Here is a 61,908-nt window from a genome sequence, read left to right on the forward strand (position 1 = left end):
CAGTGAGTGACTATGGCCCTGGATGAAGAGTTAGCAGCAAGGGCTGTTACACTCCTAACCTTCACACTGACCACCACAGGGTCTTGGCTCCTGTTCTACCCTTTGCCTGCATTTTCACTGTCTCTTTAAAAAGGCATAATCTGGCTTCAGAACCAGAAGAAGCAGTCCTGGCACAGGGTTGGCATGGTGCTTCTGGGGGGGATCTTGTCCCAACTCGAATCAACCCAGCAAAAAAGCATATATATATTATATGTGTAAGCCACCTCACAGTGACCATGCTACCATCTCTTACCATGGTCTTACCATGCTAGAGACTGAGGGACGTGGGACAGGGACTATGTAAATATATATTTTATCTATGTACATATGTATACTATGTATAGACTGTATACAGCCCATAACATGATGAATCATTGATTTCAGAGGGTCCTTGAACCCTGTACAGCATCACTGATCCTTCAATGGCAGGGTGCACCTTGCTAATAAAATACGCCAACACAGGAGGTAAAGCAAGGACCACTAGGTCTTAAGTGCTTTGTAACACATTCACTTGGGCTCTGAATGGAGCTGGCATTGTAGTGCAAGGTCTGGGGCTGTTAGGGATGAGCAGGAGTAAAGGAAAATGTGGATCTGCTGTGAGAGGGCTGAGGAGCTCTGTTATGAATAATGGTCCCCAATTTATATTTGGCTGCTCACGAGTGGACAGTAGCGAAGAGCCAAAAGTGGCAACTGGCACAGGAGCAATTCAAGGGGGAGTCCTAAGGAAAGAACCCAGAGACACTGATGGAAATCTCTTCTAGACCAGTATGGTCCTGTAGGCTGCACCTTATCGTAATACATAAATGCTCCATATCTTCAAATTTGCTTTTCTAAGGAAAAGATGAATTATATGGGCAGTGTCTGGGGTTGGTTTTGTCATCTAGTCTCATAAGATTTGCTTTTGGGGGTCAGTTCCCTGGCTTGCACAAGCTGGTGTTATTTGGCTGTGCTGAAACTGTTCTGCCTGTGACCCATGTAACAAAAGCTGGTGGTCCAGCCCACCACTGGTCCTCTCCAGCCCTTTTGCCATCGACACTCCCACGTTGTTCTGTTCCCCTCCATGCTCATGTGTTCTTGCAGACAAGGTGGATGTCACAGGAAAGCGTGTCCTGGAAAGCTCATTGTTGAAGCTGCCTGTGCCAGATTTGTTTTGGCAAAGAAGAGAGGGGCTCTGCAAACTTTTTCACAGTCTTTGAGCAGCAAAGGGCATCTCTCCACCACATCTCCCAAGCCTGAATGTGCCTCTTCCTCTGGGTGCACAGGCAGGAAGCAGTAGTCTACAAGTAGGAGCAATTTTGGGCGAAGACTTGGCTCTCCTGCGTTGTCTGTGTGGCTGCTCTCAGCAGGACTACTTCCACTCCAAATGTGTTATTGCAGTGAATAAACGGGAGATGGGTGGGGTTGCAGGGGCTGTATGGACAATAAAAGGAAATGCCTGTGCTCTGCATATGCTCTGGAGAGGGAGGGTGTCTGTGTGTCAGGCAAGAGGAGCTGTTGTGTGAGACAGGGTATGGAGGGGAGGCGTCTGCATGAAAACCAGAGAGGAAGGTATTTGAGAGAGAGTGGGTGGGTGGTGGCAAGGGAATGGGAACAGGATGAAAGAGGCTGCGTATGGCTGTAAAGAGAGAGTCTACTTGAAAAGGACTGGGAGGCGAGGGTGTGTGTGAAAGGATTGCAAAGATGAGATGTAAGGCAGGATGTCTGTGGGTGGCACAGAGATGGATACAGCGCCTGCACCATGCTGCCAAACAGAACACTCCATCCCGAATGCTCTGACTGCCTTTTCCAGTCCATAGACTACATGGTTATTTTACCCTGTTAACACTCTATATCCAGTCTCATTTCTGAAGCAGAAAAATTGTGGTATTAAGCCTGGGGAGGGTGCCAAGGTTCAGCAAGAGCTGTCCACCCCTTCAAACAAATAAACATCACATCTTCTCAAAGCTCCCTTGAACAGAGAGACTTCAGAGTCTCTGTAGTGCTCTGATTTGATGATCATTACAGAACAAGATCCCAGAAAAGCTTTTCCTGATTTTTGAGCCAATGAGCCATCTTCTTCTTACCAAATGTATTCACATGTATCAGTGTTACAACAGGGAAATCAAAAGCTTCCTCCTTCATTGCAGTAACCTTCCAACCATGCTTTTCCATGTGACTTTCACACTTTGCAGTTCAAGGCTTTGTTTCTTCTGGTTTTCATAAAATATCCCAAACATTGACTTCGTTTGGAAACTGCCCCAGCCGACATGGCTTGGACCTGCAACACCCAGGGGTGCTAACATCTAAGATTGGACCCCTCTCTAAGCCAGGTTCCTGAACAACAGTTGGCATGTGCCAAGTAGATTGATAAATAAAATTAACTCATTTTAAGCCAAAACAGAGAATAAAAAAATCAAGCTTCTTCATCAATATTCTGCAGAGAGTGAAAACATAGAAATAGTGACCTAGTAGAAGGCTGTACTCAAAATTCCAGAGGATCATGGTAATCTGATAGTCATACTGACTTCATGAGTTTGGAGTCCTTCCGAAAAAACAGACCACGGCAACACACACTTTATTTTAGGCCCTGCATGCGATCTCCATGCCTAGCTGTTATGGCTCTGGTTTGCAAAGTGTTTCTGTTTATTCCCTTGGTGGATTGCAAATGCCCTGGATCAGCTTCAAATAGGAGGGAAAATGTTAAAAAAAACCCACAAAAGAGTCTTCAAAGGTCCTGAGCATTATGCCTACGTGGTGATCTCATGGCTGCAATGACCTCAGAGGTGTGTTTGGCTTGGTTCAAATTCACAGAACTGCTTCTTGCCAAAGATGTTTTAAGTGGGCCAAAAACATTTGTAAACACACCCATGCAGAAACACATGCTGCATACAGTTGCAAACACACATCGTGTGTCTCATGTAAACTCCCATATGCTACTCACAGAAAATATGGGGGGTGCAGTCATAGTCAACCTGTCGTTGCTATTTTATCATACAGATCCACCAACCCTCAGCTCAGATGAGAAGAATCTGATCATAGAAGCTGGAAAAGACTGGAAGGAAAAGAATGAAAATCCTCATGTTTTTGTGACCATTGTGCTCCTCACAGCCCTGACTACTTGATGGTGGTTGCTCAAAAATGCTCCTAGCAATGACTGCAACAAAAGCACAGGTTGATCCCACAGGGAACCTTCAGTGCTGCACCTGCCTGACATTCTTGGTGCTCAACACATGCGATAAATCATTTCCACAAGCTGCTGTGAATTCCTCAACACACACAAGATGCCCCGATCTCTTCTTTTCCAAAGGTTAAATCATGTACGTAGGACCAAGGCTGGAAGCTGGCAAGAACAGCCCTGTCTGCGTGGGCAGAGTGCTACCATGGTGAAAGTTCATACTCTCAAAAGCACATATTTTCCCATAAATGGCCAGTCACTAAGAACCAGTCACCATGAACTGATACAGGCACAGGGAGGAGCTCTGTTCATTAATGATGAGGGAGAAGCTCTGTGACATGTTTGGACCGCAGGATAAAATTGTAGGTGGTTTCAGCCACTGAAATGCACACAGATGGTGCTTGGGCACTGCAGCCAGTAACACAGGGCTTGAGACTTCCACCTTCCCCACGTCTCTCAAAGGACATGGAGCAACCAAATCACAGCCATCGCTGCTGGAGGTAGGTTAACCACCCCTGCCAGGGACAAGCGGCATCATGCTCATCGCAGGATGAGGACAGTTTGTGAAAGCATCAGGGAGTAATTCACCAGCAGTCAATTTAGAGACCCTTTTTAGCACATGTAGGTTTGCAGAAACTCCTCCCTGAATATCTGGACCAAGCAGTGCACACCTCTGACTCCAGCCTCTCTTGGGCACTAACAGTGTGTGATGGTTATCCCCTGAATCAAACAAGCCGCCTTTAAGTAGATAGAATGTACCAGCATACTTGCTAGCAACCACAGCACCTCCTTTCTAGACTATTTTAGAAAATGCACAGCTTTAATAACCTGTTAAAATGATTTTTCAAAAGCTCTGGTGCACAGCCTTCAAAAACATTCAGCATGATTTCTCTCAAAGTGACAAGTATTTCAGTGTGCTATTATGGCAGATATCAGCCACCACTGAGGTAAGGTTGCACAAAAACATTCACTGTCATCCTGAGTTTGCTTAGGATGCTTCCATTGAGCGTTTGACCTCACATTTCCGATGCTTAGTCTCTCTTAAGAGAGGTTGTTTTGTTTTGAAACTGGGAACAAAATCCCAGTTGGTATTTTCAAGTTCAAGGAAAGTGAAAAGAAACAAACCCGAGCCCCCAGTGTGCAGTTCTCCCCTCTGTGAAAACACTGAGGCTGCACTTTTTTCAACAGGCCTCCAGCAAGGAGAGATGAAAGGCAGTGCTCAGGACCAGGTCTGGAAACAGGACTTAATCCAAGGCCACTAAATCTCTGGCTCTGATGTGTGCTACATTGCGCTGAGACAGGAGAAGGGTGGAACCTGAAGTTAAATTATTACCAGTGCTTGAAAATTCCCCCTGAGTGTGCTTTGGGGCATCTGTTAGAGTTTTGTAATGGACCTTAACAAAGCTTACTCTGCTCCGTCTCATGGGCCAAGTCATTGCTGCTTCAGGGTTTCTGCTGGGATAGTTTGCATGAAGAAGACTTCAATGTCAGCTTCACAAAGCAGAATCCTCAGAAGACCTTTCTTTATTCAGGAATCAAAGAAAGCCACGGGTCTCTCAGCATCTAGAGAACTCCTGCGTTTCAGCTGCATTCAACAAGCAACAATGTGTGAGAAGAGAGTGCTGGAGAGATGCTCATTTCAGCTGGGAATCAAGCCCTGAGTTGTCATCTTTTATTCTACCTGAGATAAAGCAGTCCCAATGTAAATAGATAGATTCCTGCCCTTTCAAACCAGCTTTGTGCCAAGCTATTTCTAGACAGGCAATAACAAGAACAGGCATGGGATGAGAGCCTTCCTCATGCCATCACTGTTAAAGATCTAAAGGCCTGTTCTCCAGTTCTTTCCCTTTTCAGTCTCTTCTGAATCTCTGCAAAACTGTTTAGAAAATACAGCTTTTCTAATCTATGGCTCGCTCCTTTGAATCTGCAGGGATCTAAGCATGAAATAGAAGCAAGGCAAAACCTAATTAATCATGTCGCTTAAAATGATGGCCCAAATCTCACTGGGTTTTCTCATGTGATTAATGTTTCATTGAAACAGAGGAACAGGGAGTAACCAAGGAGTTAACCCACTGATTTCAGCAGGTCGTGGGTTTTTGCATGGGTATTTCCAGCTACTCTTATGGCTAAATGAAGGCCTAACCACACTGAAACTGGCTAATCTAGTGTGCATGGAAATACAAAAGATGAGATTCCAAAAGCAACAACACCTTGGCCAAATAGCACGAGAGAGGTGTTTTCTAACCCTGTTTGCTTGATTAATGTTGTGGCAAGACACACTGTGCATTTATACTGCAATCACAACTCCAAGTTAGAGGTGGTTTTCAAAGATCTGTGTATTGTCAGTTTGTGTTCATGCTAGGAAGGGTAGGGGTGGTGTACCTGTGGGAGAGCATTACATATGTTGTAAACACATTTTTGTCCCGGCCTAGCAGCAAAAACATCTGACACCCCACTCTAACGAATACCAGCCAAGCAGCAAAGGAACCTGTGTTAATTGGGAAAAAAACCTTTCACAAGTCAGCAAGTCATTCATGAGAGGTAAGGCTCATCAGGCTGAGGGTAAGAAAGAGCAATGACTGGAAACTGCATGGGAAATGCATACCTGAAGTGGTGGTTAAGAGGACTGTGGCAAGGGCTGTTATAGAACTGACTTCTTGCCCTGAGGAAGGAAAGAAAAAGGAGTATCTGCCATTGGGAAACATATTCCTTTTAGTAGCCTTCATGATCTTCAGACATGCCAAATCATTGTACAGACATCCTTATGGTATTTTCAGCTCAGAATGAAGCTACAGCAGACAAAGGAACCAGGCAAACAGGATGCCAGCAAGCCTTGCTAAAGGAAACACGATGTAAATCAGGGAGAGGAGTACACAATGCCTATAGGATGTATTCTTTCTATAGCAGGGGCCAGCTCAACCTTTGGCCTGAGAACAAGATCCAGCCTGGGCAACCATGTTAAATGACATTGTGTAGGGAGGATGTGATGAACTAGCCTTCACACATCGAAGGTTATCATCAAAATTCACGGCACAGGGATAAAGACTTTTGTACAGATCTGATCCATGCCCCAGCTAACCCAATTTCCTGCTCTCAGCACAGCCTATGACTTAATGATTGAAGGGAAGGAGGAACTTCCCAGGGTTCCAGCTCACTGGTAGTGCAGTGCTAGACATGGAAAAGTTCCTTAGCTGATCCCTACCTTTGTTCAATGCACATCTAGTTAGGACTACTGGACATCAGTGCATTACAAATGTAGGTAGCAATGTCAGCAGTGTGGCAAATAATGAGAAATGCAGCATTTCTGCAGCACTGTAGTATGGAAAGCAAACCCAGAAGCAGTGAACTTAGTTGTCGATCCTGTATATTGGCAGACTCTTTCAAATAGTTCCTCTGCATTATCAAGTAAGAATCCCCCAAAAAATTAAAACAAAGTATTCCTATCTGTGGGGAAATTAACTTCTGTTCAGCATTGGCCTGTCTCTGTTTGAGTTGCTCCCGTCAGACAGAGACCTCATCAGTGCTGCTCATGCAATAGGGTCAAGGAGATCTGACAGCAGCAGAGCAAAATTTTCAGCCATGCCCTTGAACAAGGGAAGTATTCCAAGCCCTTCCTTGCCTGCACAGGAGAATGAGGACTGGACTTCACTATGTTTTGAAACAAATCCATAACCAGCAAAGAAAACAACTGCGTTGGAGTGGAATCCCTTGGCTGAGTCTTTGTTTTCTAATGTAGACCAGCCAAAGGTGTGGAACTGAGTCCATGTGAGATGCCTCTCGTGATAATGAGTAGTTTGCATCTTTCCAGAGCACAATGATTTGGAATAACAGTTGTCAAAGAATTTATCTTTAATGCCCTTTTGAAAACAAATTCCCAACTGTTGGGGTTTTGGTTTTGGGGTGATGTTGGGTCCTTTCTTTTTTTAGGGACTCTTTAAAAACTTACTCTAAAGGCTACAGTTGGAACAAGTTGCATTTCATCTGTTTGCAAATGGGTTTCTTTGCTAGAAAAGGCTGCTTCAGTGAAGCACTGACATTCTCTGCCCCTTTGAAAGACACCAGGGACATAAAGACCGTTGATGCTGTCAGATTTCCAAGACTGAATTCCTCCCTATAATATCCAGGCTTGCAGCCAACTTGGTTGGCCTGGAGCAGTTGTATCTTTAAAAAAAAAAAAAAAAAAAGGCTTGATGTGTATTCGCATTTCAAAAAGGGAAGAATAAAAACACAGCAACACTGAGGAGTGATTCAGAAAGGCAGATGACAGAGTGGAGCAACGAAGTCACAAGCAAAGACAACCCAAGCAGAGATGACCTTCCTAAATTCCCTGTCACTAATTCTGCTCCTCAGAGAGAGTGTCTCAGCATTTGTACCCTAGCATGATACAACTATTTCCTTCCTCCATATCGGATCCTCTACATGACTGTTGTGATACGATAAACCCAACTAGTTTGAGGAAACAGCAGCCTATTTCTGAGCCTCTTTTTATGAAAATTAACTGCTCTTCAGAAAATGATCATTCATGGATGCTTCTTGGGCAGAAGGCAAAGGGGAGGGAAGAGGATCTTCTGTCTAAGGTTGCTCAAAAATTGAGGAGAAATGTTCTCGTGGTTATTGATGCACTTTGCTGATCTATAAAACACAGGTATCCTGAAACACTATGCCCATGCAATGGAGATAAAGAAACACAGCTGATAAAGAAACATCAAGCTACAAATGGGAGTGTAATAAGGTTAGAGGCTCTAAAGCATTTCTAAGTAATACAATGAGTGTTATTAACTTCAGAATTCACAGGAACTTGCAACTGCAAAGGAAACTTTTTCTGCTTACTACATTAGGATAGAGGTACTTTGGAAAGAAAAGCTCAAGAAATTTGATCTGGAGAGCTCCTTTGGAAAAGGCTGTGCTGTTGTACTTACAGTATTGCTGCTATAAAGAAGATTGTGGATCCACTTCACCAGACACAGAAAAATACGAACGAAAAGCACTCAAAGCACTAGTGTTGTTTGCAATCTGAAATTTGTCTGTCCCATTTGTACCTTTTCGCTTGCAGGAAATGCCTCCGGAGGTATTTCCCAGGAGAATGGGAGCTGATGGGGAGGGTCTGCATGGTTTGTAATGCTCCATGAATGTATGCTGGGGGGAGGCTGGCTGCTTTAATTTTGTCTTTTTAAAGACAAACCACATACACCTTTGGGGAATGAGGGGGTGGGTGAATGGCTATTATTTCCAGAAGTATCTCTTATGTGTCTTATGTTCAAAAATACTTGTAAGGGATGTTTAGAGACAGAGGAGATGTCATTACCAAAATATTGCAACTTTTCAAATCTTGTATATATACAGAAAACAAAGATCAGACCACAGTGTACCAGGTGTCAAATAAAGCATTCCTCATATTTATTTACAGTTTCAAAAAATCACTTGACTTCCCAAGACAGTCTGTGTGACTGACACATGGTGCTCTTTCGGTTTTTAAAGACTTTGTTTATTTAACGCTTTAAGTATTTGTTTGCAGGACTGAACCTAGAATGTGAAAGAGATGGAAATATCATAGCGTGGATTAGAGTGCATTCTCCCCGTGTAATGTATTCTTTTCAGCACATCTCCAGAGAGGATTTTATAGCACAGATATTTGTCAAAGTGACAGAACTGTGAAAGTATCCACCCTTGATACGTGTTTACCTTGGATAGTCTCTCAAGTGGCTTCTTTCTCAACACAAATAGACTTCCCCACAGAGACAAAATTTCCCTGCTGTGCAGATAGAAAACTTTCTAAAGGAAACTTCCTACACAACAACAACAAAAAAAAGGAGGGGGGGGAGGAGGGAATACACTTGGCCCCTATTGCTTTTCCTGTCTTCTCAGTAATAAATGGTCCCAGATACTTCAGCCTCTGAGACAGCCACCCAGGCAGATCCCACTTCAAGCAGCGCCAGTAATGGGGGACAACAAGGAGTCTGGGCTAATCTCTGGGGGAATTTACAACTCTCAACTCCGTTCACGATGCCAGAACATTCCCACGGCAGGAACATTACAAATCCTGGAGTGAGAACTTTATAGAGTGCCTACTGGCTTTAGCTGCCCACTTACTCCTAAGTTTCAGTGGGACTTAAGCCCCTACTTACGGGGCTCTTTCACAAAATTTCATTATTTCATTACTGTACATTATAGTAACACTAACAAATAACTTCAAGATAAAATCTATCAGCACAATTGCCACTAACAGGCTTCCTTGCAGAAAGATCAAGGAAAAGGTCAAACAAACACAGTAAGGATGGTAAGCAAGTCTTTCCCAAAATGAGACAGTGACTCTCCTCCTAGGGTCAAGTATTAAAAGAGGATGATACACCTATTTGACCTGCATTGTGGGTGCACTGCACGTTCCCCTTACAAAGTCATCTGTCTGCTACCTTCCATGATGCAGGAAGAGCTGCTTAAAAAACAATAAAAAAAACCAAAACAAACAAAAAAAAAGAAATTAAGGTAAAAGCTCATAGTAAATAAGTGAAATAAGTAAATAAGTAAATAAATAAATATAAGTAAATAAGTAAAATGTTCAAAGCAGATATTTAATAAGAGAAGAGGAATAGAAAGGAGAATGACACAGGCTTTGCCAGGGCAGACAAAATGACCTGAAATACCTAGCAAAACTGGTGACAAATGATGGCTTCCCACAAATATTCACCCCATACTAATTAGAAAGGAAAAGGCAATAGGCTAATCTGGAAATCTTTCCAAAACAAGAATCTGCATTACTAAATGTCTTTTCTCTTTTACTAACACTCCCGTTAAGACACACTGTGTTTCTTTTCCATCAGCTCTATCACAGCGTTGTGAACATGGCACATGCATTTTCTTCGTATAGCAGAGAAGGCAAATGGGTACCATGTTCTCTATGGAAGGCACAGAAGAGCAGAAAGTTGGGTGACTGCCACAGCAAGTTGTTTGCAGTCCCGCGAAGTGTGCTTCAATCACGGGTCTTGTCAACACAGGGGAAGTTGTTGGAATAATTTCAGAGGAATGTACCTTGCCAGTGCATGCTTTAACTACTTTCCATAGTAATTTCTGCCCAGCAATCATGGTAGAATTATGGAATTAATGTCCAGAATTTCTACCTGGCCAGAAACCCAAGGACACTGAATGGCAGCAGTGCCTGGTTAATCTGGCAGCAGTGGCTCTGGCAGTATTTATGTCCACTTCTGTAAGCCACCAAGGACTCCTTGACAGAGACAAGCCCCTCCTGGAGACATGCTTGTCACAGACCCTTAGTCTTCCAACCCAGACGCCAGACATCAAATGCCTTCCTTGCAAGTGGGAACCACACTCACAGAGCCTCCAGCATCTGACCAGCCTCCAGATCTAGCCTGTACTCATAAGCTCTCAAAAAACAAGGCCTTCATCTGAGAAGCTGAGCTGCGTTGGCAGCAAACCAGTCCATGTCAAGGCCTTCCTGCAGTGGGCTTTTTCCTGAGTTCCATCAGATTTGCCAGAAGGAACAGCTTTTCCCCAAACGTGGACTATTCAGCTCTTTCCACTGGGGAAAAAAAAAAAAAAGAAAAGAAAAAAAATCCATTGGAAAATTTCTCATAATTATTTTTGTGTTTGTACTTGCAGTAGATTGTAGACAGAATTCTGAGTAGGTTGTGGTCTCTCCCCCGACAGCTGTGGTCTAGTTGGTGAAAAGATGCAGGAAAAGGGAGAAGTTTGAAACGAAGGAAGTGAGAAAGCTGGGAGGAAGAGTGAGGATCAGGAAAAGATCACAGCATGGAGAGGAAATGGCTACTGTTTCATGGTCCAAATACTCCCATGTGTACCACTCAGTTATAACCAAAACCTTCCTCCCAAAGGAACGGGTGGAACTAAATCGAACAAGATTTTCCGTGGAAACTGGTATAAGGAATGACACAGATAGGCTTAGGCAAAGTGGGAAGGCGCTTTTAGGAGAAGTAAAACTGGGTGGGCACATACATTGTTGATAGCAGGGGCAGGAGATCTGGAGGTGCAGGTGAAGGAAGGAAGCAGTGCAGGAACTGTGTCTGACACCTTGTAATGTTACTTTCACGCCCTCTTGCTCAGGTGCCCTGACTTGCAGAAACAACTGCTTTCCAGAACAAGAGAATGACAGTCTCAGATCCCGTCAGTTCTTGGTTCTTCCACCAAACTTGTCACGAAAACCTATCTTTTAGCATCAATTTCTCGGTGACTCTTTCCCCATAATTAGTACCCGGCTCTGCCCTATGGGAATGCCCTTCATGGAAGTCATGGAAGTCTATGGAAGTTCATGGAAGCACTACCAGGAGCAGTGAATGGATCTACTGACCCCGTTCATGCCTTGTTTGCTTCGCTTTGCTTCGCAGTTCCCCAGCATGCCCCAACCCCGCACAGAAACGCTGGTTTCCAACGAGCAGTTCCTGCCCCTGCCCCAAGAAAAGCCGGGTTCCGTGTCCTTTCTGCACGACGCTTTCAGGACTGCCGGTGAGCGCGCGGAGAGGCTGGATGAGCCTGGACCGTGCCTTTGAGGAGTCTCTCGGTATGGAGCTACGGACCGGGCTGCTCCACCGGGCATCCACGCCCAAAAGGGCTGGGCGGGCACCGACGGGTCCTTCCTCCCGGTCTCCCTTCTCCTCCAGCTCCGCCCGAACGGGACGCGGCGCCCAGCGTAGCCGCCGCCGCCGCTCCGTGGCCGTGGCCACCGCCCCGCGCCGGGAGGGGGCGCCACCGCCCTACACCGCCCCGCCCTCAGCCAATGGCCGGCGGGACCGTCCCGCCCAGCCCCGCCCCTCCCTGCTCTCAGCCAATGGTCGGCGGGACCGTCCCAGTCGCTCCGCCCCTCTCCGCCCCGCCCCGCGCCACTCGCCGGCCGCCGCCGCCGCGCCGGGACCGATCGCGCAGCCCCCGCCGCCACCGCCGCCGACCATGCGCCGCGCCGCGCTTCGGCCGCGGGCATGACAAGGCGGCCGCGCCCCGAGCTGCGCCGCGGGCTCCGCGCGGAGCCAGGCAAGTAGCGCGTTGGGGCCGCTGCCGCCCTTCCTGTCGGGGGCTGCGGAGCGGGGAGGGGGTGTCTCTGGGGCTCCCGGGGGGCCGCGGTATCTGTTCGTACCCATCCCCGGAGCTGCTCGCATGTGACGGGGCTCCCGCGCACCCCCGGAGGTGTCTGGTGGGTCTGAGGAGCCGGGTCAGGGGCGCGCTGGGGAGAGACCGCCGCCAGCCCGGGAAGAGGCGAGGGGGTCCGGTTGCTCAGCCCGGCTGCAGGAGGGATGGGAGGCGGGGGACAGCGAGAGAGGAGCTGGGGTTTGGGCTTCGTCAGAAAGGGAATAACCTGGAGATCTCCGCGGCAAGGGCTTCCCACAGCTCCTTTGCTCGAGGCGTGTCCACGAAGTCGCTCTTCCAGAGCGGCAGCAGAATCGCGGCGCTTCTGCACCCTGCTGTCACTCCAGGAGACCTGTCAAGTGCGCGTTACTTGGCGTTTCTGTCAGGTCACGGTGACAGGCAAAGCTGTCCTTCTGGTACTGCGTCGTGGCACTCGGTCTAGCCGAGTAGGGAGGATGCTGCTGGGGAAGAGATGCTCAATCTGTGCTGAATGGCAGCAGCCCCTGGTGACTTTTTTAAATGCAACAGAACAAAGAATAGAATATCATATTAGCATGGGGTTGGCCTGAAATAATGGAAAATGAGAGGGAAAACTGTAAACATTATTCAAAGTGCCAGTTTGAAATTCTCAAACAAATCATCCAAAACAAACAGTAGCTGAGTGGAACTATTTTCTTTGCAGGGAGTTTCCACTGGAATAAATAGCAAGTTCTGTTAAAAAAAATAAAAAAATAAAAAAATCTGCAGCTAGTTGTTATACTCACAGTGCTTGCCAGGGGCTGGAGAGTGCCCACAGCCAGAGAGATCCTTATGGTCCAGAGCGATGTTTTATTGCAGCTTTTGCTGCCAGTGCTGCAGGGACGCTTGCAGTTTTTACCTATGGGCCCTACCTATGACAGAAGTGTCTGTTTTTCCCTTTAACTTATTATCGAATTATAGAATCTTTCATAGAATCATAGAAACTTCCCATCTTCTTCTATATTTAGAACATTCCTTAACGTTTTTTTCTAACTAGACCTCTCTCTGCTAATTCTTTTGTGTAACCCAGGCAAAGCATTGCTGTGATGTGCTAACTCCATATTACCTGCAGAGATGGAAAATTAGGGCCTTTAGCAGTATGTTCTTTCTCTCAGCATCATGGCCAGTTACCAGCTTAAGCAGCTGGAGCAGTAGGATCACAGACACCTGATTCCGCAGGAGTATGGAGCTCCTACATCGTTTGTGTTCCCTGGGATACATAGAGCAACACCAGGCACTGCACCTCATCCTTTCCCATGATTTCTTCAAGGACCTGGTCATCGGTTTGTCCAACGTGACTTTAAGATAATTAAGCAGTTGGTACTTGATGGGATGTGTGTAAATGACAGTGTTCCTGGTCAGGGGACTGCTGCCCAGGGACTTGCAGAGACCTGGTGCAGCCCATGCCCAGATGCAGGGAAGTTCTGCGTCCATTTCCTGGGCCCCTGGGCTGGTGCTCGCCAGGACACGCCTGAAGAGAAGTAAAGCATTTAGATGGTGAGCCAGAGAGAAAGTGGTCAGGAGGCCGTTTTGATATGTATAGACCTTTTAAACCTTCCCCCCAATGTTTGCATCTAAAGAGTTCTCGGAGATCCCACTGTCTGTGCAAGCAGTTGGCTTGATTGGGAAGCTTATTTATTTAACGCCCTCTAGTGACGTTTTAAAACTTGACATAGATTCTTTTCAGGAGGAAAACAGATATTAAAGTTTATTGGTTTAAAAGGATGGACGTTTTCTGAAAGTCAGCAGCTTCAGGGAATCCCTATCAAACACAATACCACACTTTGAATGGGTGCGTAACCTGGTTTTGGTTAGGTATCTCTAGCCATGGAGACATAATTATAGTTTCTGCCTCCTTTGCGCACTCTTGGTGCTCAGTGAAGGTCTTTCCATCAACGGCACTGGACACAATTCCTTTCTCTTGACTTGCCTTTAAGTGCTGCTGCACTTTAGGTTATGGCTGAACCCACATGTAGATCGCTTAATGTGGCTCTGGTCTAGGTGAGCTTGGCATTCACGGAAGGGACCATTTATGTTTCTCAGTGCTTCACCTTTGTTCATTATTATTCAGCTGGGCTGGCTCCAGAAATGGGAAGTGTGTGGCCTCACCTTTGCAGAGGAGCTAGCTCCAGGGGCTTTCACTCCCTTAGATTGTAACCCGGGGATGCAACTCGAGCATATGTGCAGTCAGACTGGTTTTACCTCATAGGAGCGGGAGATGTTGAGGAATGTACCATTGGTATGGTTTCTCTCAATTAGCCTGAAGATGTAGTGGATGTTTGTTCTCATGACTAGCCATGAGGGATCTCACATCCTCTCCTGCGTGTAATATGGAAGATGCTGATTTGCAGCTCTGATGTAGAGATCCTTCTTGTTGATCCTTTCCTAGTCCCTCGTGGACAGCATTGCACCAGCACACCATACTCCACCTTCCTGCCTGCCAGAGGTTCACCACCCCTCTGCTGTTTCACCCTCTGTCACACCAGCACCATCACAAACACCACCTGTATTTGTTCTGTTCACCTTCATCCACATATTATTCACTCTTCAACCCTCGCCAGTGCCACCGTAACAGCAAGTAGCACCCCAGCAGATCCAAATCTCCAAAAACACCTACAGCACCACTCAGCCACTCACACTGTTGCTCGTCTGTGTCCTGCTTACAGCTGTGTACAGTCACACCTACACCTCAAATTCATCTGAGATGGTGCAGTCCATCAGCAGCCCATTGGCGATGCTGCTCAAGAGACAACCTGTATCCTCTGGCTGTAAGCTGATGTGCAGAGGTCACGTGGAGGTGGTACTAAAACGTGGTACACATCTGATCCACACAGCTGGTTTCTCAGCTAGGACAGGAAATCTGCCTTGCCAGCTCCCCACCTTTCCATGTGCTGCTGGTTGGAGACCTGACATCTCCTTGGGGTATTCTCTTTGACTTGTCTGTGAAAGTGTCATCAATATGAGTCCTTATGCCTAGTAAAGTGAACAGCAAGTCTGCTTAATGGCATATTTCAGCCAGAGGTTGAGACTGTGGCAGTTGCCGTGTTTTAAAAACCAACCAAACAAAAACCCAATAAACACCGCTTATGTTCATCTTCCACTTCTCCACATTTTCTCCTGAGGGATCTGGCACAGGGATAGGTGCACATGGGAGCAGGGGATCAACCCGTCTTTCTTGTCTCCACAGTGCTGCCCTCCTCATGTTCCCCTGAGAGCAAATGGCAGGACAGATAAGGACATGAAAGTTTCCAAAACCTGGTGCCCACAGTTAGCCCCCCTGAAAACAGGTAGGGTGGAGTCCAGCTTGTGGCATGTGGGAGAGAAACTGAAGCAAAACAGGATGTTTTTGTGATTTAAAACTTATTTTTCATCATTCCTATTGAAAGGCTTGTTTTGGTTTGGTTTTGAAGTTGCCTGCTGCGTTTATTGGGAAATTTATCAGTCAAAGAGGTTTGTGTATGTATGTGTGTGTATGCAGATGTGTATGTGCACGTGTTTGCATGGGGAGAGCAAAAGAAGAGTCTGTTATTCAGCCTCAGGACAATTTTCTCCCTGAAAATTACTAAAACCAATAGGGACTAACAGCTGAGTAATGGAAAATACAAATTCTATCTATGTAGTTCTTCTGTTAATCTTGCTGGACAATTGTTTTCTGTTCTGAACACCTCAAAATAGGAAAGATTCTATCAAATTATAAAGTATTTATCGAAGACCCACAAAAATGCTTATGAGTGGAGGTATTAGTTTACACATAAATGTGTTTTAAACCAAAGTAATGGGAAATGAGGCATAAAGGACAGATTAGGAAAACCTTTGGGACATCTGTACCCCATAAAGTGTCCTGTATTTGGCCTAGTTTCAGTTTTCACACTAGTTCCTGAAGGGGTTAAGGCAAAAATAAAAAAGAAATACTGGGAGAAATGAAGGCGGGGACTCACGTATGAATCAGAATAAGTATGTTTAAATAGAACATTTATTGGAGTTTTCCACTGCCTGCCCCTTCAGGCTGCACCAGAAACAGAGGCACAGAGAGGAGCATCTCTGAAAAGCCCCTTGGCTGCTTGCTGTCCCCACTGCCAGCGCAGGTTGGGTGCTCCCAGGAGAAGGTGCAACCTCTGTCTCATAGGGCCCGCTTTCTGCCCCTCGGTCCCCAGGGGAAAAATACCTGCCTGACCCTAGCCTGTGCCCTTCCATGGGATATGAAGAGTCATTGCACTACCTAGCCTTTGTCTGGGTAATTGCAGATGCTGTACCCACTCTTAAATCTGAGCCTCTGCAAAGCACTGGCATTTTATCATTGACTTCAGTGGAACAAGACATTTTCTGCCTTAATTGTTTCTTCTCCTTGGCTCATCTGAGTTTCTGCAGTAGCTTGCAGCAATTGCTGCTATAGAATAATTATAACAGCCTCATGTAAGGAACTTAATGTGAATAGTTTGATTCCACTGCTTATCTTTTTCAACCTCTTGTGACATTGAAGAACTGGGACATGTTCTTTAAAGCCGCATGACTTGCACTGGTTCATAGCAAGAGCTTTTTGCTAGAAGAATGTGCATATTTTCTTTGCTAGCCTCATTTGGCAAACTACCCTCTGTCCTCCAGGTTATTTGATCTCTGAGTTCTTCAACCTCCATGATTAGCTTCTCTCCTTCCCTTTCTCAGTCCACTGGCAGCTCTTCAGGCTGCATTTTCAGACCTCTCCTTCGCAGCTTCTTTTTCACATGGGCTCAGCTCACATAAAGCTGTTCCCACCCGCCTTTCCATTCTTGACCTTTGCTCAGCTGCTCAGCAATGTCTCTCTCTCAGCCTCTGTCACTGTTCAACCCTTAATGTCTTTCTGCAACTCCAAAAACTGACAAAAAAGTGTAACTGTTTAAGCCAAAGTCTACTTTTATTTTCCCAGCTCGTGTAACTTTAGATTTGCAGCTCCACTGAAATTCATGATGTTTGCACCTTCATTTGATGCTGGGCTGCCTATTTTTCACTTCCATCGACTGCAAAATTCTGTAGGATTAAATCCTACGCAGCACAAACCTATCACGAGTTCTGAGGAGGAGTTTGACAGTGAATGTTACTAATAAGTGTGTTACCCATCCTTATGCTGACAGGCAGATGAGCAAGCAACAGAAAGAGGAAAATGCATTTCATGGTGTGTATGCTAGCAGAGGTGCTGTTGATTAACCCATTCTTTAGCCAGCCATCTCTGAGAATGCCATTTAACAACCCCAAGTCTGTATAATGCTAATAGGATGCGTATAAGGCATAAAGGGATTAATTTTCAGGTCTAATGAAGTCCAGATGCACAGAGCTGCCTCTTTTCAAGGTCTTTTCCATGGGCAAGCTGCATATAGTTATTTAATCATTGTAAATAGATGAGAAACACCAGACCTGCAGTGTGCGCTAGGTACTTACACTCACAGGCACCAAGGGCTGCTGGCAGTTACCTGGTGGAGGGGACGGGGTCACCTGCTGATCCTCTGCCTGCAACAACATCATTCGTAAGGTGGGAACTTGAGACCTTTCTTGGGGAGCACAATTCATGCTCGTGTTTGCTTTAGGGCTGGGGGAAGCTGGCTTGGAAACAAGCCTCCTCCTTCCCTATGATAGAAAGCCAAACTGGTGAGTGTCAGGGGTGCGTTGATGGACCACTAGCAACTTGGCAGCTTGCACTGGATGTGTGTCCAGGGAGAGGTGAGGATTCAGACCACAGCATTCAAGTAGAGATTGGCTGTCTGCTTAATGGACCTGAAGAGTTACTGCCTCGTAAACTGGTTGTAGTTTACATTTTCTCTTCCTTGTGCAGTTTATATCTTCCTATATCACACACCGAGCATGAGTACTGTGCACTTTTTGCATTGATAGTTAATCTGGGCCCTAGCAAGGGCTGGACCAGCATACTCAAGTTCAGAGGCCTTACTTTGGAAAGGCTGAAGTAATTCTGTACTGAGCAGACCCAGCTGTCTATGAGTTTTTAATATTTGATATGGCAGGAGGAGTAGTTTTGAACCAGGAGAGGGGAAGAGAACAGAATTATTTTAAAGACACGAAGGAATGTGTTACATTTTTCTGTTCCTCAGGTTTGGCTGCTCTGCAAGTTCTTCATTTTGCCAAAGCTCAATTCAGTGAACTATTTATTTGCACATTTAAAGAAAGAGCATGATTCTTCATTTACTTTGGCCTCAGTGATGAATTTTTATACTGTGAAACCCAGCAAGTTCTCTTCCAATGTTATATATACATCCAACTTTACAACAGAAACTTCTACCCCAAAGTACCAGCCTGAATTAAATGGTTTAAAGGGCTTTGTATAAGTGTGCCCCCACTGATTTCCCCCATGAGTCTTATCAGTAGTCACCCCATAAATGTTTGATGCTATGCTTATAATCAGACCATACCACAGCTGGATTCTAGAGACCATCTATGTGTGTAGAGCTATGCGGAAGTTTTCTTTAGAGCTATAGAGGCGAGAATTCCTTGTGAGAGGTTCCTGGGGTAGCTTTTAGCATTGGTTCAAAGGAAGGAAAGGGATGAGGAAAGAGTGCTGCTACAAAATTCTATCAAAACATATAGGAGGAATCTGTTGCAGTGCGTTTTCACCATGGGAATAAGCATTGCAGGAAAATCCCAATAGGTGGCAGCTGTTTGTTCTAATCCACTGTCAGCAAGTATTCCAAATTTACTCACCCCTGGACATCAGAATTGCAACCAAGAAATTGACCTCCAAGAAAAGGTGAAGAAGTTTTACAAAACAAGGTTTTACTTTTCCCACTGCTTTTGGCCTCCTATGCTAGTACTAAAAGGGGGAACAGAAGTGCTTCCCCTAGTAGCTCTTCGTTTCTTGCCAGGCCAAAAGCACAAAGTGCAGAAGTATTTCTAAATCAACTTCAATATTTATTGATCTCTTTGGTTTCCATCAATTAGCAATTGGTTGTGCTGGGTACAGAGAAGAAACTTGCATTTGTGTCACTCAAAGTTTTTCAAATTGTATCAATGCATAAAAGACTTTGTACGAGTGCACCCTTCAGATGCTCAGAGCCTGATCCTGTCAAAGGTGATGGCTAAATACAGTCCTCAGTGGCAGTAAATGTTTTTCTTGCAGTGCTTTTTCATTGTTGCCCCAGAATACAGGGACACAACCCCCTCCTGTTGAACCTTCAGATTTGCAGACAAAAGACCACCCATGGATGTCTTCAGTAGCAGTTCCCCATAATTCTCACAGATTCTGTCCACCAACACTGTATCACTGGGCTGAGGCTTGGAAATAGCAGAAGGGTTTTATTTTTGTAATCTTTTTTCATTTTTGTGTTTATAGAGGAACAACTGATGGACGGGAGCTGTGACATTGTCTTCCTGCTTAAAGCTTTTGGGCCCCTTTTTAGGTACCTTTCCAGCTGTTTGAGTGACAATTGAGAGTTTCACTTTGTTTTGGGACCCCAGGCAGTGCTGTAGCAGGGGACCAGACCCTTGTGCCCATCCCTCGGCATAGATAGGCCTGGTGGAGGACAGTGCCATGAGGGGAAGGCTGTGTTCAGTAGCTGGAAATGCGGACCCAATCCTCGACAAATCCAAGCTTCCTGCCTGATTTGGGTTCCAGCCCCGTGTCATTTAAGAAAATGGACCATTACATCAGCTGTTGAGAAAGACCTGCTTCAGCAGGGAAGACCTCTGGTGCTCCACAAGACAGCAGTCCCCTCCACGCTTTGCAGGACATCCTCTCTCATTGCCATCCACTGTGGCTGCTGTTCCAGACTGCAGAGGAAGGCAAGCCCTGCAGGCACAAGTTAATCTATGGGAGCAGAGGGAAAAACTGTCATGGAACAGATTAGTGTGAGTCAAAGTAGTCCCCAGCCACCTCTGAGTGGAAAACCCACTCGGCCTTTGGCAGCTGAGAATTGTTTCTCCCAGTCCCCCTTATATGGGATATTTTAAAATAAACCAGCAGGGCTCCATTTCTTGGAAGGAAAAGGAAATGTTTCAACGTGTGTCCTTGCAAACTGATTTACTGCCGTAGGGCTCTGCATGTTTGAAGAAACATTTGAGTTTGGTTGGAGCCTCATTTTAGCAGTGAGGGAGAGGGAAGCAATTAGTGAAACAACATGGGAAAATGAACATGTGTAAAATGGCTCAGATAAATATTTACACCCAACTTTCCTAGCTCTGAGTTCATGTTAAACCCTGTCCCGTCACTCTGAAGGGGCTTGCATCCGCAAATAAAACACTAGGCTGTGGCCACCCAACGTTATTTTACACTGCCTTCTCTGATTACTTAGGCTAATTATGGATCTTAAGGAATTCAAATGGTTAAAGTGGTGGCAGGACAGTTGAAGATTCTCCCTAGCATTTGAAAGGGAATGTTAGTGCTTTATCATATGCATGTGCTGGCAAATTTCACCCCAAAGAGCTCATAAAACAGCTGCATTTTTTATCCTCTCTTCTGGACAATGAATTTTCACCCTCTGCAAAGTGAAGTAGCACGAACTATTAAAATATAAATGGACAGACACACGTGTCCTTACCTAACCATGAAGGAATATGGAAAAACAAGGCTGGATGAATTGGAACAGGGTTGCATTAGTCAGAAAACGGAATGGATTGCCAGAGTCTCAGGGTGGCAGGAGGCATAGGGCAGTTAGTGTGACATTAATTGGGCTTCATAAGCGGTTAATGCTGCTCCTTATTCAGTGGGGTGAGTCATCTGTGTGGGCACGTCTAGCAGTGGGCATTCCTCTAGACACATAGGGTTTGCTTCTCTTCCCTTATTCACCTGGCCTGAAATGTCTCTAGAGCAGCCACAAGGGCCTCATGTACCACAGGGGTGTTCACATGGCAGCTGTTTGGGAGCTGGGAGTGGGGTGGTGTCACAGTGCGATGTGTAGAGCTGCTCCTACAGCTGCCAAAAACATTCCTGTCCCTGGGATGAGAAACCTGGCGGCACTGCGGCTGCATGCCATAACCTGCTTCTTCTCCTGGCCATTCTGTGTAGTGGGAAAAGGCCCATCTGATGTCCTGGTGTGGAATATCTGACAGCTTCAAAAGCTGGATCCAGCTCCTTGGGCAGCCCAAGTCCTGAGGGGGAAGGCTTGGGTCTGCTGCCTTGCAGGCCAAGGCAGAGATTCCAGCTGGCCAAGTAATGATGCATTTAACACAGTTCCACCTCAAGCAGTTAACTAGTGGTGAAGTTACAGGAAATACTCCGAATTGCACAGGAAAAGCAACACATTCAGCCCTCCGCCCTGAGATTCCATGTGCCTTCTGGCAAAGCCAGCCCCTGCAGTGCTTATACTCATGGTTGTCTTATGCACTCTGACTTGCAGGAAACCAAGCACAGCACAGACATGGGAGATCCCTTAGGAAACCTGCTTCCCCTTCCTCTAATCAGTCCTCTCAAGAATGTTTTCATCTCCTGAGTGTCTCGCTCTGTCTGCATCTGCAGACTCACTCCTTCGGTTACATGCCTTACAGCACATGGCACAGGCACTACAAGTGCATCTGCTCATATAATTCCTGTCATCTAAAGTCAATAGGCACCGCACTTCTAGAGATTAAATTTTTAGGCATGGCATGATTTCTGGATGTCTTCTAAAGGCATCTAATGCTTGAACAACTCTGTTTACTTATTAAACTTTCAAATTAACCTGGTGCTCCACCAGGTTAATTATTCCTATTACTCTCATAGAAGAGACACAAGGCTCTTTACTAAAATAATTCATTGTATACGTATTTCATGCTGCAATCCTAGCTAAATTCATTTTGTTGCTATACAAGCAGTGTATAAAACTTCCCCTGAGAGTTCAGTGGCCTTGGCCTGGCTCATTTCCTACATTACATGAGTGTAAAGCTACTGACCATAGTGGATCAACATTGATTTACCCTAGCTGAGGATCTGGTTGTCTTTGCTGGACTCTGCTCAGTACTAGTGGTACTCAGCAAGGTTTGTGACAGCCCCCTGTCCTCCCATCTCCCCTGGAGATGCTCCTAGAATCATCCTCACTGTGAGCGTTAGAGCTAGCGTGTTTGCAGCCCACCACTCATGGTCAGGTTCCCCTGGCACTGCTGGTGGGGTTACCTTGGTGCTGGGTGGCCAAAGGAGGGGGAGTCAGGGGAGGTCTGGGGGTCCCATGGGTAGGAGCTGCTCTTCTTGGAAGCTTGTTCATACAGAGCATGTTTTTTGCACGGCCCACTCCATTTGGAACCTTCTCTGTCATGCTGGCCTGCCTGCCTGGCAGTGGCTGGAAAGAAGCTGGTTAACAATGTCTAATCATGATCACCATCACAACAGATCTCTGCTATATATAGCATCTTCCCCTGGCTGGGAACTGGGCAAAGATGGGGAAACCAGCGTGGCAACCAAGTCACAGCCCAGGCTTTTGTCTTGGTCCTAGAACTCCAGATGCTCACCTTTTAAGGGATACTTGGAGGAGAACTGGAGAGGTTTTTATCTTATTCCGGGTGGCAAGCTGGCCAAGGAATCAAGGCTGAGAAGAAGACAAGTCATCTTCCAAGGAGCTGGTGGCATGATGTAGGAAAGAGCTTTTCAAGCCAGTATCACCCAAGATCAGGCTCGCAGAGAGTGCACAGCATGTCAGGCTGTGGCTGCCTCCCAGTAAGGTGACACTGAGTCCCTGCAATGGATTTCCCCATATGAGGGCAAAGAGGAATGACTGCAAGACAGCAGCTTTTGGAGCCCCTGCTAAAACTGCTCCTGGGCATGGGGTCACATTCAAGTTTGTACAGTTCCCCAAATGGTAGATGAAGTCTGGGAGAAAGGAGAGAAGGAAAGAGCAGCCATGCAAGCGCACTTTTCCCTTACACTAATTTTAAGTGCAAATCAACATAAAATGGCAAACTCGGTTGTTTTCAGTTCGTGTAACCTAAATGCCTGATTTCCTTTTATACAGTGAACAATTTCCCCTTCTCTTTCTATGTCTCTTTCTAGTTGGGTTTTCTAACTAGAAATGCAACTGCAGTCTTACAGAGACACTTTGTAAGAGCATGCTGCGCTCACATAAACAAGAGACATACCAGAGCAGGAGGCAGAAGCATCTCACATTATCTCATTGAGGTACTTCTGTAGGAATGCTGCTGCTACTGCTAACATAAACTCATTATTGGATGTAAGAGCAGCAGCAGTTGTTTTCATATGGATGGATCCAAGCCCAAGCAATTGGTAATTGTTTCTGTACTCTTAACTGGATTCTTAAGTATTTTTTTGAATATTGCCTGAGAGCTAAATGTAGCAGCTGTGCTACATTTACACAGAAACTTTTGCTCTGTCCTAGTAGACCACTGAAAAATGTGCCTTTACTGGGTTCACTTGATTAAAGCAGTGATCAGCTATCTGCTCTGGGATAATGTACCAATACTGTGATGAAAGTATTTGTAGGAAGAGATTGTTTCACACGATCCATCCAAGATAATATTGGTGTTATTGGCTCTGAACAATCTATGGTGCTCCAAATAATCAGAGACATCATGCCCTATGTTTTGTTCTTTCTGACTGTGCCTTTAGCAACATAAGCCTCCCTAACTGACCTGAATGTAAGCATGGAACTGACTCAGAGTCCACATTTATGATTTTTTTTTTTAAGACTATATTATACCCTTTCACCATCTTCACAGCTGGAAGGTGAACTGTGTCTAACATGGAGAGAATGACACCGACAGCAAAACGTTCCACATACAAGAGTAACAGAATGTGGCAGCTAGGAGCACTGGGAAAAGCAGGTTTCCGTTGGAAGTGTGAGCTCATTGTCTGCAGTCATACTACCACATGTTGGTAGGGTCGCTCCATTCAGTAGCATGCAAAGAACTCCTGGTGAAACATCAGTAATGCTGAGAATAGGGATAGACCTAAATTAACGCTCTCTATATACTTGATCTTACTGCTTTTAACCCTCCCTGGGTACAGGGAAGCCAGTGTCAGGTCTGTAGTGCGAAGTTGATCTCATTTCCATATGATGGTTTGTAATAAAATGCAGCTTCAAACTTCTTTAAATCCTGCTTGTGATGGCAACAGAGTCAGTGCAGGGGCTTGTTAAACAACCACATTGGAGACAATGGAAGGGGAAACACTCAAGCTAAACTCAGAGCTTACTGGGGCAGTTGGACTTTTCCTTCACCACACATTAAACATAGATGGGTGAATGTCCCAGATCTGGAGTCATGTCTTAATTTTTAGACTATGTCCTTTTCAATCTAGCTAGGGACAACAGTAATAAAATCAGTGCACAATTCTCCCCTCGTCCAAAGAGAAGAGAGGGGATGGCTATCATCCTTGCCTCAGCAGAGAGCATATGGGGTTGAGACAGGCTGACTGACTAATCTTCCTTGCTCTGTGTTCAGTCCTCATGAAGGACATTTCCACTATGGACTGCAGGGCAGTATGGACATGCCTGGCTAGTTTTAAACATGCTAGCTAGCCCCATTTCATGGCAGAGCCTCTGCAGAGCTTCTTCCTACTATTTCTACACTGCCACTTGTTTTCAGACTGGCTTTTTAATCTCTCTTTCAGTGATGACAAACCTAATAACCAAAGAAGAGCTATCCGGGAGCCTTCTTGTGTATGTTTTTACCCTGGAAAATGCAGATTAATTGAAAACAAACATTTTATTGAAACACACTGCTTTGGAAGAACCTTCCAGTAAAATGAAAGGAGGTCTCTGAAGGAAAACTTCCTGCCACACAGGATCTTAAAGCTTCCTGCCATGCAATTTTCCCCTGCAAACTGCCCTCAATTCATGCCAGCTTGTGCACCCAGCCCCATGGTTTGTCTTTGCAGCATCCCTATTATACGGATTTAAGCCAGAAATTCAAACTCCTGTAGATCTGTCACAACCAGCTCCTTGGTGATGTTTTTGTCCCACTTTTGGTCTGGAACCATCAGGGTCTCTGGTCCATGCCATCGTAACCTACAATCTTTCATAGCATTGGCAGCTCATGAGTGACAAGAGACGTGTTTCCCTGCTGCTTTGCACTGACCAGGCAGCTTCCCACTGCTGCGAGCAGTGCGCACGAGTCTTGTCATCTCTCAGCAGATGCTAGGGTTAAAGCAAGCACATGGTGGCTTTGAAGACACAGTACATCAGTGTTTCTGAAACAAGTATTTCAGCTTATATTTTTCAGAAAAATTGTCCTATTAAAATAATTCTGTTTTGATTTCTGAGTGTGACTTGAACTAAACAGCAGTATTCCAGTGCCATAAGCATCGCAATCAACCAGCTAGTGACAGAAGGAAGATCCATGCTGTTCTAAGCAGGTGCCCTTATATTTCAGCTCCATCCCACCTTAACTATCTGAAGAACAACGTTCAAGTGCAGAGGTCAGTGGGGGGAAAAAATCCCTCTCAGGCTGGCCAGCTGAGTTGATAGTGTAGGCCATACATGGGTTTGGAATGAGGGGCATTAGACTCACAACCTTCCCACTGCCAAGAAATACACAGCTAAAATTGGCAGCTCGGAGATGAGTAATGCACAAACATGGTCCAGAGTGTTGCAAGTGTTCAAGCACTTTCAGAGTATGTTGGGTAAACGAATATCTGTTTCCATGGCATCAAAACAGCACAGAGATTACGCCGTGTCCCTTTGGCGGTTCTCTGATTCCAGTGCCTGGTTAATGTGAGCAGAGCTGACTTCCAGCAAAAGCACTCTGACATGGAGGAGCACAGTGAAGTCCCCCTTTTCATCCAAAAGCAATGAAGGACTGCCAGCTGTCTTCTCCATGCAGTACCAGCTCTGCTCAAGCACAACCATTGGGCAGGAGGGTGAGGGGACTATGGCTGCTCCAGAGAGCTTCTGTGTGATGTTTCTTCTGTGTAGTGAGATGGGAGGGGGTTTTTTTGCAAGAAAAAACAGTTAACTGTGAAATTATGTCAATTACTTGTGTCCCATTCCCTCAGTAAGATGCCACTCTTATGATTTTGTGGCCATCATCTCAGTGATGTCCCGACAAGGATACTTGACTGGCTAGAGCCAAAGATACTTTAGCTAAGGGCTTGGAAGGCAATTTTCTGATTTGTTTACAGTCTCTTTGGGATCACGCAATTGAACCTCTGGGAAACTGAAAATCTCAGCATTTTATTTGGAGATAGCAAGTATGGGGAATGCCTTATTCCCTACAGTCACAGCATTTCACTGGAAACCCGAAGTTCTGTCTTTGTGAGACTTCCACAGTGCTTGCTGGATGTGATGCTGGTCCTCAGACTCCTCTGGAGAAGCGCACTGGGTGAACAAAGACAAGGCTTCTTGGAAGATATTGCTGCCACCAGTCAGATACTGTCTGAAACCATTCCTGTTGGTCAGGAGAAGAAATCCACCAGTGCTGACTCTCTGATATCTCCCCTGAAATTTACTCTGAGTAAATTGTCCTCCTACACTACACTCACATCATTAATGTCATTGGTACTCCTTACCACATTGTACCGCAGGGTAGGCTAGTTTTCGGGTGGCCAAAATGATTGGTTTAGCTACAGTAAGGTTACTATGTGCCATAAGATTCTTTGGCACAGAAGATACTATCCATGTGCAAGGTTTTATTACAATACCATTCAAGATGCTAATGCAGTGCCCATGGCACAAAGATGCATCCAATTGCCCCGTGTGCCTGCTGTTTTCATTCAAGTGGCTCTTGCAGCTAACAGCCTGCCAGGGCTTTCCACCACACCCATCCTTTCTTCCTGCCCTAAGATACTGCATGACTGATGCTGTGCTATGTTTTGTAGGAACATTTTATCCTATTAAGGCACCTTTGAAAGCCAGATGTTCTGTTTTAGTAGGGACTCTCTTTTTTTAAAAAGAAACATTTTTGAGCTGGTGTTATTTTTATTCAGTTCTCTCTGTGAAACTTCCGAAGACAGATCTTTGCTTGGCAATGTCATATCAGGGAATGAGGGAGAAATTGCTGCCCATCTGTCACTGTCTACATATATACCTGTGCACAAGGAATCTACTTAAGAGAGCACTATTGATGTTGCAAAGCTAAATATTAGTATGTTAGGAAATTACTGTATTAAATTGTGCTTGCAGTCCCACTCCAACTTTGAGTTACATGATCGTGCACTCTGAAGTGTGGTGAATCACTTCCACCAACTTTTGAAGTGGTCACTAATGCCTTGTTCTTAATTTCTGGGATTCCTCCCATAAATCCCTGGAGACAGACTTGTAGCCGTGCTAAGCCCATGTAGCTCCAGTGAGAGTGAGCAGGAACAGTGCTTCAAACCAGCCCCCTGAGCCAACCTTTCTGGCTGCTCAGAAAAATCAGGTCTGATGCGTTGAACACCAGGCACGCAAGTTCACTGTGGTGGCTTTGTTCTTCACCTTTCCACCAGTGAAATGAGGATAATACCTTCCTCTAACATCATGTTAATGTGGTTATAAGATACTAAGCTGTAATAGGCTTGTGTAGTGAGAGATGGGACTAATGAACTGCATTCAGCACAGAAAAAGACGGTTAATAAATGGAACACACTTTCTCTGTAGGACCTCTTCTCAAACAGCAGCCCTGGTTTCTTTTGGTCTTTGGATATTCCATATTTTGATACGTTCAGAAGTCAAAAGATTAGTAATTCTCACCATACTGTAAACTTCCTGCTATTTAAAGCTCTAATACAGGCAAATGCTGAAATTAGAAATGAGCCGTGCAACTGATTTTCCTGTGTTTACTAAGCAAGAGCCATTGATGTAAGGATTTTTATTCCACATTGAAATCTGTCATCTTTCTACAGCACAAAATTCATTATAGCAAATAGAAGAAGACCTGTGACCTTTGTGTGTATATGTTGACTTGGATAGTTATCATGTCTAACTCAAAAGTCTCATCATTATAGTCACATCATTTCTGTATTATGCAAGACTTGGTGGCTGTGGCTGTTAAAAAATATACAAGCATCTTGAGATTACACTACATGGAGAGGGGCCTAATGACAGTCTATTTGCTGAATCTGTAAATGTAACTACGAAGTAACCTCATCCATTCCTTCAGCCTATAAAATATGACTTCCTACAGCATTATATGCTGTTCATAGCTTTGTCCGGTCTTAAACTGGATTTCTATACCTTACCTTAACAAACTGTTCCACGGCATGAGTGTTAGGAAGTTTTTCTTGACCTTCAGCCTGTAGTGGTTTTTTTTCTTTGCTTAATTTCATGTCATTACTTTGAGCTTTGGCTGTGAAAACTGGAAGCATTTCAAGTTAGGAAAGTTTAAGTGTCCCACATAAAAGTGAGAGTTGACAAGAGCTTTAATAATAAGGAAGGGGAGGGAGGTGTCTGAAAACACAGATCACAGCTTTCAGTGCTGAGGTTTCATGAGTGTTAACTAGATGAAAAGAGACCTTGTAGAGTGCAGTGAGCAGATATGCTTCCAGGGTGGCCAGACTAACTGGAATGTCTTTTTGTCTTGCAGAAGATGAAGCCCATAGTCCAAAGAAGACGATCTACCCCTTCTGCCATTACTAAAGCTCTCAGCAAGTCAAAGAGCCATTCCAGGTACAGGAAATACCTTTCTGACTCCTTTTTCCACCTTTCTGCCGATGTTCTGCCTGCACGGTGTAGGGTGGCATCAGCTCAGGATGTTTGGTGGGAGAGCCATCAGATCTGGCCATCCTCCAGGATATCCACATCCCTGTCGGATGACAGCAGCTTTCCCTTACTACCGGCTTGGGTGGTGAAAACCTCCCTCTCTTGTCTGCCACTCCAGAGCCATCCAGTGCTCTGCTGATGCTTTGCTCCTGCAGGTGTAAAGCACCAGGAGTTTCAGCAGGTAGAGCCAGGTACAAACATGCCAGACATGCATCTTGCTGCACTCCAGCCCATCAGGGCATGGGAATTGGGTGAAGCATGGTAACATGAGCGTCATCCCCATGGACCAGTCCCCATGAGGTCAGTCTGATAGGATTATAAAGGGCAGAACTGATTTTCGTTTGATTGTTTCGTGACCAAGTTATGTGGCTTCTTTGTCATTCCCCTCACCCCTTTCTAAATTGCACTAAAAAAAAAGTAAAGAGAAACAAATTCTTGACTTTATTTGGCTGGAGAATATCCTCATGAGGGAGGGAGACTTTAAACACTTCTCATGATGGATTGCTATGGAGGGAGCTGGTACAATGCCATCTTTGCTTGGGCCACCAGAGTATTGGTGAGATTTTTTTGCTATCCTGCTGTTGTGTTTACAGAGCTGTGTAACTCCTCCAGCTTTAGGAAACGCACTGCTGAGATTGTGAGATGGTGTGGCTCCCACTGCTCAATTGACGTACATGGAAAGCTTTTAATACCAAGTTTAAAGGTGATTTAGCTTCTCACTTGTAAAGGCAACAGATGCATAAGCCAAGAATTCTCTTGTTAGTGGTTGTGAAGAGGTGAGGAGGGAAGAGGGAATTTCTGCTTGCAGCAGTGAGGGTGTTCCTGTGGCTGTAGGATGATTTTCAAAAAGCAGCTGCTGGTGAGCTTTAACCTCACTCCTGTGAAATCATGGGATCTCTCCCCAGTTCTGAGGCCAATGGAAATTGAGTTGTGGCTAACAATGTCAAAAATACTACCCTTAAAGCTCACATGTTTTTTCATTTGTGTAGAGTAGTATCTTTCACACTAGAGTAGTATTGTGAGGGGTGGAGTAAGTATCTTCCAAAGCAAGATACATGGCTTTGTCTATGTGTAGAGACAGGAGGATTTGTGGAGGTTTTTCTATCTGCATGGATTTAAGGCCATGTCTCAGAGGTTAGCTAATTCAGTCAGGTCAGGCACACAAACAGAGGCTCTGAACAAGGCTCAGCAAAGAAACGTTTCTTGTTCATTCAGCACAAACCCACCTGTAGAGCCAGGATAGACCCAGGAAATAACTGTGGGACCTGTTGTACTGCCAGCACTGCCAACCAGAGCCAGGAGCAGTGCAGAGAAGGGTGCTGAGCTGCAAGTGGGGAGATTAGCATTTGGCAGAACTATTGCAGCTGGGGAGAGCATAGAGAAAGGATATGGTTCAATTCTGACAATGACTTGTTGATTGCAGTTAACATGCAAAAACCATCGTGGTTTTGGGGAAATGGTCAGCACCTTTATCGTTCTCAAGAGAAACAAGATGCTGGATTTCAGCCAGGCAAGCCAGAATCACATGGCTGGAATTAGATGGGTACATGCAGTTCATTTTCTCTGTGCTGCAGCCCTAGCACTGACAAGCAGTTCAGAATAGATGGAAAACGTGCAGTAATGGCAGTCCCTCCTCGCACCAGGCTGAGCAGTGCCACAAGCCATGGGTTTTCCGTGAGTCATAGCTCACATGCATGTGTGGGAAATAAGTGTTTTACGTGAGTGAGAAATAACTCAAAAAGGAATATTTCAACAGCTCAACCTTCCCGGATTTGGTGTGGGCATTTAGGCAGTTTTCCATCTGTCTGAGGCTGATAAAATTAATTGGGCAGAGGCAGGCAAATGCGGTTCAGAAGTGAGAGCAGTAGGGGCAGCGCTGGGAGAAGCACAGGGCTATTGGGCTGTTCCAAACCAGTCGCCTGTCTCCAATCATGAACCCTTGTGAGAAAAGCTTCTGACAAAGTCTTGTGATTTTTCTTCCTCCCCCAGGGAAACTACCCTTTCCTCTTCCCATTCAGACAATGGGCTGCCAAGTGGGGTGTTCAGCAGCCCAGGCTCCACTTTCATCCTGGATGAGCGTGTACAGCTAACTGTGGGCCTGCAGACCCAGGAGAGACATTTGATCTTGTTCAGTGATGTGCTGGTCATCGCCAAGTCCAAGTAAGAGGAATTCACACTCACTCTTCTGCCGCAGTATGTGCTGTTAAAGTTAGGCTCTGAGCTATTTGTGGAGCAGGCATCAAAACAACTCTTCTTTACAAATGTGGATCTAAAATGTGGCATGTCGCCTTTCCCCCTCTAGAAATTCTTCTTGGTATTAATGCTTCACTCCATTTTCCTGAAGAAAAAGGTTGTCCGATTGGTTTTGCCCTTTCCCTTATGTGGCTTCTTGAAAAAATAGCATGAGGGCAAGAGGCAGTAAGGACAGAAAGCTGATTCCTGGCCTGGCTACTTCTGCCACATAAATTAAGAGCCTGGGTAACTTCAGTTATTAGCATATACAGCAATTAGCCTAAATCACCATCTACCTGCATGTGGCTGTAGTGAATCACACTGCCCTAAGCTGTCCCACTGCAGCCACCAACCCCAGAATCCATTTGCATTTCTTGTATTCCCTCCATATGCCCAGACATTTAGTTCTGGGCAGGCTTGTTGCTGTCACTGCATCTGCATGACTGGAAGATGGCATGGCCAGACTCTGGAGCTCTGGGTGTTATGATCTGGCCTAAGAAATCCATCATTTGAATTGCAGATCCTCCTCCAGCCTGAAGTTGAAAAAGCAAGTGCATCTGAGTGAAGTGTGGACCGGTACCTGCCTCAGCGAAGTGACAGAGAAAAAGATGGGTCCTGAGAATTCGTTTGTCATCGGCTGGCCTATCACCAACTATGTTGTCACCTTCAGGTACCTCATCAGACATCAGATCTCCCTCTGCAGCCTGGCAGCTGCCCAGGTCTCCCATGTGTCAGGCTGTAGGGCCCTGAACTCTACTACAACCCTTCTCCCCATTGAGTAGAGGACTTCCACCACCATTAGACAGTATGGTAAAAACTTGAATGTTGGGAGACAGTCATCTTAGAAAGATATCTGCAGGTTGGTCCCTGGGAACCTTTAAGAAGACCAACAGGGCTTGCAAGTGCTGTTACAGCAATGGCTAAGCCTGCTGCAGAGCATCTGGAACATCACAACCAAATCTGCCATAGCAAACCAGCTTGTGCCGTCATATAACTTACAAGCATGTTGTTTCAGCACCTGCCAGCAGCCATTGCTGTAGAAGCTTAGCCCTACTTTGGGAGTTTTTCATTACAAAGGACAGGTTAGTTATGTCAATGAAAAATGCCAGATGGCCTTGTGCCAGGATTAAATCCTTTATCCATTCCTCATGTGGCATGAGCAAACCTTTCTCCTGCGCTATCTGCCAGGGTGTCCCAAGCCCACACAACAAACTATAAAAATAGAAAGGTTCTTCAAGATGGGTCTGCACACGTGCAGCACAGTCCAGAGCTTGCTTAGCCCTTGCTAACCCCAAAAATAGAAATGCAGGGGAGCATGGAGCAGGCTAAAGAATAGGCCATGCATGTCCGAGTGCCATATCAAAGGCTGTCCCAGTGTTGTGCCTGAGCTAGTAAGGCTCACCAAAAAGCAGATGAGTTTTTTATTACCTGGAGCTTAGTCTAGCCTGGCTAAACTGAATCTAGAGCTGGCATACCCATAGGGAGCTCAACTGTCTCAGGCATCTCCACTTCATACTCTCTTTTGCAAAGCAGAGAGGACAGCAATCCTCAGGGGTCACCCTGTCCTCGGGGGTTCTGCTGGCACACCTAGGAAGGGCTGATCTGGCCTGATGCTTTTCTTCTGTGGGGCCGCTGCCTTGGTGGAAAAAAGAAATGGGAACCGTCCCATGGTTTCATACATGCTGTCTCATCATTTCCAGGGGTCAGGATGGTCTCTCCCAGGTGATGCATTCCCAATTAGGATTCATGCTCTTGACATGCAACTCGCTGTTTGTGTCTTAGTCCAAACTCAACAACAGCTCCATTAACCCAGGTTGGCAGCAGAAGCTTCTAGGAATGGCAGACACTGGAAAGGAAATAACAACAGAAAGAAAATAGCAGTTAAAGGTCACTGCAAAAATAATAAGGGCCTACGAGATGAGTTAACTCCAACATCACAGAAAGATACTTGTCCCTTATCTCAACACTCACCAGCCTGGGCAGGAAATGTAGTCCAGTTTGTTGCTGGAATTTTTTTTGTTATTATTATTTTTGTTACTTGTTAAAATAGGACAGAAGCAGGAAAGGACTGTGCTTTTGTTCCAGGGCTTTGCAGGAAGGAACTTTGACTTACAGCTATATATAAATGAAACTGGGTAGAGTTTCCAAAGGCTGTTACCCACTCAGCACTTGTTTGATCATCTGCCTCCCTTTTTATCTTCAGCTCAGCTGACGTGAAGGAACGATGGCTGTCAGCATTACTGTGGTAAGTGACCTTCCTTTCATCCTTCTCTTGAGTGGTTCCTCTACAGTCCTCAGAGACATTTGTCACACTAGGTGTCAAGTTGCCCTCTGATTTTCAGCACATGAAGTGTCTAGCTACTGTCCAAAAAAACCCACCTTTTGACACCTGAATGTAGAAGCCCCTGGGTGAAAGCAAAATTGGTGTTAACAGTCCAGAAAAGATGAAATCCGTTATCCAGAAGATGACATTGTTGGAGCACCTTTTTTCCTTTGGAGCTGGAGGTTGACTTTGCTAGTGATTATGGAAATGGCACCAGTATTACTGATTCTTCAAATGTTGGGGTGTTTTTTTTGATTCAAGATTGTATTTTGTGACATCTAGAGGCCACAGTTATTTCCTTTTCATGTTACATTTTTATATGTTGTTTCCTCTAGCATCCGGGCAGAAGTGTTTATATGAGTACAGAGAGGTGAAGAAGTCTCTTGGTTTGTAATGTCCTAAAGATGCTGGAAGGTGGTGTGCTAGACACATCTACCTGCATTAAATTACTGTCACGTGGGGTTTTGCTCATCTTGGACCTCAAGAAAGATAAATAAGCCATTAAGACCATGTGACCACGCTATGAGCATTGCACGTTATTGTTACTGTTGTAATTAATCTGTCCCTTGGACCTCTTGGGTCCAATTCTTAGGGTCCTTCTCAAGTTTGGTTGGGAAATTATATTCCCTCCCCTTTTCTTTGACTTTCAGGCATATCAATGAGGTAAAACAGAATGAATATCTGAAGAATCTGTCGCTTCAGATCTTTGTGCTGGATGCTGACAACTGTTCTTCTGTAAGTAAAGCTAAGAACTGCTCATTAGACCAACGCTACGTGGAGGTCTGTGGGGTAGGGGTGGGAAGGCAGGTCTGTGGGGCTGCTGCTGCCACCCCTCTTTAAAATTCAAGTCCCACAAAAAGGTTTTAGAGAGTGTGCCTCTGGGCAGCTGCATTCTTCCCACTGGAATGGGCTTCAGTTTTGGCTTAGGAAATGAGGAGGTAGCCAGACCCTTACCAAAAAGCATTTATTTCTTAAGATTATTCTTGGCCTCTGGCTTTTTTTCTCTTTTCCTTCTGCTTCACTTGATAACTGTGGTTGAGTCTGTAGTTGAGTGTCCAGTCATTCCTATTTTCAGTGCAATAAGTTGAGGATATTGATCATGAAAGAGTCACTGATGTATTCTGAATTAATTTAGACTGGAATGTGCCCCAGTCTCTTCATATTAATAGCATACATTTCTAGGCTTCATGCCAAGCTTGGCGGGTGACATTTACCTCCTGGGTACTCTTCCCTCAGAGAACAACCCCGACACTTGTGATTTATTAGCATTGTGCCATGTTCACCTTTTGGAGTTACAGTGGCACTGCCGTCAGTCAAATACTGATGTGATCAAGCACAGCATCTGAACACCACCCCCATCCTGTGATTTCTACTGGACTAAATCTTTGGATGGTATAATAAACCTGTGATATAAGAAGTAGTGGAGAACGGTTTTCACAATGTGTAGCCATCACCCTTAACAATGATTCCAGTTTAGTTCAAATTAGTACAACTCTTCTAACCATAAACATTTAGTAAAGACAGTCAATAGACAGATAAGTGACATTTCCCCCAAATTTTCAAGCCCCAAGAAACTGCAACCAAACTTCATCCCTTCTTATTAGCTTCCTCTGTTTTCTGTTTTCCTTTTTAGACTACCACAGTCAATGTGTCCAATGTGGAAACTGCAGAGAGCATGATGAAGAAGACCCTTGAACAGCTTGGACTTCCTGTAAGTGGCAGTTGCATAGTCTGCCAGGTCTTAGCTAAGGAAGCTGGCAAGCTGTCCAGTTTACAGGACAGTGCAGATGTGGAGGTGTGCTAACCAGTCAGGCATTAATACTCTCTGGAGTACAAGATGAAGCAATCTATTTGTGCGAGTGCCAAGTATTAGAAACACAGACATGCTTACACACCTGCATTAAATTCAAACCTTGTGTACGAAAGTTCTTTGGATTTCAGAGGACTTCATGCTTGCAATCCAGCATTGGGATTGAGTCAAGCTTGTCAAAGGCTTATTAATGAAATGATACACTGAACAAAGCAGTGATGTTATCAGATGAGCCTTGCCCATTGCAGTGGTCCAGCCTTGCCCATTACAGTGTTTGACAGATAGCTGTGTATATCTGGCTCCTTGACCTGTTCAGCCCTTTGTGGCTGTGTGTTGCTTTCTGAGTGGAGTGCAACCTCATGGACTCTCACCCTGGCCTCCTTCACCTAATATTTTTTTCTTCTCTGTTCCTCCACCTCCAGGGCAGGGCAAGTGAACACCATCTCTGGGTGACCTCAGGAAAAGATGACCCTGCTTACCCTCTCATTGGTAAGCATTTAAACTGCTGCTTGCTTCTCTGACAGATGGTGCAGGCATTGCTCCAACTGTTTTGCCTTATAACATACTGCTTAGTTATGCTGAATGAGTAATCTCTGCATTAACTCTGCATTGTGTTGTTAGGTTTTCAGTGATAACCCAATAAATAAATCCCCAGGCTCTCCAAGGAAGTTTATACGTTGGTTTATTAAAAAGATCTTGCTCCAAAGACCATGTTGTCATAATAAGACTATTATTCTGGGACTCTTTAGACTTCACATTTATTTTTGGGTGGTTTTTGATATTTTCCAAGTCATCATGACACATGCTTAGTTTTTGTATTCACCCAATACATACTAAACTCTTATAGTAAGCCAACTCCTACACAGAGCAATGCTTAGAGTATTTTGTTAGTGCAGTGGGGCCCAGAAGCCTATCAATAAAGACATAAACCCAATTAATAGTGCTTTGTTGCATGTTGTTCTGGAAAGCTGCTAATGGAGAGTGGCTGGCCAGGTTTAACTGGATGACCTTACTTGTAAAGCAATGATCGTATATATGCATAGGTGTGCCGTGGCCTCTTTAGTCCACATGTGGAGGTTTTGAGAAACATTGCTTAGAGGCCCAGCTGCAGTAGGAGCCATTGGATGTGGCTGCATCCTCCTGCCCAGATCTGGAGCTGTTATCACATAGCTGTGCATCTTTTCTTGCTGTTTATACATCTCTCTGCTCAACAGGGCACGAGCATCCTTTCAGCATCGCACTGAGCTGTATCCGGGACTCTGCTGACCAGCAACAAGGAATCAACAATAACACCCTCCTGGCTGATGGGACAGAGGCTTCCTTCCTTGATCAGCTTCCAAAAGAAAAACAGTGTCAGTTTGTCATGAAACCCAGGCCCCAAGCTCCAATGCAGCTGAGGAGAGGTAGGAGCTGGAAGAGTACATTACAACCCAGCAGAGACACTGCGTTCTATGGCAGTGCCAAACGCTTCCTAGCGTTGTACACATATCCCAGAATCACTTTCATACCTGAGTGTACACAAAGAGGAAGAGATTGCAGAGAGGCTAAATTTGTTTGTGAAAATGTTCAGAATTGGCTTTCAGTCCTTGATTAGCTTTCAATTGCAAGCCATTCTTTCTTACGCTGCACAGACAGCAAAGTGCACTGAAGAACAGTGATTGAATAAGAGTTTTGCTGATGGCTGGGCAAGGAACAAGTGATTTCACTGCTTTGTATTACCTCGTCCCCATTAAGAGTGTAGTTATTAAACAAGTGGTGGTAGAAAGTCTTTGCTCTGCTGGGAAATCTGCCTCCACTGTACGTCACTCACTGGCCAGTAGGAAGAACAGGCAGATGTGTAATGAAGGTCTGTGTTTTCTTTCAGAGTCACTGCAGAAACACACCAAGAGGAAAAAGTCCTTGATTGACTGGGCCCTGCGCCGCAGCACCAGCACCCCCACGGGCAGCCCTCCTTCACAGTCACCTACCACCCCACGGAAGCTCTTTGGCCTGTCTCTGTCTTCTGTCTGTCCTGATGGGATCCTTCCCAAGCCAATCATGGTAAGGAACAGCCTAGATTGTTTGTCCTGACATAAACTTGATGTGTTTAGTCCAGAATTTAAAACCACTTGTGGTATTTATGAGGGTTGGATGGCGAAGACCATGATTTGCTTGTGGTGCAGATCTAGCTCAGTTATAAGAGTATCCCTCTCCTGTGTAATCCATATCACTTCATGCAAAGATGTCCATCCCATTGCAATGGGTGTCTCCAACCGGGTCATCACAAGTTGCCAAGGGGCAATGTCAGTGGACTATGCCATAGTCCATACACTACATAGCCTAGACCTCACTCACTAAAAGAGTCCAATGGACTCACATTTGCCCCAGGATAAGCTTACCCACATCAACTGTACTGACAACTTAGCTGACAGGCTCTTGTCCCTGGTTAAATTATGACAAATCTCTTGTATGTCTGTCCTCTTCCTGTACTGACTAGGTCTTATTATGTTATAATTATGTGAGATATAATATACACAAACTACAGGGTGAAGCATTAGGCTCTTAAGTACAACTGGGCTTTTTCTTAGGATATGCTGCTCCTGCTGTATCATGAAGGTCCCTCTACTAGGGGCATTTTCAGACGTTCTGCGAATGCCAAGACTTGCAAGGAGTTGAAAGAGAAGCTGAACTCTGGAGATGATGTCCAGGTGGATGGAGAGTCAGTCTTTGTGGCTGCAGCTGTCATCACGGTATGTTTGGCCAAGTAACTCAGCTGTCTGGGCTAATGGTAACTTCCTTCTTTAAGGAAGCAACGTGAGTCTTCATGGGTAGGAGAGGTTTCGGAGGGAACAGAAAGCATTCTTCCAGCAAGGAACATTCTCACCTCATGGCTTGGTCCATCTATGTGCACAAAAGTATCTGACCAAGTGGTGCTTGCTTCACATGCAGATACATGCAGTGGCCTTCAGGGCAGTGTTTCATTTTGCATCTCCCTGTACGAAACAGCCTTCAGCAGGTGATATAGTAATGTCTACCTCCAAGATAACCATGGTATCTATACAGTGCCAAATAACATGCCAAAGTCTGAACTCAGCAATTCAGATGCTGCACTAACATAGACATGAAACCCTTTGGCGGCAGCAGCACAGATGCTCTCAGTCCTTTCTGGACACACAGAAGAGACTGCAGGAGATATGAGAGGACTTATGCCCTTTAAGTTTTAGTAAGAAAAAGCCTATCTTTTGCAATTAAATCTGGTCAGAAAAATTCTGACATCTAAAGTATCAAAAACCATCCCTGTCTCTTGCTCTTATTGGTCTAATACAAAAAACAGTTGACTGGGAGGATATTCAGGCACTTTCCAATGCAAGACATATATTAAGTTGTTAAATAATCACCTGAGGGAAAAAACAACAATCCTCATAGCTGAGAAATGTTTCAAACAGAACTATGCACAGCCATAGGGATAAGTCCTCTGCCTGCTGCAGTAGAGATGAGTCCTGTTCTGGAGAAGGGATGGGGCACAAGGGCTGCAGTGTTGCAGTGGAAGAGCCCTGAGAAGGACAGCTTGGTGAAGTGGGGAGGGGAGGAGAAATGTATTTGTGTCATGTCTTGTTTTATCTTGTGCTTAATATGAATAAACAATGACTATATGCATCGTGAAAACAAAATAAGGAATTCAAAACTGACCAGACTGCTCTGCATATATATATTTAATTCAGGATTTTCTCCGAAATATACCTGACAGTGTTCTATCCTCAGACATGCACGGACTGTGGATGGAAGCTGTGGACACAGAAAATCGGGCACATAAGATTGAAGCTATCAAAAGGTTTGTAAAAGCCTTTGTAAAAGCCTCTTTCGGTGGGAGAATGGGGAGCACACAGCCATAAGCATAGACTTCATCTTCTGGGAGACTCCTGGCAATGCTCCAGGCCACAGTAGAGCTATTGCTGATTGCCAGTGTCAATGGTCAGAACATTTTCATTTCAACAGTCTTTTATGAACATTGTTAACATTTCTGACCCCCCAAAAAATGTCGTTAGAAAATTCTTCTCTGATTACTCGTTCAAATTACCAGAACCAGCAAACTGAAAAAGCACAATAATTCAGCCACCAGGAGTACACCAAATGTCAGTAGAATTAGATCTTTAACAATGGTAGCTTTTTTCTTATATGCACAAAATGAAGCTGATCATCATACTGGCCATTAGAAGAAATATCCCTAAGTTGGTGACTGGGACCTTGAAAATGGCTTTACTGCCTTGAAACTGCTGCCCTGAGCAAGAATAGTCTATCAGCATCCTGTGGGATATGCAGTATATCAAACCTTTTCCTGTCAGTGGCTCAGCTCAGTTTTTGAACCTTACAGTTTGTCCTAGGCCTCCTTCCTCTATTGTCTCTATAGCATGGGACACAGGCAATGGCATTGTTTCGTGTGCTGCTGGCCTGGAGCTGTATGCATCGCTTTTGGGCGAGCGTTGTTTTGCTAAGGTGTTACAGACTTCTACCACATGTTCTGGACATAAGTCCCTTGGTCCCTCCAGCTCTGTGACCAGAGTGGGTAGGCAATACAGATGTAAAGTTGTGGCTCTCACAAAAGTTGGTGGAGGGGAGTGGCAAGGTCTTATTTTACTATCCAATGTGAATGTCTCAAAGAGGTTGCAAAAGGGCAAAAGGGAGCAAAAGCTTTGGGATGCTACTTCTGATATTTGAAGAGCAGATGTTTGTGAACAACACTGTTTTCCTTTGTTTCCACTCCCTGAATAGTCTAGTCAACCAGCTTCCAGAGGCCAACCTCGTTTTACTCAGACACCTCTTTGGAGTCCTCCATCATATTGAGCAGAATTCCGGCGTGAATCAGATGAACGCCTTTAACCTGGCTCTTTGCATAGCACCCAATATGCTGTGGCTACCAAGTCCCACTGGGCCTGAAGAGGAGAGCAGGTCTACAAAGAAGGTAATCTTTCATGGGTTTGGCTTCATGCTTGTCTTTCCCTTTTACTGCTTTTTGTGGGCACTGTATTTTGTAGGCTAAAGGAAGGCATAGGATTAGTGACAGCGCTGGCTGAGTGGCATCCAGGCTTTGTCTTTTCCCCTGTGCAGCTGTGCCCATGCTGGTAGGGGAATTTAGCCACTCAGTTTATCCAGGATGGAAAGGGAAGCCATGGTTGTTTTAGCAAATGAACTTCTATATGGTCAAGCAAGCTATGTCCAGCAGCTGAAAGATGTAGCAACTGAAAATAGACACTGCCACTTCGGCTGGATCTAAAGCCATTTTGCAGAGACAAAGTAAGTGATGAACATGACAGTGCATCAGAGGGGAGGAATGCTTGCTTGTAGCTTACGAGGTGTTATCAATAGCAAGGAAAATTGTAGAACATGCTCTACCCAGCTCACTGTACCAGTTCATATAGGTCATACTCTTGCTCCAGGTGTAGTTCATAAGACACATTGCCACATCCTTAACAGCTTCTTGAGCAAAAGGTTCTGTAGGAAATTACATCTTTGTTGAAGGAAGAGGAAGATTCTGGGACTGATCTGACTTGCTTTATATAACTGGCTGTATGTTCATGAAACTGACTGTAAATTCATGTCGTTGCCAGGTGGCCTTGTTAGTGCAGTTCCTGATTGAAAACTCAGGAGAGATTTTTGGAGGTGACATTGCTTCCTTGTTTCAAAGACCAGACAAAAAGAAGTCCAAAACCTCAGAGGAATCTCTGGGTAAGTTGGTGGTACTGTATCTTCCAGAAACATTTCAAATCTTTTAATAGTTAAGCTCCTCATGCAAAAGAGTTTGTTTTCTGTTCGTGTCTCTTCCAAGGAAAAGCATTGGAAAGCAGTTGGGTTTGGTTTTCCCATTGTAAGGCATAGGCAGGAAGCAAATGCAAAGCAGAGGGCTGAGATGCATCTCTTCAAATGTCCCTGAGGATGGTTATCTTTCTCCATGGATGCTGTTCAACCTACTCCAGCCATCACAAGAGTTTAGTGTAGCCCTAGCAATGCCATGTCCCAGCAATCTTTTCTTCCAGATTAGTTCTGTAAAGCTAGACCAAATGGTTGAATGGAAAAAAATTCATTTGTTTTTATGAATACAGGCCAGTGGTGAAAGCTCAAGTCATCAAGCCAAACTTTTTTATATTGTTCCCAGTCCTGCTTTGGTCCCTGTGAAAATAGTGGATCAACTTTGCTTTTTCATGAGAATATTTCCCTGCCTTGGTAAGGTTAGGAGGCATAGGCCACAAATTAATTTGTATTCTCTGCCCCTGGCATAGGCTTGGCTCAGCATGATGATTCCTCTGATGAGCTGGAATTTTCTGCTTGTGACCCAGAAGGACCAAAGCATCACCTGGTACCTGAAACAGATGCGGTTTTTGAACCATCCAGCAGCTTGTTACTTGATGAGGACCCTGAGGACTGGGACTTGTTCAGTGAAATCACAGCCTGCTACCAAAGCAAAGCCCGGAAGAATGCCAGTGCAGACAGCTATGACCTCCTGGAAGAGGATGGCTCCTTCTGCTCCATTGGCTCAATACGCTCACTCAGCCCGGCCAGGGACCGGTGCTCATCGGAGCCCAGCGTCTGCCTCAGCTCCCAGCTTCCTGCTCAGAGCCACGAGCCGGTGGCCCGCCAGTCCAGCTGCGATGCCACCATCATGCACAGCCATACAGACTACATCCACAGGCTCAAGCAGCTGCAGGTGGAGAGCCAGAAGCTGATTGATGAAGGCCTAAGCCCTGGAGTTAATAAGGCCAGGCAGAACTTGTGGCAGTCGCCTCAGACCAGCTCTAAGGTGAAGAAGCTCAGCTTTCAGAAATCTAGCCTGTCCAACAGGTCCAGCTTCTCTAGCCTGTCCTCTACTACCACCTCCCCATCTGCCTCCTCACTCAGCTCCTTAGACAGTGCTTTCTCCTACTGCTCAGAGTCATCAGCCATTAGTCCCACAGACGTCTCATCCCTACCATTCATGTTCGGTACGTCTGCCAGGCTTCATGCTGTGTCCCCCAGGATTGCCCAGAGGTCACCAAAAGAGTGGCACAAGTCCTTCAGGTCTCCTGTGCCTTTAAATCCGTGTGATCTGGACAGTTTCCGTGAGTATGAACCCAAGGCTGTAGACAGCAATCCTTGCTTTGGAGAGAGGAAAAGCTTTCCTCCTGTCAGCGGAGCTGCCATGGGAAGCCCATTAACTGACATTGACTGGGAAGAAGAGGAGAGACAGCTGAGTTGTGGAGGGGGCCCTGACCCAGGGCTCAGGAGCCAGGATTGTACCAAAGAGCTTGAGCAAAACCCTGAGCTCCCAGCTGCCAGCCCAGCCAGCGAGAAATCCCCACAGAGCAGCCACCAGCAGCATAAGGAGAAGGCAGTGAAGAATATAGAAATCAAAAGCGTTGATGCCTGCCCTCCAAGCCAGGAAAGCCTGAAGCGCACCAAGATAACTTTTTATGTGGCCCCAAATAAAGAAAGTTCTCAGGGGTCTCCAGTGGAAGAGGAAGAGGAGGGATCCATGGCAAACACCAGCAGCAGTCACTCACCCAGCAGCAGCAACTCACCCAGCAGCAGCAGTGAGCAAAGCCTGTGCAAAAGCTTGCAGACTGTGAGAGTCCATATCCCCCAGACAGTTTTCTATGGGCAGAACACCCCTCTTGTCCTGCAGTCCATCTCCAGGCGCTACCACCATGGACCAGTGACCCCATCCCCCCAGGCAGAGCACAAAGAGAGCCCCCAAAGTGCCTCCACTCCTGAGGAGCTGGAGAGTAAGCCAGAGGAAATGGCGCAGGCGCCAACCCAGAGCAAGGGCTTCAACACATTCAGCCACACCATCCATATCATCCTCCCCACCTCCATTCGAAACACCATCAGGGAGTATTTCAAGCACGATGAAACCAAAACCTGTCCCACAGCAGAGGCAGAAGCAGTGGAGAATGAACTCCTTCGGAGCAGGGTAGAGTGGCTCAGGAGCCAGCCACTGGCAGAGGTGGCCACGGAGGAGCGTGACACAGTGGCATTTGCAGAAGAGACATTTGTCTAGGGAGATGGATGTGGGAGAACTGAATATTTTTTTGTGTATGTGCAGCAGAAAATAATGTGTAAGATATGATCAGGGTGTGAAGAATCTAGCAGGCTGCATGGGGCAATAAGTGTAAAGCAACACTAATGTGTATGTAATGTTGGGGTTTAACATTCATTTTGGCTGGGGTTGGGGAGGGGAGGCAGTTGTTCTTGGTTTTCAATTTGCACCCTTTTTCTACAGAAGAGACTTCACTGGGTGGGTGTCCAGTGGGCTGAATGCCATCAGACTCTCCCTGTTCATGAATTAGCTGACATGTACAGGGACTGACTCCATTTCTTTTTAAAGTGGGAAAGGAGAAACTCTGCTTTATTTTCTCCAGTCAGCTGCTGATGCGTGTGGCTGACTGGAGAACTGGGACAGCTAATGCTCCATCAGAACTAGTTAAAAATCTTTATGCTTGCACAAAATCCGCCATTGTTTACTTTTCAGCACCATTCACCCAAAGGAAGACCCTTCACCTCCACCCCAGAAATCACTGCTGCTTCTCTCTACTCATCTGTTGTCCCCTGGTGGTCTAGCTCACAGTCTGCCTTCATTACTGTTTGAGGCACCAAATCAAGCCCAGAGCCCAAAGCCCGGCTTTCACTGGCAGGTGCTATATGTAATATTTTAACCCCAAGATTGCTTTTGCTTTCCTAATTCATTGCGCATTGATTCTCTCAAACCTCCCCCAAAGCTAGTATTTGACAGAGCCACAGTTACTATAAAGGATTTAAGCACTGTCATTTTGGCAGAGCTGTGAACATTTGTCTTTTTTGGTGTCCTCTCGGAGCTGGTCCTTTTAGTCCTAGTAAAAGGTGACATTATATTTCTGTAAATGATGGTAACATTTTAGAAGGCCCTTTCCAGAGGTAGTGTGGATGGGGCAACTAATCAAATTCCTAGTCACGCTGAGAGGGACTTAAGCAGTTTTTGGCTCTAGCATGAGGTCAAAGGAGTTGTGAGAGTTGTCAAGAATGTTGTCGAGTGGATGCTAAAGCAAAGCCCCATCTGGCCAGAAAGCTGTCAGTCCATAAGCTGAGATGGTCCAGGCTTCAACAGCACTGATGCTGTCTCAGAGAAGCATTGAATTCCCACTTAGCTTAGCACATGGCTCAGCTGTTCCAGGAGAATTAAGTTTGGAGAAGTGCCAGGCAGGGATGTGCTAAGCAGGCTTCTAGTGTTGCACTACTAAAGAAATGCAGCCAGTGGACTCTTGGAGCACTCCCGTGATTCCACTCAAAGCAGTGCTCAGAAGTGCCACAGTCATAATGGGACTTGCTTAGAGAGTTGTGATGTTGCCAGCTAAATTCTACACAGAAGCTGAGAGCATCACGTTAGCTTGACAGGCATTAAGAAAACGTTGGGAAAAGTCTCAGAGGTTAAAAGGTTCAGGATATTTCATTTAAAAGTTATGTGAGAGTTTTCTAAGTGGTTTCTCTCAGAGAGTCACTCCTTTTACTCAATTAACAGTGAATGGGTGAAGGACAAGAGAAATACGTGAATCCTAGTGATTAAAAGGTCCCCTTTGTGGAGTAAGTGCCCCCTGCAAGTGGCAGAGTGTCTGCAAATAGCTGTATCTAGAGTTGCTTGACACCTGCCATGGTTCAATCCTTGCAGAGGGGGAAGCCAGCTCTGTAAAATGATCTAGTAGGTATCAGATGCCTCCACTCATCTGTCAAATGCCTGTGGCCAAATTCTGGGACAGAGGAGAGAGAGGGAAGCCCAGACCCCACTTTTCCAAGGTGTATAGTTTGATTAATTCTATGCAGGGTGTTTAACTCTCAGACTCGGCACTCTCTGTCCCAAATCACCTTGGTGGCCCTTGTATGATGAAAGGTGTATATAATTGTAATACAACACCCCCCCACCGTAATTCCCCTCACACATGAACACTGATGTGGCATTCACAGTCTTTTTTTTCCAGAGCTACAGATGTAACTATTTCAATAAAAGACACACATTTGTTTGTCATTGTGGTGCAACGATCACCTCGTTCCCTTGCTCTTACTTCCCTCTCTTCTATACTTGGGTGGTGGCATTTGCAAAACACCAACTGTGCTGTGAAACACGTGCTTCATACCCTAGATCTGAGAGGCTGGCCATGCTGAGCCCTCTGCCAGCACAGCAGCTTAGGCACTACTCTTATTTGTGTCTTTTGAGGGAGATGAAACAGCATTAACTATTAGAAAAGTCTGCTTGTACTTGGCAAAGAGATGATTCTGTATTCTAAACATGTTAATGGATTGTAAACTGACTCAGTAGCTGGGCTGGTCTGAGATCAAACGAGGAAGATCTGGACCAAATGCAGAGTAAGAGCTCACAATTTGCGTCACCTAGAAGAATTATGAGCAAGTTAAAGAGATCAGTTTATAGAAACACTGGGAGAGGCGGGGCAAAACACACATTTTTTCCTCTTCTCATCCTAGGCTGCCTAATAAGGGCGCATTTCCCTGGACAGTTGCTCTAACCCAGCTCTCTATTAATAATTTTTCTTCATTTAAAGCAAAACAAAACCCTTCAAAATTTAACAGAAAAGGTAGCACAAACCACTGGTCCCATTGAGAGCATGTGATGCACAGCAGAGGCAGGGTGCTACACAAGACAGGGAGACTTGGCCTCTGCAAGGGCATGGAGACCTCGCTTACCTGCTGCCTCCAGGCCTGGGCATGGAATTCTGCAGCACTCCTTTTCCGTGATCCCAGGTAATGATGCAATTCTGAGAGCGCAGCTTGCTGGAGATGAGGATGCTCCCCACATATTGGCACCCAATCCTACATCCACCAAGTCGGCAGATGTGTTCCACTTTCTTCCAGGCCATCAAAACACATGTAGCAAATTAGTAATAGGTTTCCTAGGGATAGCAGACTGGAAAACCTGTGAGCTGTGCCACCTTCCAGTGCACTCAGAGTGTAGCTGAGGAACAGGTAAGTGCCTTAATGTAATGTTGCGCTTCCAATCCTGGCCACAGCCCCCCTGGGACTGTGCCATAAAGACAAACAGGTTCCAGAGCTCCTGGCTTCTGCTGAACAATAATGCCAAACCACTGGCATTGGTTTGGCATTGAGTTTCCTGTAGCCCCAGGAAACTCGAGGCCACAAAGTATAAATTACCCCCAAAAAAATTCTGGCTTAATTCTGGTGAGAGCACCCTGCTTTGCTGTCAGTCCCTGACAGGAGACACCCAGCAGTGGGATACCATGCCACCTAGGGCTGTCATTCATCCCACACTCCCGCAGCATCTTGCAGATGTGCTGTCAGTGCTCCCATCAGTGTGGGTGTCACATACTACATCCAAGTACCACCTAAATCCCTTTCTCAAAACTCCCAAGTGGGATGTGTGTCCCTCCCTGAGGTGCAGAAGTGTACTTGGAAGTCACCAAGCAGTCTTAAAAATGTTCCACAGCACCCAGTTTGCTCATAACAAGAAATACCAAATACAGACAGTTGGCTTTCTGCCCCAGAAAGGCCAGATTTGCCCTTAATGTACAGCCTTCAGACACAAATAGGTTTCTCTTCTCTCTCTGCCCTTCTTCAGATCAAAAGGAGAGATTTAGTCTGAGTTGGCCTGACAACTACTGAATGCCCTACTCAGTGCCCTGCTGGATAGTCACTCGGGAAGACATGTCGTGAGATTGCCATCCGGGAAGTGAGGAGCCTTCATGACCTGCTCCCAGTATAGATCAAGGCCAGACAAGTTCAGTTCATTTGCCTGAAAGAGACAATGACTCATTCAGTTCAACCTCTTCTCATTTCTGCTTGGCAAGCGTGATTTGTTCCCTTACGCTGCAGGCTGACAGAAACCACGATGGAAGTGCCCAGGGCAGCTGTAGTTTATTTCCACTGTCTCGGTCCTATTTCTGTCATCCCAACAACATCAGGAAAGCCAGTCTCCCAAGACATACTCTACCCCATCCTTTGCAGATAGCTTCTTTGTACAGACTCCCCCTTGCTGCTGTCCCATTGCACCTTTGAAGGACAGATAACCTTGCCAAAGAGTAGTGTGGGCTATTTTGGCTACCTACATATCCAAGCAAACAGCTTGCACTGGAAACTTTTTCCTCAAAGCTCACCCACACTCTAAAGAGGAACATGACAGCTGACCTTTCAAGCAAGCAGCTATTCCCTCCCTTGCCATCACACCAGCATGCGTAAAACGCATAGATGAGGCACTTAGTGACGTGGTTTAGTGGTGGATTGTATCTTGGCAGTTCTGGGGTAAAGGTAGGACTTGGTGATCTTAAAGGTCTTTTCCAACCTAGTTGATTCTACGTGGCATTGCACCCGCGTGTAGAGAACTGACATCTTTCAGCAGCATCCTGTGCTCCAGCTTCAAACTCACGTACAGGACGGGGCTGAGGAATAGGACTGCAAAGCTCCAGGTCACCTCTGCTTTGCAAAGGGAGAGTGACAGCATCAGGGACAGACACGAAGAGGTACTGAAGGTGGCGGTGGCTTTACGGTTTTCTTTGAATCCATTTTTATTCTCTTTGCTTTATTATAGTAAACCTGGGGCAAGCTGGAGAAGAGGTTTGAGAGAAACAGGCACACGCTGGGGGAGTTTTCCGAGGGCTACCCTGTAGGTTTGGCCTTGCACTGGCTTACGTGAAGTGCCAATTAAGAGCTTCTAAAGGGACGGAGGGAGGAAGGGAGGGAGGGAGACAGACGCAGCATCCCCCCCCGCGCTCTGCTCGTCCTGTGCGCAGAGCTGCGGGCGCTCCGAGAGCTCCACCTCGTGTCGCCGCCAGTCACCACTTGATGCTGGCGGCTGAACAAATCTGAGCTGGGAGGTGATGTTCTTTTCCACGCGGATCCCAGGTTGCAAACCCAACGTAGGTCAAACCCAGCAGGTAAAGGGGGAAAACGAACTCCGGGAGGAGGCAGAGTTAAAGGTGGCCCCAAACAAAACCATTAATGCACTTGAAATAATCCTGTCCTTTAAAAGATCCCTTCCACTCGCTTTGCACCAGGATGCTTAAACTTGGAGTTTTCAGCTCTTATTTCAAATCTTAGAAGGACTTGTATGTCTGAAAGCGTTTACCCTCCTCTCCCCCCTTCTACAACATTTATAAGGCAAGTTTGACATATTCATTCAAACATGAGGGAAAAATCCAGTCAATTTAACTGGGACAACAGGATATTATACTTAAATTTCCATCAAACTCATACTATTCCAGCCAGGCTCATGTTACTGGAGAAGTGCATCTCATAGGTCTAAAAGTCCAATTATTAGAATTTTATTTGATGTGTGTAGTAGTACAGCAATGGAAAAATGTAATATTTGGAGAAAGTAGCAGATCATGGCACATAATTCATTTAACATCTCAAATTCATTTAAAGTGGTTCCTTTTTACAGGAAATGTCAGCATTCAAATGTTCATCAATATGTTCTTGCTAACAAAACTCGTTTTGCCTATATCAAGCCAATTGGCGCACTGTCTTGTATTTGGAACAGCTACCTCTCCTTAAGCTTCCCAAATTGGGAAAAATCTGCTCTACACTTAAAGAGCCAAGCCTTGCAAAATTCCCAGCAGTTACTTAGAATAGCAGAATTCCTTAAATTTCAAAGGAGAGGGTGAGTCACATACAGCACAGATGTTTACTGTCACCCTCCCAGGGAAATGTAGAGCAATTATGCTTTAGTCCAGTTGCGTTCAGCAGAACACTTAAAACATGTACCAAAGGCCCTAGAATTAAGCTTTGTTTAAACAAGAGATTTGCCAAATGGGCATTTATACTGAATCAGACCTCTACGGTCTACTGCAAGCCAGCCACAAAAAGCAATAGTGTTAGCCAAAAGCAAAGTACCCTGCCACACCTAAAATGAGGATGTGAGTTGTGCAGGAGCTGTTTCCAGTTACTGTTTGCTTTGCTTTCCAACCTCCAGCTGCCTCCTCATGTCTGATACATCCATGGGGACCCGCACTGTCAGACCATCCATCGACTTCTTAATGCACACCTGGCAGCCAAGTCGAGATCTGAGAAGAAAACATTAAGTGAGGACCTTCTGTTCCCACAGGAAAGGAAGAAATTCCCCACCCACATTGGGATGTTTGGGCCAGGCTGGGTTTTCACTAAAGCTCCTGTTAAAGGTCTTATCCCCCAAGAGAAAGCATCTCTAAAGGCACAACTGTAATACAGAATAAGTCCTGTCCCCTTGGAAAGAGGTGCCAGGTGCTGAGAATCTGCCTCAGAATCTACTGTGATCAGCAGGGAGGCTTACGTCTCTGTGAGCCCATACGCCAAGTCCAGCATGTCCAGCTCTTCGTCTGAGATGGCATCCAGCTTTTGGAAGGTGTCCTTCTCAAAGATGAGGTGGCAAGTGGAGCAGGCTAATGTCCCTTCACATGCACCTGGTGGAGAAACGAGGCAATGACAGCAAATCATTAAAAAATTAGGTGATAAGAGAGATCAACACCTTTAGAAAAGGTCCTTTAAAAAGTCTGGAGCATGTCAAAGGAGATGCCAGAAAAGGCAATAGGTGGATGTAGATTTCAGCCTGCTTTTCCTCTGTGAGGATCACAATCAGTTTTCATATTTTATGTCAATCCTAACCAGCAAAATGCACTGACACATGAATCCCAGCAGTGACAGTGTGGAAATCACACTGCCAGCTCAGTGCAGTAAGCCAGCTCAGCGAGCAGCTGCTGGGAGAGAAGCTTGCTTCATTGTCTCACCAGCACACAGTGGCATGTGTACGCTGTTACCAGGTACCCACTGGTCACAGCACAGACACATCAATCCTAAAAGCACATACGTTTGTGCAACACTTACCAAATCCATCAATGGCCAAGTTTTGATTGACCACCACTTCCAGCAAACTCTGCCCTTCTTTGGCTGTGGCCGTAAGTCGCTCTCCATCCCGATTTATAAAATGCACTGTCACCTGGTCTGCAGAGCTGTAAGACAAGTTTACAAGAATCAGAGAAGCCCACCCTTTCCTGTATGCCCACTGCTGAGGTCTTCTGGCTGAGCACTAGAGACATGGCACTTGGAAGCAAATGTGCATACACTTTCCAGAAAGATTACACTGTGCATGTCAGAAAAGATTCAGACTATCAGTTCTCAATGGCAGGCAAACCTGAGCTGACCCAAAATATTTCTCACTTTATCAAACATCCCTTGGAATAAACGTTTTGTTGTGCATGAATAAGTGCAGATGGCCTGCACCCAATGCCTCTGCTTGGGTTGGCTGGTGGAGGGAGCGTTTGAAGGCAGGCAAAACATTTGAATGTCCTGAGCCTTGGATGATAATCCAGGATGGAGTGAAGTAATAACAAGAGAAGTGCTCAGGATCAGGTACTAATTATGCAGCAAGGGCTGGTTTTATTCACATTTTATTCCTAAGAGCATTACTTGATGACTGTTCCTTTTCTGCTGCTTGTTCTTTTATGAAGCACTCACTCCTTCCCTGAATTCAATCACAGGGCTCCTTGTTGTGATGAGACATACTCAGCTCCAGCTTACAGAGTGACTGTAACCTCCTCTGATCTGCTGTGATCCTTGCCCAGGAGAAACTGCTAGTTATTTTGACAGCCTGCAAGATTATATCTTATAAAGAGTCAAGAACAAGGTCATCAGCATTTCTTAGTGCTGACTTGCAGAAATATGATCTACAAGTAAGAGGGAAACAGCACCCACTTCACGTCCTGCAAACCAAGCTTTCCCCACCATTGTGTAGAAGGCTGCCACCCTGAACAGTGGTGTCAGGGATTTGTCACCAAGACAATACAGTCTGAGACAATCTTTATATTTGCCAGGGGAAGCACATGAGCAAACAGTGTTTTTTCTTAGTGCACATACCCAAATGGTCACTTAGAAGCCGGAGGTCCCAGCTACCCAAAGCTCCCATCTCCTCTGCTGAAACAAGGCAGCACCCTGGGTGCAGTGGGTGTTTTGCCAAGTACCCCTCAATGTTACACTACCCAAGTGTGCATCATCTCAAAGCCCAGGACATTCTCCAGTGGCAGAAGCTGGGTCCACTCTCTTCTGTCACATAACACTCTCCCAGAGCTCTGAAAAGACTCACCTCTACCTCCCACGGTTCCAATAAACTTCCCAAGCGCTAGCAATATCAGCGCTGCCCCGTGGCCTTGCTGCTCTCATTTCTGGCGTAGGAAGAAAGAACCACAGCCTTGAAGACAGAGTTAATTTCGTAGATCTGGTCACGCTCACAATCCTCTGGTTTTTCCCCACTTACACAAGACTGAGTGAATCAGCATCCAGCTTCTTCCAATAAAAGTGCTGTTTGGTATAAAGCTTGGTTATACTTCTCCTAGAAGCTCTGGGCAAAAAGCAAATATCAGAGCTCTAAGGATTTCTAATATTATCTCCTGATTTCTTGCAACATATTTGCAATATACAGTGAACACAAACTATCACAGACCCAGAGTCACATGTTACAGCAAACCTACCGGCTGAGGAAACACCTACACTCGTCTGTGCCAGGCATCCTCTTGGAAAGTCACAGATTGGGAGGAGGAACTGGTTAAATAGGAATTGTCCCTGTGATAGCAAGGGAATTCCAGCAGCTGAAAGGACTTATTGTGTCTGCTCACCCTTCTGTGCTTTGTGGCAGATGAAAATGAAGCATCTGGAAATCTCTGCTGATTTCCTTTTAACATTAGGCACAGAAATATATAAGGATCAAGTTTAAACCATTTCCTTTGCTCTTTCTTAACTCACAAGAGGCAGAGGTGGAATACAGGGGATGTATCCAGCTGAATAGGAGACAGGAAAGAATTCCTGTAAAATTGTAATGGAAAAGGGGGAAGAAATTCTCCGCTTTCCAGTTTGCAGGTCTTGTTCATTCAGCTTCACATAAATCACAATCACCATCTGGATCTAATCCCATTTACCTGCTGACAAATCATTACAGTACATCTCAAAGTGATAAAGGATGCTGTTTCTTAAAACATAGTCACATAGACTTCATCAGCAAGACTTCAGGTGCAGAAAATTCCAAACAATTATCTCTTTTTGGAAAGTCAATCCCCATATTCCATCAAAATTTGGAAGTGGAGAAGAGAGATGAAACAATATTTTGTGCCTTCTCTGCTCTTTTGTTTTTGGTCTCGATTCAGCAGGAGCAGAACCCAGCAGCTGCTGTACCTTCATCTGAGGAGGCTGGCTTCCTGTTTTTCAGAAAGCTCCAACAGAAAACAATGCCTGGGCCATTAGTCTACAACAGGGTCCCCTGGTTATGAAAACAGCTGTGAAGTTCACACCAGGACCATGCTGCACAGGGAAGAGTTTCCCACATGCAGAATGGCAAGATCACATTGCAGTTATAGGATCACCTTATTCCCTAAGCAAACAGCCAAAGAACACCTTTAAGACATTTCAGACTCCCTCACAGAGACAGCCACAGACATTTCTCTGTAAACAAGTAATTTAAAGACTAGTTCTCAAATATCAAACAAAAAAAACAAAATCCCAACCTCGTCTATATTTCGATGGATTAGACCCATTTATTTCATTTTTATGGCACATAGGCAGGTTTCGTGGCAGTGTTGACTTTACAGTTATGGATGAAATAATTTGTTACATGAGAGAAATGGCAAAGTCCTAAGACTTTGCTTAAAGCTGCAACTCAATGCATTCTTCAACAGGACAATGCAAGCTGGCTGCCTGCAAGCAAGGAGTGCTGGATCCAACAATCCCCAGTGCTACACACACGTTTATTGACAAAAAACTTCACCTGTGTTGTCTTTTGAGGCACCTAGAGCTTCAGCCCACATCAGTCCCAGAAGGATCCCACACCAGTCTCCTGCAGATCCTAGGGGAATTTAGTTCCCTGCAGTTCCTCCTGGGCACGGCCGTGCTTGGACTGTTGCTGCCAGTTAAGCGAGCCCTGAGACAGCTGAGCTGCAGCCGGGGACAGCACACAGGGCACCCAGGTAGATACAAGGAAGTACAAATGCTATTGCCACAGACCCCCGGCATGGTGCTGGACAAGAGTGGGTGCAGCAATTCATCTCTGCTCCCGAGAAGGTGATGACAAGCACTTCTGACCACACAGAAAGCACCTGTAAGCAGCTTCCCTCTCTGCTGGCTGTAGGGGAAATTTAAGCTGTTTGTCTGTGTTCTTAGTATGGGTGCCTCTGTTGGGGGCATAAACACAGCCTGATTACTCCCCATCTTCACTGTTGAGTTCAGTCATCCCTCACAGAGCCACTTGTATGGTGGCCTAGTTGTCTTCATACCCCACAAATCAGTCCCAGACTTAAGTCTCCTCTGGAGAACTTTGGGTACCCAAGGCTTCAGGAGAACCTGGAAAGAAAAGCTGTAGCTTTTACTTTCTATTTACTTTTGAATTTGTTTATCATTGTTTTTGAAGCTATGAAAAAAATTCCTTTCACATTTTGTTAAGAAAAGAATTTTGAGCCAGGATTTTAAAAACAACTCACAATAGATTAGATGACATTTTGCATCATTTAGACTGCACTGTGACATTACTGTCACAGGATGCACGTCAGAGCTTTGGAAAGGTCTTACCAGATGTGATAAACTCAGTACTACAAGTTCAACACTGCCAATTGATTAATCCATTAAAAAAAATAAAAATCTCAAACTTTCTGTGAAACAGGGAAGTGGTAAAGGGGGTTTCAAGAAGGTGTTTCTTTTCCCTTTTGCTGTTTTTCCCTAAAAACAAGGCATTTGTGTTTCCAAGGCCATCCAAAACAGCGAGATGCCTACAAGTAGTGCCAGAGATAACTTCAGAAGCCACAAACCAATTAAAAAGAAAATCCACTGATAACGAGTCTTCATAAATCCCATCAAGCAGGGTTATCGGTGTAACTTTCCTCTAAGGTCAGATAGCAAAATGGTTTAGTGTATTTTCTGTGATGCTGGTTGGGTCTTTTCCTCAATGTTGAGCAGATTACAGCCTGACCTAGATCACACCGATCTACAAATTCCTTTTATTTTGCTCAGAGAAATGCAATCTCCTTCCAAATTATCCCAATGGAGCAGAAAGGAAACACTGGCAGGGAGTCTGCAGTAGATCCTGCTGTAAGAATACAGATGAGCACTCTGTGCCAGGCAGCCTCTCATCAGCCCTGTCCTTCCAGCACAGGGGGACAGCTGCTCCTGCACCCTTAAGCCTTCCTTCTCGAGGAATGCCCAGCCTTCCTAGACTCCTTTGCCCTTCAGGACTGCTGCCCAAGGGACTCTGGCAACCAGGCCCCTAAAAAGTGTCCTTTCAGATGACCAGCTGGGAGTCCTCCACCCTGGCATGTAGAGGTATTTTTAAACACAAGCTTCTGACCAATTTCCACCGCAGGGCTTAACTCGCAGACTCAGCCACCACGACAAACAGTGCATCCTGTACTGAGCAAGCACTCTCAGCCCAGCAGAAGTCCTGGCCTCAGGATCTTGGCAGAACACAGTCCCAGGGGCTCATGCAGCCCCTCACACTGACAGCAACCACCTGGGCAGCTGAGCACCTTGAGCCACCTCCTCCATCTCGCTTGTCCAGAACAGCATGACAGCAAGGCATGAGATCTGGCTTGTGTGGCTTCCCGTAACCTAAAGATAGTGTTTTGCTCCTTTGAGCTGCAGCCATCATCCACTCCCTACTCTGCTTTTACAGCAGCAGGGACATGATACCCAAAAGAATCTGCAATTCCCAGGGCAACCAACCCAGTGGCCATCCCAGCTTCCCACAGCAGGAATACAGCAGGCTTGTGGCCCAGCTGCCCGATACACCTTGCCCACCATCCCAGTCCCTCAAAGGCTGCTCAATGGATTCTTGTGCCATGTTGTCATCTTCATGCTCTGGATCCAGGCCACTAGCTGTGGCTTCCACAGCTCCAGAGGCAGGGAAAAGCACCTCTCAAAGACTGATTCCCTGCACCACCTTCTTCCCATCAGCATCTTCATCCACCACCTCCTGCAGGGCTGCTTTCACACTGCCCTCTCCGCTCTTCTGTGGAGCAAGGCAGAGGTAAGCATGTGTCCCTCCTGAAAAGGCCCTTCTAGATGCAGCAAGACAGGGTACAGCATTTTACTCACCTCGAATCCCCAGGGGCATCGGGGAGCTTCTGTGTGGAGCTGAAGCCTCTTTCCGAGCCCTGCTTAGCTGGTGTGCGATGCTGCTCAGTCACCCCACAGAGATGAATAAAGCGAACCTTGCTCGCATTCAGTCCACTTAACAAGGGTCGCATGAGTGCTGAGATACCTGGAGCTATCATGCTACTAAGAGTCCTGCTCCGTGTCTCCTGGGCTGTCGTTTGTTACAAGGCCAGCTAGATTAAGAGTTATAAGTACACTGGGAAGGGAGAAGAGAGAAAGAAAGGGGGGGGAATCAACTAGGACAGCCTCCTTGGGGGTGGAGGGAGGGAGGAGAGAGGGGGAGGAGGAGGAAAGGGTGAACATTGGAATTGCACTTGGATCTTGCGGCAGTCCAGCCCATCACAGCATGGGAATTGGGTGAAGCATGGTAACATGAGCATCATCCCCACAGACCAGTCCCCAAGCAATGCTCTCCTTGTTGGCCTTACAGACTTCCCTTTAAGGGACTAGACCTAAATCCAGCTTCAGGAGCAATATTCAATGCCATGTTTAATCATACAAAAAGGTTGAAAGCTGAGGGCTGGAAGAGCAGACTGGCAGGAGCACTGATGGCTGCTGCCTCAGGAACAGAGGGAGATGCCAGGTCTTACAACAACAGGGTGAGAGTAAGACATGGATTCTGCTCTTGACATGGATGTTGTTCATCCACGTCATTGCCTTCCCAGTACTGCAGGCTCCCAGCTCTAAAATGTGAATGTTCACTTACTTTGCAGGATGTTGGTGAGAATCAGCCACACATTGCTCATTTGCTAAATTCTCTGCTGAAAAGTGCCATAAAGGCACAGATAAATCTCATTTCACACTCAGACTCCATGCTAGTGAGACTTCTGTAGAACACTCTCCAATTTATTCCCAGAAACACTGTCACTAGCTTAGTCTACCCTTCTCTCCACAATAAATTAGATTGCCCTGAGGACCAAAATACAACAGCAGACAGTGTCAGTTCCTGGGTTTTGTGGAGTTTGAAAACAGCTCTCATCTCAGGAGCCTGAATATCCTAATACCAATTTAACAGTTCACCATTTAGTAGGATGTTTGCTTTAATCAAGTTAATGCAATAACATATTAGTAGCTGATACAAGCAAAAAGCTTTGAAACTGGACTCTCAAAATCAATCCATAAAGGGGAGAGAAACTACAGCATAAGAATGAGAACTGGCTGGAAAATATTCCCCTATACACAGAGTGGATTCATATTGTTGAAGATAATTGGAAAATTTTGGCTTTTCACCCAAAAATGAAAATTTCCCCCCAAAAGCTTTCAGGTTGGAAAGGGATGCTAAAGCTTTCTGAGAAAAGCATCAAAGACGTTAAGGAGTGCAAGTGTTTTCCGTAAGCGATGAAGAGAATCCTATTCTTCAGTCTAATAAAATTTGGAAGGCAAGTGTCCAACACATAACTGAGGTAGCTTCAGCAGAGAGAAGCTCATGGGCAATGCATAAAGGATTAAAAAAGGAAAAAGAAAATTCTTAGGGGGAAATTCAGTTCCTAAAACCACCCGTCTACTTCCCTCTGTTCACTTTGCACCCGATAAAGTAGCACAGAGGAATATTTCATTTTGCCTCACTCCTATTTTCCAAGTGCAGGCTGGGCATTACTGCTCCCATGAGAGGACACATGCAAGAGGAACATGCAGTCCCACTGTTATGGAAGGACGTGATCTGAGATAACTTGGAATCGTATCTGCAGTGCGTCACTGACCAAAGTCACCCATATTCAGCAAAAGGAGCAAGGAGACACTTCCCAGCTCAATATGCAACAGGCTGGGCAACCAGCTATCACAGCCTTGCGGCATCCTCATGCTTGCCCCTGGTCATCCAACAAAAACACGTTTTTCTGCTGCAGGATTTGACCCTCAGGTTTTGTTCAGGCCAAGAGCTCTGTGAGCACAGGACAAACCACTGAGTATCAGTAGGATTTTAATCCAGAGTGAGTGCTACCCTCAAGTCCAAAGCCAGTGAGAGCTGCTGCCTGCTGAGAGGCACCCATGGTACATCCCTGGGAGCAGCAGAGCAGCGGTGCAATGCTGAATCAGGGATGCCACATGGCAGGCACGGATGCACATCAGACTGCCCCATTCATGCCCAGGATCACAGGGACTTTTCTAATTCCACCGTTTGATCCTAGTTAAAGGAAAAATTCCTGATTTCAATCATTTGTAGAATATACTTTGAAGGTTTCCCTTCCTACTCTTGCTTGTATCATAGAGGAGAGCTGGCAGCGAGGCGAGCAGTTTGTTTTAGCTGAACGCAGCTCTGGCCAGCGTCTCTGCTGTGTGGCCCCTCACTCTCAGGTAAGCTTTTTCAGGTGGTTTCTCTCTCCTCCAAATACTTCATCCTTCAAACCCAAATTCTTGGGCTGCAGCTCACCTCTGAATTTAAGAATCGGTCTGTGCAGCCTCCGAAGCTGAGAGACTCTGCCTAGTCCTGCCTTTGCTTTTCAGGCACTGCAGAGATGCAGTAGGCAGCCCAGTCCTCGCAGTCATTTCCGTAGAAGGAAAGCAAGGCTTGCTATGAGAGATGCAAGGAAAAGAGCCACAGCACATCCAAACAAACCACAAAGCATCTTATCTCTCCAGCAAACCTTGAATTGAGAGATACACAAGATATATGCGCAGCAGTTTTCACAGCAAGGACATTTGCGCGTTTGCCTGGCACTGACCTCTCTCCTTGCCGGGAACTCAGAGCACAGCAAGTGACAGGTCAATGCCACCCAATGGGAGAAGGGCCAATACAGAGGGATGTCAGGTCCGAGAGCATCATACCCAGTCCTGCAGGGAGGTGAGAAGCAGTGAAGGGGACAACTGCCTTCTGGTGGAAACAGGAACAACCCTGCTGGGGTAGAAAAAATCATGCCCTATACTGAGTTTGGATAGCCTGTTTTATGGTTTTTGAAATGGGGGAAAAGACAGAAATAAGATCTCATTTTCCCTCCTCTCCCCTGCTCTATCTAACAGCAAGCCTAGAGGTAAATGCAGCCTTTCCAGACTAAACCAGTGCTCATTTAGCCCAGGACACAAAAATAGAAAGCTTTTCAAATAACCGCTCATCCCTCCCACAAGAAACAAACTCCAACTAAGCAAAAATATACTTACTTTGAAAAAGAACACTGAAAATGTTGGTTTGGAGATCAGCACATACTTTATGGGAGGACAGACACAGCTGAAATGAACCTTTAGCTCTGTTTCACAGAAGTTTGGCAGAAGCCAAGTTTCCACCAGTGAGCACATGGGCACACAGCCCCTGTCCCCCATGTCACTTGCCAGAGGGTCACACTCTGCTGCCAGCGCAGTGGCTGTGCCTACACGTCTAGCGATGTGTTAGCACATGCTGGGAAGGAAGCGGTTTTCTAGCTTGAAATACATTGCCCCTGTTCTTCCACACCACACAAAGGACAATTTGCCCCTCCCCTCTCCCCCCAGCCTACGGACTTACACAAATGTCCAAAACACCTACAAGGTGCCAATAACTCCACCTGATTCATGTGCAAGTAGTAAACATATTGAAGTCAGCACTGCACAAATCTAACAAGAAGTTCCTCAATTAGGCAACATGGTCTAGTGTGAGGCGTCCCTGCCCATGGCAGGGGGGTTGGAACTAGATGATTTTAAGGTCCTTTCCAACCCTAACTATTCTATGATTCTATAATACCACTGCAGCCCTTGACAGCCAGAAGCACACTCAGATTTCTGAGATACCAGACCCAGCTCCTCTGACCACCATTAAGTTTCAGTCTTTCCATGGGCTGGTTTAGAAAACATGTAGGCACAAGGCAGATTTGCTTCAGTTGCTTTGGGCTGAAGACACTGCGCAAACAGCTCTGACCAGAAGAGCTCTTCTCTAGACCTCATGGCTTCCAAGAGACCCTAGAGGGGAGGTTTAAAATTCCCGTATTAGTCTGCTGCCTCTTTGAAAGCATGTTAAAATAATAAATAAGATTTGATACATTTGATAAATAGAGGGAGGAAGAAGTTTCTCTATGAAAGAGTAAGAGAAGAATCAGGAGGAGCAGGAAGCATCAGGAGAGGCAGCCTGTCCTGCAGCAGAGCAGTCATAAGAGCAGAAGAGTAAAGAAACAGAATTCACACATGAGTCAGAAACCACCCAGCTCCTATCCATGAGAGAGCTGCAGCATATGCAGAAAGGCTACAGCTGTCATCAGGCAAGCGAATTAACACGCATTTGCTTCAATACTGGAGCATTTTATCAAATCAGTGTTTGAGACTCAAGTGTCTGACCCAGGTCTTAGATATTGCCCCATGGAGGCTGGAGGTTTAGGGGAGAAGACTTGTAAACATGCCTCAGTTTCTACATCTCTCAAACAAGAGGATCATTTGCCCCCTCTGACCTTTCTCTGCATGTTCGACAGCCTTCCGAGAATCACTACCAACAGGAACAAGGGGCAAATTTTCACCACTGGAAGCAAGAGGGCAGTAATGCAGCCAGAGATAGGCTCACACTGCAACAAGGAAACAACGCAAATCCACAACAGGGCTTCTTGACAGCAGCCACCTCTGGCAATGCAGCTGCTGCCTGGCTGGGTGAAGGTCACTGAGAAGTTACATTGCCCCAGCCAAGGCCTTCACTTGCAGATGCTTCTCCTTCAGGCAGTCAAGGATGCTTCAAAGATGGATGGGAGGGCAGTACTGCTCCGTGTGGGGTGTAGACAGCCTTCACTGTAACCTCCCAGCTCAAGAGCAGTATATTGTACATTCCCTTGACCCTTCAGTCAATCTTGATGATTAAAGATCAACCCTGGCTTTAAAAGATGATGCACAACCAGAGACAACAGCAATCATGGGTGCTTGTAATTTTCCAACTAGCACTACTCACCAGAAAGCTGTATTAACAACTACTCAGAGTAAGTGCATTCTCAACAGAAAGTGGAGGTACAGTCCCTTCCAGGAGCTCCCAATATTCCTTTTTGCAGTCTCAGCACTACTCTTTCCTGAAAGTCTCCTCCTCATTCTTTCCTCCACTTTTCCCTATACCCACTTCATTCTGCCTGAGAAGATCCATCTTAAATCACTAGCAACTTTCAGAGACACATCACTTGGTACCAGATGTTCATTTAGCCATTGTTCAGCCTTTCATGCTTTGCACTTCCATTTCCTCAAAGACAAACTGAATACAGATACACCTAACAGGAGAATTAGTAAGCCTCCTAAGTCTCCAGAGATTCAAGCAAGGGAATGCCATGAAAGCTAGGCCACTCCTGCAGAAAAGTAACCTGACTGCAAGCAGAAGCCCCAGAGACTCCAGAAATTTAAGCACAAGCTGGAAGGTATTGTCCATTGAGAAGCAAGGGCAATAAAAGCAGCAAGAACCCCATTTGTGAAAGCAACCTTCCCAGATCAAAGCAGCCTTCACTTGAAGGCTGCAGTAGTCTTGAAGCAGACATGCAATTCTTCCAGTGGTGTTCAGGAGTTTGAAATCCTGGAACAAAAACCCACCTATGGAAGCTGGATCCATGCCATGCCTGGTGGGGATTGCAGAAGTATCCATTGCTCCACATTTCATGTTTTGTTTATAGACAAGTTCAGCTTTCTCTCCTAGCTCCAGATCTCTGAGCACTAACATGTTCTGATGAAATCTCTGCCTTATTCTGCAGTGCAGCAGCCTTGAGGCAGAGATTCTGCAAAGCCCCTCTTCACAACCACATAGGAAGCAGCTACAAAGAAAAATCACACAGTTCATTAGTAGAAAGATGGCAGGAGCCATTCTCTGCCATCATTGGGCCCAACCCTGAGACCTCAGGGAAAACAGGTAGAGATAAGATAGTCACAGTAAGGTATCTGCAAAACAAATAGGGTTTAAATCCCTGGTACATGGTCAGAGCAGGACAGACCGAGGAGGATGTTGGAGGCAAGCAGCAGCATTGAGACCTGGCTACTATCTGCACACTAATCTCACCGTGGATACACATGGACATGGCATGGCAGGCACTCACTGGGGGCAAGTTCCAACAGCAGTTCCTCCTCCACTTTGAAGTTAAACACAATATAAATATATAAATACATATAGACCCTGTGTCTCTACAAAGAAATATGAATCCCAGTACTTGCTCTAGTCAGACAGCTTGGGCGGCTGGGGAGGTGGGGAATGGGATGTTCTTCAAGCAGTCGCTTTTCAGGATGTAAGATCTCCATATCCGTAAGAGTGCTACAAGGCTGACTTCTCGGGAACCACGTGGAAGACCTGTTTAGCTTGGAGACACAGCACTACGCTCAAAGCATGCCTTAAGTAACCAGCCAGACACCATCTGCTGAATTTCTCTGAACTTTATTGGCACTTTAGGAAGAAAAGGGTATGGATTTTAACAACTCCTCCAAACAGGAAAAAAATGCCTTAATATCAAGGTTCTCTCTGCAGATACGCACATGGACCCATGAATTACTCCATAACCTTACGGATCTGATGTTTTATTATAATCCAGTAAAAAGACTGGTCAAAAACATAACATAATTTACAGCAACAAAAAAAAAAAAAAATAAAACAAGAAAAAAAAAAACCCAAGCCAGGCAAACATTTGATAAAGTACTTCCATCCCCAAGAGGAGTAGTTATC

At 45.6% G+C, this 61,908-nt stretch overlaps 2 protein-coding genes across 2 annotated transcripts; one reads left to right on the top strand and one right to left on the bottom strand.

Annotated features, from left to right (window-relative positions):
- The first annotated feature begins 15,530 nt into the window (after positions 1 to 15,530).
- On the top strand, positions 15,531 to 45,257 carry LOC115613164 (rho GTPase-activating protein 20-like). The gene is made up of 15 exons (XM_030498302.1): positions 15,531 to 15,588; positions 28,700 to 28,782; positions 30,865 to 31,035; positions 31,628 to 31,777; positions 33,311 to 33,352; positions 34,081 to 34,165; positions 35,064 to 35,141; positions 35,663 to 35,729; positions 36,455 to 36,643; positions 37,105 to 37,280; positions 37,808 to 37,969; positions 38,942 to 39,051; positions 39,990 to 40,179; positions 40,826 to 40,943; positions 41,495 to 45,257. Exons 2-15 carry the CDS (start codon positions 28,703 to 28,705, stop codon positions 43,246 to 43,248), a joined length of 3,372 nt encoding a protein of 1,123 aa, XP_030354162.1. The 5' UTR covers positions 15,531 to 15,588; positions 28,700 to 28,702; the 3' UTR covers positions 43,249 to 45,257.
- A 3,661-nt stretch (positions 45,258 to 48,918) lies between these two features.
- Positions 48,919 to 55,477, bottom strand: LOC115612910 (adrenodoxin-like). Its single transcript, XM_030497787.1, has 4 exons — positions 55,284 to 55,477; positions 50,043 to 50,167; positions 49,492 to 49,621; positions 48,919 to 49,246 (listed from the first exon to the last, which is right to left on the bottom strand). Exons 1-4 carry the CDS (start codon positions 55,460 to 55,462, stop codon positions 49,126 to 49,128), a joined length of 555 nt encoding a protein of 184 aa, XP_030353647.1. The 5' UTR covers positions 55,463 to 55,477; the 3' UTR covers positions 48,919 to 49,125.
- Between the last annotated feature and the right edge of the window lie 6,431 nt (positions 55,478 to 61,908).

This window comes from Strigops habroptila, chromosome 9 (genome assembly GCF_004027225.2).
Source record: "Strigops habroptila isolate Jane chromosome 9, bStrHab1.2.pri, whole genome shotgun sequence".
NCBI lineage: Eukaryota > Metazoa > Chordata > Aves > Psittaciformes > Psittacidae > Strigops > Strigops habroptila.

Excerpts from the sequence above, each read along its gene's own strand:
- LOC115612910 (XM_030497787.1), bottom strand. The coding sequence starts at position 55,462 with ATGATAGCTCCAGGTATCTCAGCACTCATGCGACCCTTGTTAAGTGGA. Across the intron at positions 50,168-55,283 it reads GATGCCCCTGGGGATTCGAG|CTCTGCAGACCAGGTGACAG; the intron begins GTGAGTAAAATG and ends CTTGTCTTACAG. Across the intron at positions 49,622-50,042 it reads CTTGGCCATTGATGGATTTG|GTGCATGTGAAGGGACATTA; the intron begins GTAAGTGTTGCA and ends TTTCTCCACCAG.
- LOC115613164 (XM_030498302.1), top strand. The coding sequence starts at position 28,703 with ATGAAGCCCATAGTCCAAAGAAGACGATCTACCCCTTCTGCCATTACT. Across the intron at positions 31,778-33,310 it reads AACTATGTTGTCACCTTCAG|CTCAGCTGACGTGAAGGAAC; the intron begins GTACCTCATCAG and ends TTTTATCTTCAG. Across the intron at positions 40,180-40,825 it reads AGAGCAGGTCTACAAAGAAG|GTGGCCTTGTTAGTGCAGTT; the intron begins GTAATCTTTCAT and ends TGTCGTTGCCAG.